Source organism: Spinacia oleracea, chromosome 4 (genome assembly GCF_020520425.1).
Source record: "Spinacia oleracea cultivar Varoflay chromosome 4, BTI_SOV_V1, whole genome shotgun sequence".
Lineage (NCBI taxonomy): Eukaryota > Viridiplantae > Streptophyta > Magnoliopsida > Caryophyllales > Amaranthaceae > Spinacia > Spinacia oleracea.
Genome location: NC_079490.1, coordinates 129103175 through 129175263, shown reverse-complemented (window position 1 = coordinate 129175263; position 72089 = coordinate 129103175). Strand labels below are relative to the sequence as shown.

At 39.4% G+C, this 72089-nt stretch overlaps 3 protein-coding genes across 8 annotated transcripts; 2 read left to right on the top strand and 1 right to left on the bottom strand.

The window, feature by feature from the left end:
- The first annotated feature begins 5701 nt into the window (after positions 1-5701).
- Positions 5702-17058, top strand: LOC110799458 (vacuolar fusion protein CCZ1 homolog B). 6 transcript variants are annotated; one of them, XM_022004728.2, is made up of 11 exons: positions 5702-5875; positions 6141-6339; positions 6810-6903; positions 7775-7958; positions 8042-8080; positions 8188-8297; positions 14034-14129; positions 14246-14695; positions 15110-15265; positions 15509-15738; positions 16707-17058. In XM_022004728.2, exons 2-11 carry the CDS (start codon positions 6155-6157, stop codon positions 16729-16731), a joined length of 1569 nt encoding a protein of 522 aa, XP_021860420.2. In that variant the 5' UTR covers positions 5702-5875; positions 6141-6154; the 3' UTR covers positions 16732-17058. The 6 variants fall into 6 exon arrangements, with proteins under 6 accessions (XP_021860420.2, XP_021860421.2, XP_021860419.2 ...); XM_022004729.2 differs by having other exon boundaries at positions 6103-6339; XM_022004727.2 differs by having other exon boundaries at positions 6069-6339.
- Positions 17059-21962: 4904 nt separating this feature from the next.
- On the bottom strand, positions 21963-23768 carry LOC110799459 (polyubiquitin). The gene is made up of 2 exons (XM_022004731.2): positions 23610-23768; positions 21963-23060 (listed from the first exon to the last, which is right to left on the bottom strand). The coding sequence occupies exon 2, from the start codon at positions 23058-23060 to the stop codon at positions 22143-22145; it is 918 nt and encodes a 305-aa protein (XP_021860423.2). The 5' UTR covers positions 23610-23768; the 3' UTR covers positions 21963-22142.
- Positions 23769-46626: 22858 nt separating this feature from the next.
- On the top strand, positions 46627-48281 carry LOC130471873 (uncharacterized). The gene is made up of 4 exons (XM_056842211.1): positions 46627-46872; positions 47008-47167; positions 47238-47516; positions 47596-48281. Exons 1-4 carry the CDS (start codon positions 46627-46629, stop codon positions 48279-48281), a joined length of 1371 nt encoding a protein of 456 aa, XP_056698189.1.
- Positions 48282-72089: the final 23808 nt, after the last annotated feature.

Sequence of the window (72089 nt, the reverse complement as noted above, 5' to 3'; positions counted from 1 at the left end):
AAAGACTCGGATAAAACTCAAAAGCTCCGTGTTCTAAGAGTCCAAATATGACAAAGAACTCGGCCCAGATCCCATTTTCAACGTCTGGATCTGGGCGCCGAAATCTTCGGCGCCCAGCCCTGGGTGCTGAAAATGCCTGGGGCCGTTTTATCTCCGGATTCTTTTTGGATTCGTATCTTAAAAATCTATCTTTCCACACACCCTTTTCCTATAAATACAGCCTCAAAACCGACGTGAAAAGAACACACAATTCCATAACCTGAGTATTGACTCTAGCCTTAAGCCTAAGCCTCACGCTGCGAAATTGATCCAGCGTTCTGTCGCAATCGACCCAAAAGTCGAACAGAACGCATCCTGCCCCTTGTAGCTTGATGAATTAAGCCTAAATACTGGAACATTGCTTAGAAACCCGAGATTCGTTAAATAAAAGGAGAAATAGCAAAGCCAAGTGGTTAGTTTTCTGAGAACCACAACGCACCTCTCAAGGGTGCGTTGTAATGTGTCCCTCATATGATTTAATCGCTTTCATCACCCTTTTATAAAATTGTCAAACTATTAATTTGATTGATCTATCACGCGTAATAAGATAATACCTTGGACAATTGAATTATCATGCTAGGTACCTTAAATCAATCTAAATAAGATAATCACGATCGATTTAGTGTTATGTGTTGCATATTGCTAAAATCAATTCAGAATAGTTTAATAGTTTAACGCATGTCCCTTCAATTATTTATGCTGAGCTAGTAAGGATAACCTGCCTCTGGAGTATTATCGATGAGCACTCCTCTCGGTATCTACAGTCCCCCGAACTCTCAATCTCTGCCCTGCGGGTGTACGTTGAGCGATCCCCATACCAGGGATCACAAGGGAACCTATGGCCGTCGTGGTCGAACATAATTGCACTCCCTTTATGTCACGATAACCGGGTTTTGTCAGTTTTTCTCATCGTCGTTAAAAACTGAATGGCGACTCCTATATTACTAGTCGATTGGGTGTAAACTCACAGGAAATCCAATTACACTTGATCTGACAACGTCACGCCCACGAGGGACGAGGTCACGCATTAGCCTCGTGCTTTTTCGACCCCCTCACACTAGTCACTTCATAACCTGCAAAACATTACATATACAATATATACCATTCACCCATTCATTATCATGAATGGCCCACATAAACTTTGTTAGTAAAAACACATTGTATGCATCACATAAATATTTGCAGCAATTAATCAAGGGCACCAATAATATACCAATTATTCAGTCCTTATTAATTCTAATCAAGTTGTTTAACCTTAAAGGGTTTGTAGACCTAATCAAGAGTTTATGACTAAAATTGCTCCCACTTAAACCAATAACTTTATATGCTTTACTAATTTTAAACATAAAAATGTATTTCTAGTCTAACCGGAAACATACAAGTTTAATTAAAATTTAAAGCTCATATAAAATTATAATTGAATCCATTTATTTAATTTATTTTTCAGTTGAATTAAATGAATTTAAATTAATTCAAGGTTTAATTTTAGTAAAATAATTAGTATAAATAAAAATTTATAATAATTATAATATTCAAAATTAAAATCCGAGAAAACAATTTAAATTATTAATTTTAAAATTAATTAAAATTATTTCCGAACTAAAAGTCTCAAATTAAATTCAAAACGCGTCAATCGTAACACGACGAGGCACTTGGGCTTGCACCCAAGCCCCATCGAGTCATGAGGCAGCTGCGCCCCATCGACTGATCGCTAGGCGCGCACGAGCAGGCCACACGCATCGCAGCCATGCCAGGCCACGCTGCGCGCAGCACGCATAGCACGACGCTACTGCTTTGCTTGCTGGGCGAGGCAGCGCGCGCTGTGGCGCAGCTCGCTTGCTGCCCACACGCGACTGCTCGCCTGGCACACGCCACGCCCATCGCCCATTGCCCAATGAGTCACACACGCCCAACTCCATTGCTTTGCGCGCGCGCCTCTTGCTTGTTGCTCGTTGCATTTGTACCGCATGGGCGACGAGCTCCCTTGCTCGTCGTCGCATGCCCGCACTATACAACACCCCTTAAGGGTAACACGTAGCTTCCTTTGCTTTGTGCGTGCAACATTTATGAGCGTTTTCATAAAAATTTAAAATTAACGAAAAATTAATAAATCATATTAATTTCATAATTTTAGGGCGAAAAATCGAAAATTTGTTAATTAATTAATTTCCAATTAACATGGATTCAAATCTAGGTCATAAAAATTAAAAATTTAACATAAATTAACAATTTTTATGGTAGATTTTAATCATGGATACCTAATTAAATTATTAATTAATTATGAAAAACAAATCAATTCTAAATTATTCGAATTTCAACAAATTAATCATAATTACAAATTAGGTTGTATAATTAACAAGTCTAGGCATTCATAATTGTTAAACATATACTGTAGGTCAATCAAAAACTCAAGATTTATCAACAAGAATCGCAAAGATTCAATTTAACATCTTAAATTCACAAACTTTTGCGTTCGAAAAACTTAAACCTCCGAAAAGTCATAGTTAGGCTTCGAATTTGGGAATTCTGGGTTAAACCTCCGATTTTGTTGAGTAACGAATATTCTGCCGAAAAACTGCGTACATATAATTAAATAAACGCAATTTGCAATTAATTACGAAAACTAATCACCCCTTTAATTCCTTGCAAATTTGTAAAATTTAACCATGTTCATGCAATTTAGATTATGAAAATAATAAGAGGCTCGTGATACCACTGTTAGGTTATGATACATATGACAAAACATAAATCATGCGGAAAACTTTAATGCCAGGAAACATATTATTTACACATAATAATTTAGCATAATTCAGATGCATACACTTTGTAGCGTGCCCTCCCTAGCTGCGCCGGAACCGAACAAGAACAAGTCTTTAGGACTCCAAGTGTCGTCCCTCCGTAGATAGTCCACAGCACGTCCGGATCCGCCTTAAGCTTGACCAACTAGAATCGCCCTTAAGGTTCTATGAATTTCGGCTAATAGGCTACAAGTGTTTGGCTGATTTTGTTCCAAAATCTTACCTTTGAATACTTCAATTGTCTGTCTAAATATGTGACCCTAGGCACCTATTTATAGAGTTTATGGAAAGGAATTATAATCCTATTAGAATACAAATCTATTTAATTATAATCTTACTAGGACTCTAATTAAACAAACTTTATCTATTAGGATTAGATTTAATCACATTACGAATCCCGGTAGCCTTAGGATTCCGAGTAACACACACGAGTGGCACAATGCACCGCACGCAGGCCTTACGGCCCACGCACAGCGCACGGCCCAGCTCGCCTGCTGCCTTTGATGCGCGCGCGCCCAAGGCCTTGGCTAGGCCCGGCCTTTGCGTTGGGCCTGGTCTTGGCTTTGGCGTGTGTTTGCGCTTTGGCTTACTGGGGGATGGCCCGGCTTCGTGCTGGGCCTTCGTCTGGCAGGCCTCGTCCGATGCTAATTCGTACGATACGCTTTCGATTAAATTCTCGATTCCGGAATTCATTTCCGATACGAACAATATTTAATATTTTCGATTCCGGAATTAATTTTCGTTTCGAACAAATATTTAATATTTCCGTTTCCGGAATTATTTTTCGATTTCGATAATATTTCCGATTCTGACAATATTTCCATTTCCGGCAATATTTCCATTTCCAATAATATTTTCCGATACGTACCATGTTTCCGTTTCCGGCAACATCTACGACTTGGATAATATTTATATTTTCGATACGATCCATATTTTCGTTTCCGGCAATATCATCGTTTCCGGAGTATTCACTTGCTTGCCTTTGACGATCTCAGCTCCCACTGAAACCAAGATCCGTCGATTCCGAATATCCATAGATGGAGTATTTAATGCCACTAAATACTTGATCCGTTTACGTACTATTTGTGTGACCCTACGGGTTCAGTCAAGAGTAAGCCGTGGGTTAATATCATTAATTCCACTTGAACTGAAGCGGCCTCTAGCTAGGCATTCAGCTCACTTGATCTCACTGAATTTATTAACTTGTCAATTAATACTGAACCGTATTTATTAGACTTTAACATTATATGCATACTTGGACCAAGAGCATTATTTCCTTCATTTAGAAGGAAAAATTGAACGGAAACAACTTCATTGACTGGGAAAGGAATCTTAGAATCGTTCTTAGATCCGAAGGAGAGAGAATGTCGTCCTTGAGATATTATCTCAACTTTGAGCGCCACACAACAACCGATGTTAAAAATGCTAATCAGAAGGCTATAAAAGAGAAGTCAGTAGTTGTCACTTGCCTTATGCTAACTTCCATGGAATCAAAACTTCAAAAGAGATTTAATTTAATGGATGCTCTCACCATCATCCTTACCCTTAAAAGTATGTTTAAGGATCAAGCAAGGGTGGAGAGGTATGATACCCATAAGAAAATTCTCGATTCCTTTTTGAGTAGGATAAGTTAGTCCGGTCCTCACGTGTTCAATATGATTGGATATTTTGGAGAACATGGAATGACTTGGATTCTCATATGGTGAGTGTTGGCCACTGACATATTAAAACTTGTTTTTTACCACTTGAAAACGAAAAAATAGATGAAACTTGTATGTGGACCCATTAATTCAATTCCCCTCCAATTGTTTACACTCCTTTTGCGATTTTTCTTTAACACTTTCACCCTACTCTCTTTACTGAATTTTTTCAATTTATGAATGAATGGAAGAAAAAATTATGTGAATTAATGAAAAAGAAAAAAACAGGGGATGAGAAAAGTTAATACATGAAATTGTGGAAGAAAAGAAAATATCAGACATATTACCGTTATCGTGACTCACACATACTCCCTCCGTATTTATTTAAGAGATACACTTGGCCGGGCACATGTATTAAGAAAAAGAATTGAATGAAATAAAGTAATAAAACAAGTGAGGTTGAGTAGATATTTTAACCAGAAAAACAAGTGGGGACCATGTCATTTTAGGAAGTGGGGGGTGGGGGTGGGTATAGATATATTATTTAATTAGATGGTGGGGTAAATAAGTTACTAAAAATGGCAAGTGTATCTCTTAAATAAATACTGCCGAAAAAGGCAACTGTATCCCTTAAATAAATACAGAGGGAGTAGCAGTTTCATTTGGTTTTTAAATTTCAGGTACTTCAAAAATATGTTTTAATTTTTTTTAGATGGTATAATACAAATTTTAGTTTTAAGGTGTTAAAAAATATTTTTTCTATTTTTCTTTTTGTTGCTAGAAAATATTTTTCATTTATTTTATCCAAATGTGACCAACTTTTTAGAGCATCAATTATAGTAGACTCTTAGCCCACTCTTAAAGAGAGAGAAATTTTAAGAGTTAGCTCTTAATAAAAAAGAGCTAACTCTTAGCTACCTCTTATTTAGAGGTTGATTAAGACATCCTCTAAATAAGAGGTAACTCTTAGAAATAAGAGCGGGGTGAGGTGGATGATTGTGGGAATATTATACAAATTTTTGATATTTTTGTTACAAAAAATAAAAATAAATACATGTAAAAGGGGTTTAAGAGGGAGTAACTAAGAGATAGTTATTTCTTGGATTTTTTGATAGGTAACTCTTATTAAGAGAGGGTGATGAGGTGGATGAAGAGAGAGATTAAGAGTGGGTAAATAAGAGTGACCCTTATAATTGATGCTCTTAGTTTTTATTTTTCCGATTTGAAACTTCTAATGAATAGTGGACAGTTCGGATGAGATTGCGAACACCAATTTCACAACGACACAACGTTCTATTCATCATCGGGAAGAGCACTAAGAAATCTCCGTCATAGTACCGGTTTCTTACGTCAGCAGTCGTCTTCTCAAAATTTCCGCGCGCTCTCTCTCTCCCCCTGGTATGATTGAACCTCAAAATCACCTGTTTTATTTCCAAATTATCCATTAATTGCGATTATATGTCACGATACCTTAATTTTTGTTATTTAATTTCGAAAAGCATGTTTTTCCAATTGAAATTCGCATTGATATTAACTGTTCATTGATCTTGATCAGTATCACCCCCTTTATTGCTGTTGCCTATTGGTGTAGATTCAATTTCGCTGAAACCCTAGCTGATTCATAGGCTAATTTGCTGAAATTTGTATGAATTTTGGGGGAAAGAGCGATTTCGATAAATGGGGCTGTACTCGACCGCGACGATCTCAGCTGACGCAGTAAAATTGTGTGTGTTTGATCTGAGAAGGGGTCAACGAGAAGGGGACGAGGTGGAAAAGATTCTGTTTTTCTATCCTTCTGAAGTTCCCTTGACTGAACAGCTATCGGTTATTGGGCTTAGTGAAGGTTTAATCACTTTCACAAGGTTAGTTACTTCACTTGGAATTTTCCTTTATTTCTCTAGTTGTAACGTCCGAAATGTACAGGAATGCTATTCGCTAGCTAGTTCTGTTAAATTAGTCTAAAAGAGTTCCACTATACCAGTTTGTACCTTTGGATCATAGTTTGTTGGGGTAAGGGTGGGTTAGTGAATCTGTATAGCCAAATTTGATTCTTGTTTACAAGTTGTTGCTGAATGCTGAGGTACTTAAGCTGACTGTTAAACTTTTTAAAGGTTTCATAACATTTTACTTATGGGGTGAAATGGAAATGGGGTTTAGGCTCATTGCTTGCTGCAATAAGTTATACTGCAGTTCTGTTTGGTTACCTTGTGGGATTGTCTAAGGATAGTCGAATATTTGTTAACCCTAACTTGATGAAATGAATTTTATTTTTGGTATGATTTTGCCAAATGCTTAGAGTTTTCTTCTCAAGAATTTTCTACTTTTATTGTAGAATTTTCTCTCCAGATGTTGCTTGTGAAGTCATTGAGGCTGAGAGGCATTCTCATGTTTTCTATGAGGTGGAGCCTGACATTTGGATGGTGATGGTATGTATGTTGTTCTTTTACTTGTATGTAATATCCCTTTCAATTGACTTGCATGGATCCTGGGTTTTGTGATGTAAGTATGGGACTTTATCATTGTGGTCTGGGCTTACGTATCCAGAACCTCATGCCAGGCTAAGGCTTGGTTTATTGGTTTGTTTAAAATTTAGTGTAGTACACGGATGATAATGATTAACTACTTAAAGATTTGAATGCAACACATAATAAACAGAGTTAGAGCTGGTAGGTTTTGTCAGGTTGTGGTATTTTCTGATGAAGACAGGTGTGAATGCTCACACAGAGAGAGAAGGGGGAAGGAGCTGTGAATATGACGGGGAAGGAGAAAAGGTGGAGAGAGAGAGAGGGGGAGGGGGAGAGGTACAGAGGATAATACTCCCTCTGTCTGAAATTAAAAGTCACATTATCCCATCTCTCAACAATTAAGGATCCTCATTATTTTACTAGAATACCCTTTATATTAGGTGTTTTCTTTCCATCTCTCTACTACTAGGTGCTATGTTCAGAAACGTAAGAATAATTTCTTTCTAATATAAGAATTGTGACAATTATTTTCAGACATTTCAAGTTAGTGTACATGATTACTATTCCATATGGATAGAGTCATAGATTGTAGAAGTAGGATGATAAACTAAGCTACATATATGAGAAAAGTAGACATTGCTGCCATTTTGCACTGGCATATTATAAAATCTTGATTTAACCATCATATATAGGAGCCTTTGGGAGAAAGGACAATGCAGTCTATCCCAAAGACGAGACCAACATAATGGAAGTTATAGTAACCAAACAGCGTTGGATGCTAAGTGTTTAAAAATTCACTAAATTTATTCTTCCATGGTTTTGCCTGTTCCAGGTAGTGGAAAAGAATAGGGAGTTAGATGGGATATGGCGAATTGAGGCCCTAAGGGGTATGCTTAAAGAAGTACATTCTCTGTTTGTAATGTTCAATGGATCTATAAGAGCGATGCTTGACAAGGAATCTAGTGGAGCACTTGTTCGTTCACATTTATTCTCCTTTATCACCGATTATCTATTTGGTAAGGCCTAATTCTTTTGTAAATTATATGTTTTTCCATTGATTTTAAGTTTTAAGAATTTATTGTAAGTTACTAATTGTCAGCATGTCAAAAACGGTATCCTTTGGATTTCTGCTGCTGGGGTAATGCTGAAGTTCCTGTGTCATTCTTCATTGGATTTCTGCCACTGTGGCATAGTGCTGAAGTTGCTTCCTTCGTGCCTCACATAAAAATTTTCTCTTTGAGGCAGATCTATTAGCTGGAAAGAAACTCCAATTACCGTCCTTCCGCGATTCTTTACAAGAAAGAGGAACTGTGCAGATGTTGACTGTTGGACGTGACGCCGCAATTGAAATTCAGGTATGTAATGGGAGATTTAATTTATGTTTGCATGATTTTTCAGAGGACAATTTGCTTTTCTTGTGAAATATTTTATGTATTTTAACTTGACCATGGACCATAGACCTATGTCACCTATCTGTGTGCATCTTTTTTACATCTATAGTTGAAGAGTTTCTGAACTCTATTTTAGTTGTTGCCTCAACTGATGTGTTCTAGATTGATATAATGCATGATTTTTCAGAGGATAATTTGCTTTTCTTGTGAAATATTTTATGTATTTTAACTTGACCATGGACCATAGACCTATGTCACCTATCTGTGTGCATCTTTTTTACATCTATAGTTGAAGAGTTTCTGAACTCTATTTTAGTTGTTGCCTCAACTGATGTGTTCTAGATTGATATAATTGCCCCACAGTAGAAATATAGCTCACCAATCTTGAAAGAGGAAATGTAGATTGATATATTTTTCATCTATAGGTGATGTATTTTTTAATGTAGCTCATCTTATTTTGTGTAGTTGTCATCTAAGGCCATGTGAAACTGTTATATTTTACCGTTTTGTAGTTTGATACTAGATTAGATCCCGTGCACGCACGGATTATGATAAATTTTTACAAAATATTTAACTAAATATCTCCAAACTACTGTATAATTATAAATAAAAAAAATTAAACATACTCATTTATATTTATTCATCTAATATGCATGTATATGCTACTTTGACCGACATATCGAGTGAATATAATTTCCATTATTAATGTACCGATTTGAATAAAATATTATAAAAAAAAGTATTTACCAAAATTATTATTACGTGGTATCTATTATTGACATAAATTATAAACTGATATTTTTTTCATACATAGATAGTTTATAAAAGGGTAGAGAATAAAATAAAATAAAATAAAATATATATTTTAGGAAAATGTTTTAGGCGGGAAAATTTTACACCGGGAATTGACACGTGTCATTCCTGGTGTCTCTTTTAGTATATAGTAATAGATGTTCCTCTGTGCAGGGGGTGGGGGGAGGACCAGAGGATACATTGTCAAACTTGGCAAGAGGAACAAATCACAACCATAGGGTCAGATGAATGGTCCAGAACAAAACCCTTAAATCTAGTTCAATCTTCACTCCTAGAAACGCTGCTATTATGATTTCTGTGGGCCACCTTGGTCATAAAGTGCTTACATGCCTTCTTCAACCTTTTGTTACTGTATGTCTGTACTTGTTAAGGATAGATGGCTAAAGTAATAGGATGTGCAAAGAAGAGAGAACTTCTGCAATGGAATCTTTCCCTCAATTTTTCATAACATAATCTCCTTAGGGCTCCAATTGACCCCCTCTTGTTATGCCTATTTTTATCCTCCATGTTACCCAAAAAATAGTGGGGGTTAGCATCCATTGAAAGAGGAGGTTAGTTGTTTAAAATGAGAGATTTGGAACTTTGAGCTTGCCTAAGATGCAGGTCAGAATGGAAAATGTGGGTAGAGTAAAGCCAACAGTGACTTTGCTGGTATTTTCCCTGGACCAATGCAGCTGATGTAGGAGTGAGACTTGGATTGCAGCTCCGGACCCAGTTTGGAATAGTTGTTTTGGGTTTGTAGAAGGTGGTCTTGTGTGCAGTTTTCACTAAAGGTCTTTTGAAGTCTTAAGAACTCATGCCATTCTAATCTGAACTGACGCTCAAAAGACACTCCATTTCAGATGCCTGTCTGTCATGCAGAACTCCTACACCCTTATCATCGATAGAGTCCCCCACCCCCCTCTTCTTCCTTTGGGGTCTCTCATCAGTCCTCCCATTCTCTCTTTCCTAAGAAAATATTGGCGAGTAGTAACAATAGTAGGGTTCGTTGAAGTTGTCCCTCTCCGCTGAAAAGGCTTAACTTTTATAATGCATTGAAGTCCTGGACTCCTGTATACCATGTTTGATGTGTCTTCAGACTTCAGGCATGGATATGTTTAGTCTTTTGGGGTCTTTCTTAGTTTTTATTATCATCAAATAATGATCAAAGTGTATATCTTGGGTTTGCAATGTCTCTCTCTGAACACTGATGATTTCTTTAGAATGAACTATGAAGTAAAGATTTTTCAGCTTTTCAAACAGAAGGTGGAGATGTCTTCTGCTTGTTAGGTTCCTCTGGATGTTCCTCTGGATGTTTCTCTTATTTATTTATTTATTTATTTATTTATTTGTTATGTGAGTAATGTGACAATTGGAAACAACCTCTCTGCAATTGCAGGGGTAAGGTTGCGTACGTCCGACCCCCCTACCCCGCTTCTTGCGGGAGCCTCTTTGAGGCAATGAGGTAATGATATTGATATGTGAGTAATGTGACAGATAATGGTCCAGATGTTTTCTACACCGTTGAGGGTTACCTGAAAATATGACGTGCTTCTTCTGCCCAAAGTTCCTATATGCACCAACGATTATGCATACTTTTAGGCTTTGCTTTTTCCAAATGATGAAAAATACTACTCCTAAGTTTCCGTGGAGCATAGGTCACACTGGGATATTTCCCCATGCATTTTGATCTACCCTGAAACATGCATTCTGATCTACTGTGAAACATGCATTTGCATTGGCTAAAATCAGAAAATACTCCCTGCTGACAACCAGTTGTTGTTTGAATGTTTCTTCTTCGTGGATCCTCCCCTGTCATGAATAGGGGATTAGGGGTGTGAGCCGGACCACCCCAAACCTATCTTTCCTGGGGTTCACATTTGGTTTTTCTTCGTGCTTCTGATTTGTTTTGCCAGTGTGGTCCTGATTAGCTTTTCTATGAGTAAAGGTTTTCCTAAAAGGGAATGGTCAAATAGCATCTTCATCATTCTAGGGTCTCTGAGGAGCGATCTAGGGTAGGACAATAGACCCTCAGCTGCCAGAGAGGAGGATTTAGCCTGTTGGTGACAAACCTTTTATCTTATTCTGATAGTGGTTAGGGTTATTGACTAAATATGTTTTTCATGAGTGACTGAGGGGATTTAAGATTCAATTCGAGTTTTCAGGAGTCTTGATCCAAGTTGTTTTTAGGTTGCCTTTTATCTTTTGGGTCAAGATCAAGATTCATATTATTGGTCTAGATCAAAATCCACTTCATCAAATTGATGGGTGGAGAAGTAGTATCTTTGTTAGAGTTGCAGCAACTCTCTCTTGTGATGAATCTCATGATGTAAATGTGCTTAAAAACATTGATGAGTCTGTAGACCATGGTTGCTTACAGGAAGAAACACCCCAAGTAAAATCAAATGCTTTTTTTAATTTTTAAACTTAATGGTGAATAAGATATTCTTGTAACAGTGGATAAGCATGTAGTCACTGTATGCAATATTTCAACTGGCAAAGTAGGGTGAATTAGAAACGGATTCCTAAAGAGCAGAATTCTGTCAGCTGGATGGCCACTTCTACCCCTTAATGTTTTGCCGACGCTTATGATAAATCCCATTGTCGATTCTTTATTGAAGTCATTCGACTTTTCGAAGGAGAGTGAAGGTGTGTGAAAAGGCTCAAACACTTGAAAACATCTCGAAAGAAGTGATTCAAGGGGGGGGGGGGGGGGTTATGGGTGCCTATGCCTCCCTAGAGAATTACTATCTGCCAGGCTCAGAATAGTTAACTTTCACATAGTACAAGAAGTATCCAAATTATCCACTCAAATGCTATGATGCAGTCTATTATTCTTAAGTTTATGTCTACAGAATACAGACTACAGTTCAAGTGCACCAAGAAAACGTCCGGCTAGTCAAATACAAGGTATGTGGATTACAATGGACTAAATCAAACATCACAGTGACCTGTCTTTAACTTATTCTCAATGCAGAGCTAGTCAAATATTTGCATATTGTATCTGTATGCGAGTAGCCACTTTGAAGGCCAGGGGTACTTCTGCATAAATTTCCCCCCATGCCTCACTCTTGTTGAGCCCCTTGTTAGAAGCATTGCTGCTGTCAGATAGTATGGTGCTGTGCCAACTCATTCTTCGAGCATTTTCCTGCTGCACCTACCTGTGGGACATAGGGTGCAACAGCCTAGGGGGTGTTTGTATTGGGTGGTTCTGGTCAACTGAGACATTAATATGTCATGCAGTACATATGCATGGAATTGTATCCTTGGATGAGGTTGCCTTGTGAAGGAGTTTGGGCATGCAAATATATGCTCAGTGGCATTTGTTACTTTGGTGAAGCACTCGAAATCTCTTTAACTGTTCTGGAACTCTGACTTTAAGGGATATGAGGTTTGGGACATCCACCAGACTTTTCTTGAGTTTCACAAGGTCTAGTTTCTGGTTAAGGGAAAGAGGTTCTTTTTGGCGATGTTTGGAACCTGGATAAACAATGATTGGGATGGTAGCCTGTCTTTGAAGCTTTTATTATGGTTGGATGAAGAGTTCCATTTTTCCAAGACCCTGATATGCAAAACCTTAAGTAGAAGAACCAAGGCTTTGCTCAAGTTTTGTTCTAAAAAAACAAATCACCCTTGACTCCTTGAGTAGTTGGTCCAACTCTTGAATTCCGTAATAGTCATTGAAAACTATGGCTTGGTATTGGGTTTTTGAAAATCTAGTTCAGTCTTCGGAACAAGGCTAAAATGACAACTCAATATTCGGGATGCCCTCTTCTTTCCCTAATCTCTGTTATTTATAGCATTTCTGATTCTCTTTATCCTCAAACTAACCAACTATTTTTCTCTTCAAGCTACCCTTAACAAGCTAATTGTAGAATACCTACACTACCCCTTCCTATTATATTACACCTTTTAGGCTATCTTAGTCATAAAACAACCAAACTGTGTTTCTTTGTTGCAGACTTCAGTATAAGTGGCTGGTAAATGTAACTTGTCCCTTCTTCCTGCGTGGCAAACTACCAATAGAATTATGGCAGGTGGCTTGTGATAAAGGAAATGGCATTTTAACTTTTATTAAGAGAGTATGTTTTAGTATCGATCTCCGAGCCTTGTCATTAATTCATTTCCAATTGTACCAATGGGAATGTTGGTACTGGGATGCTAGCTACCAGGTGATGGCTCATAATTTGCAAACTAATTAAAGTATTGGAGCTTTGTGCAGCCTATGAAAGGAGAGGAGGGGGAGTGGGGTCAAATGTGTGGATCTGCAGCCTGCAAGTACAAAAGCCGCTGTCTACATTTGGCCCCTAGGTTGTAGAATTCTTGATCTGCGCATTATTTTACAAAGAATAAGTGGAGCAAGTTCATCAAACCCAGGCATTTTGTTTGGAATATTACAATGCTAACTTGCTGGGCTCCAATTACTTGTGTTTTATTTTTTTTGTTCCTTTTCAAGGAGATATAAGATGGTAAGGAGGTAAAGACAATTTATGTCTTTTTTCTTATTTATTTTTGGGTAGTAATCTCCTTTACTCACTTGATAGATGTTCAAATTGGGAACTAGATACTCTTTCTGTGTTATGATTGTCATCTTCTTTACATTTGTTTAGTACCACTTATGCATAATTTTCTTATTTGCAAACAGGCATTGAAATGAAGGGTTTATCTATCTCATGGTTGGTTTGTTTGTTGTGGGTATTGGTTATTGTATCTGATGCTCGAGTAAGTGTTGACTTATTTGGTTTTACCACCTCATGTGTGAGTATCTGCCAATGATGTGAAATAAAATTGAATGATGTGAAATAAAATAGAATTATTGTTTACCGTACAAAATTTGTGTTTTGCTTTTATGGGTAGTATTCTTTTATACATACTCTTACCTTAAACATAAACTGGGCAATTGTGCAGTCATTAGTGCGGGTGCTTGAATCGTGTGCTGGAAGTGCAGGGTGTCACTCCCTTGTCTTGTTTCATGATCTGTTGGTCTCAACTTCTCTCTGTCCGGTATTTTCTGACTCCAGTTTATTTAGATTTGCTTTCACTTTCAGCACAAATTCATGGGGCATGGAATGGTATGCTTAATATACATAGAAAAATAAGTTCCAGCATGATATTTCCAGGACGACACTGTCAACTTATACACGTATGCTGTTATGAGGATGTCTCCTCGTGCTTTATCTACCAGTGTAAGCTCATGGTCCTATTTACGGAAAGGAAACAGTTCAGCTCATCTTACAACAGGATCCGTCCTTCCAACTTCTTCCTCTTCTTCTGAACGGGTTCAAGGATCACGCGATACCTCTCCTAGTGGAGACAATAGATATCTTATTGCAAGGCCTTTGCAGCAGGACAAATGGTCAAAAGGGAAGGATGGTTTTCTTGTAACTAATCGATGGGGATCAGATATGCATGCTTCACTCCCCACTGTTTGGCTTCAGCAGACAAAAGAGAGAATGTATCTTTGTGCACATCAGCACAAAAATGTTACCATTATCCTTCTCATTCCTGTCACCTTTATTAATAATGCAGACAGAGAGATTCCTGTACTAAAGCAGCAGCTATTGGAAAATGTAAGTATTTATTTCTCCTTGGTTTTAGGTGCATATGTGGATATCTTCTGTGCCAGTTGCCAACAATTATGCATAAACGATGCACTTTGATCAATGGTTTTATCTGTGTTATCGTAGCTTGCTGATTAATTGTTGGTTATTCTAGGTCTTTTCTGTGCTTGTAATAATTTAATGACTGCATGTGTCTTTGTCTGTTCATTGATGCAACTTTCCACTCAGATATGCAGATCTCTAAATTTACCTATGCCTCCTGGCCCTGTTTAGCTTTAGGTGTTTTTCTAAATATTTTATATCCAGATGTGCTGTTGACTTTTAGCTTCTTATTTATTTTTATTTTTAAGTTCATTCTTATGCTTGATATGTCAACATCAAGTTTGTTCTGAATGTGTATTCTTGATATTTCAAATCTGATAGGCATCATTAAAGATCTTAAAAGTTGAAGAAAAACTTTCAAAAGGTTGGGGTGGTGAGAATGCGTACCATGTCAGTGGGTACCGGTATCTATTGGTGGATGGTGATAGAAGTGTCTCCAGGGCTTCTCCTGCAGCGAAAGCTGCAACCTTATCTAAGGTAGGATTCTGTCACGTAGATAACTAGATGCTGTACAACAATCACTCAATTCAATACTTTTTTTGCTGTAACTTTTACTTTCCTTGAATTTATCCTTAAAAAAAGAATCTGAATCTAGTGGTGTTATGTCCCAAGAAGCTTGAATCCTGCTGGTTATTATGAGTGAAGATTGTAGAATTCACAGCATCAGTTAATGATGCATGTGCTTGTATTATTTAGTTTAATTCTATTTGATGTTTCCAGGAATCTTTGATTGCAATGTGCAAGCTGAGGGAAGAGATTGACCTAGAAAAGAGTAGAACTAAAGGGGATGATGGAAACCATGGTAAAGACCTGGAGTTGTGCATCAGGGCAAAAAATAATGCGTGGGTTGTCGCTCGGGTATTGAGAGGAAAAGAGCTCTATGTGGTTTTGGAGAAAGCCAACGAAACACTTCTTTATGCATCAGATGCCATCGAGAAGTTTAGCAACAGGTAGTATTTTGCTATTTTTGTATACTTGGTTTCCTGGCTTAACATTTTTACAAGCAGGTTTTGAGCTTTATGCCAGCTGACTATGTGAATTAAATATTTATTGAGATCATTTGATGTGATAATTCAAGTTCCACAATTTTGATTTTAGGCTCTGATAGTCTGATGTTTGCGTTAAAAACTAGGCTAGCATAATTTGTATGTCTTGTTTGGCCACCTCTAGTTCTAATAGTTATCAGCATTTTTAGTTTATTATAGTAACTGGATTCTATGTTACTCGGATTCAGCCTCTGATGTCATACGTGTGTATATGTATGTCCATAGCCATGGAGGAGTGTCGAGGATGCACCGCGGATACTTGACGCGAGGTAGTTGAGGTGAACTGAGGAGTTTTAGTAACTAACATAGGGTAGATGAGGAGTGATTTGAACATTTTTTATTAAAAAGTGTAGCTGAGGAGTGTTACCAAAGGGTGGAAAGAATATTGGGTGTTGATCACTAAGTACCCTTTGCCCTTAGCTGATCTGCTCTGTTCTGGCTGTCTCACGTAGTCTTCTCAGTAGTTCATCATCCATTTCTATCAATTTCTGCTTTAATTTCTTCTGCATCCATTTCTATCAATTTCTGCTTAAATTTTTTCTGCATCCATTCCAATCTTTTTTCTGCATATCTAGGAGTTTCTGCTTCATATACAAAGTATATATTGTTCTCCCCTGTTTAAGCTTTGGTCCATTTAGACTCAGGCCTGGTTTTATGGCATATCGGCTTTGGTGATAGGTTATTGCTGTGTTGGACAGTTGGAGGGCTTCCTTAACTTTTGACTAACAGCAGATCCAAGTATTATGGAAATATATTTTCCCAATTTTCATGTTTGACATCCATATTTGCTCTTTTGATGTTACATTAGTGGTATTTGAAGTGATACCTTGTTATTAAGTTAAATTGTTGAGGTTTGAACTTGGATTTTGTAGGTACTGCAATGGAGCTTTCTCATAGGACTCGTGTTGACGGATTTCCTTTAGATGGGTGCACAATGAGATGGAGAAAAAACCCGTTTCTTCTTTTAGACTCTTTGTTAGATCATGATACTTTATTTTGTTTGTACATTTCAGCTAAATATAGGAAGATAATGTACAAGTAGTTTCTACGAGTAGTTTATTGTAAAATGTCAACGCTTTTGTTTTTGATCGGGACGTATTCACATTATTGGTTTAGTATTAGTGATATTCTCTGCCATCCTTGCATCTCGAGGTAGTAAACTAGTAATATTGTATGTAATACCAAGTACTACGTATATGATACATTTTCTTCTTCCTCAGGTAAGGCTTGTGGTTTTGTTATCAGGTTTCTTCTCCTTTCTTAGTCGGCGATAAATGTTTGCTGAGTAAAAAGAATTTGTAAAACTAAGGATTCATTCTTGAATATGATGGATGTTGTTATTTAGAAGCTACGTTCATCACAATGGAATAATTCCTAACTAAGCTAAAAGAGTATACTAGTTGTTTAAAAAAGCAAAACCAAATTACTAGTTGCTGAATGCAATTTAATGGTTAAGCTTAAGCAGAGAGTTCCATCATGTTTTGATCGAGAAGCGACGACAGTAATGATATCTCCAACCTTGAGCAAACTCGAACGTACTTCCATCCTTTATTAAGATTGTAACCCCATCTTGTCAGAAACATGTTATTGTCCATAACAGAGTTTACTTTCACTTGTATTTTGCACTTTTTCCCTTTAAGGAATTCATCTTCTTCCTTACTTAAGAACTCAACAGTTGTGACTCCGGCATCGACAGACATGCATGTTGATCGTTAAAGTCGGATTCTTTCAGTTTTCTCTCAATCACTATCCATTCTTTATCAATTATCATCATAACAATTACTCTGTTTCGATTTCTTCTCGATCATCATATCGTTGTTGTTGTTGTTAACGCTAATGTTGTCGTCGCTAATGTTGTTGTTGTTTTCGCAGCCGTTAGTGTTAGTGTTAGTGTTGGTGATGGTGGATTTGTTCTCCTGTAAGAAAGACGCTTCTTTCGAGTTAGAAGATTCTCGCTCATGGTCAATATGCTGGATTTATCCTCGGCGCCTGAGAGTGGAACAATAACTTGTTCAGAAACACGCTTCAATTCCAAGCAAATTCGCTTCCTGAATGGCAGAAACTTCGGATTTTTTGCATTCAAAAATTTATCCATAGCAGCAGACAAAGAGTAGAGATCGCACAACAACGTAGGGTTTAATTTCGAAGCCAAAGTGAAAGTGAAAGTCAAAGAGATCGAAAGTAATTCAAATCCAATTTTGTTCAATTCTATTATTGATACGGATTATCTTTTGATGTCTATATGCAAATATATGGCTAAACTCGAATACTAGTAGAAAGTTAGAAACTTGATTAATTAATTAATTACATTCGAAAGAGTTATCAGGAACATGTGATTAAACTTGAATACTAGTAGAAACCTGCTGATTAATTCATTACATTTGAGGGAGTTATCATGAATATGTGACTAAAGGCGGATCCTAAGGGAACTTTGTGTTTTTATCTAATCTCATATATATTTTAGGTCCGGATCCTTTAGAGTTTTAATAAAACTCGGAAAAATCAGGAGGTGATATTGATGAGAAATAATAGAGGGGATTTTGGAAAGATAATATACAAGCTGTTGATATTGTTCAAACTCTACCTTATAGAGTTATTTTAGAACTCTAGAGGATCCAAAACCCATTTTAGAGTAACAAAAGGTTGTGTTAGATTCTAGAATCAAATGGAAGAAATTTATGGAACTCAACTAAAAGGGTTGAATGATGTAAAAGCTAATTATTAATCTCTCAACACAAATTATATATATTATGCAGTAAAGGTTAATCAAACTTGGTAATCCAAGCAAACCAGTAAACAGATCGATCATCTCGACACACATTTTTGTTCAATATAGCAAGAAAGATAGGCTTGACGTTATCGAAACTCGGATGTAGTGTTGAAACAAATTAAATCTAAAATTATATTCAGCAGTTGAATGATTAATGAAGACATAGAATCAATTTGCAAAATCTCAATGTTAATTGATGTAAACCCTAAGTTTACAAATTAAATTGCCTTATATAATTGACAAATTACTAAACTTAATTTTCCCGATTTACAGATTCTAGGGCAAAAGTTTTTACAAAATGCTAAACTAAAGTACTCACTCTGTAGCTATAATAAAATGGCAACCAAGTTGAATTCTAAGAACTGAATTTCCGATTTGGACCAATAGAACTTCTAGGACGAGTTACACCCCAATTAGGGAGAAGAGATGTGACCTGATTACCTCCATGAATGGCTAAACAAATAGAATCATCCTTGAATCGAACAGACACAACACGAATAAAATCCCCTTTCTGTAACCCATTCCAAACCCTGAATTGATTCCAACCGCCAATCAATGCATACTTAAATCCTTTACCTCTGTAATCCCATTTACTCAATTTCATCTTAACCCCTTCAACAGAGAAACAACCCCTTACTCTCACTTCACTTCAATCTTGCCTTTATTATCCAGCTTTTCAATTTCTGAATCATTCAAGAATTCCATGTCAACTACTTCAGATATCGGAATCGCAAGACATGCGTATTGTTTTTCAACGTCGGTATAGTTGAGATACTTCTCAATTACACATTTTTCTTGTCTTAATTCATCTTTTTTGAATTTCTCAAGTATTGATTCCAAAGATGGCAGCTTTAACTTGTTATGTTCATAGTCACCACAGCAGAGTTTCTTTGGTGGTGGTGGTGGTGGTGGTTGAAGGAGAATATCGGTGTCGATTTTCGGGGATACACTATTTAATAAAAGAAGACCATCTATTGCATCTTTCTCCTTTTTGTCGAGATCATTATAGCGTAAGAGTCTTTCGCGTTTCTTCAATGGCAGCCGTACCTCGCCTTTGTTTCTGTTCACCATAGCAGAGAATAACAGAGTCATCGTATCGAATCAAAATCGCGTAATTACAAGAACAAGAAATCTGGATTAAGTAGCGATGAAATTCAAATCGATTAATTGCGAGAAAGATAGAAATTGGAATTGCTCAATAATAATTGGAGTAAATAAGAAATTGAGAAGAAACAGAGAATGGAAAATTAGGGTTATTATCAACTCATAAAAGAGACGGTGATTTAGTAGAATTAGAATCTTAGTTGTCTACAAATATGCGCGCTATGTTACCGTTGGGAATTCTTTCTTGCATCAAATTACCCAATTGGTTTTGGCGGCAAACTTGAGAAATTGGGGTTAACAATATTTCTTAACGGTTTCATTAAAAGATATAAAAAAAAAAATCTTGTATTACTAAGGGGTTAACAAAGAAATTGGGGTAAATAGGGGTAAGTCGTAGGGTATATCATTCCAACTGTTTTGAGTATTAGGGTTTTAGACGTTACAAAGTGCTAAAACTTAAAAGAAAATACGATTTAAGTAACAAAAACGTTATATTATAATGATTTTAATTTGTTCTATGGTATACTTCCTCCGTTTTGTTTTTATTTACATGACACAATTGAGTTTTTGACATTATTCACACGAGTTCCTTTGATTTCCTTTTGTGAAAAAACATAATCATGTGAGGTCTTATTAGATACGTCTCAATACATATATTTTTAAATATTAATTTTTTATAATTTTTTCTTATCCACAATGGATGATATTAGTGTTTAAAATTGTGCATTGGCAAACGTGCCTAAATAATTGTGTCATTTTAAAAAAACAGAGGAGGTATGATACATGCATGATAAAAAACAATCCATAAAGAATTCGTATATATAATTTATATGTAGACATCTTCAAAGATAAACTAAAAAATAAAATACAATCCTTAAAATAAGAATTTGTGCTGCCCAATAGGAGTACTGATTAGACAATTTAAAAAAGATAAATTTAACGATACAAAATAAATAAAAGGAGATTTAAGTTAAAATAGGATTGTGTCCAAAAGAAAAAAGGAAAGAAAAAAGGAATATCGGTGTAATCAGAAGCCTAAGCTCCAAGAAATTCACAACATTGGAAAGTTGTATACTTGTATCCCTATGGGATTAGGAAAGTTTCACCGCCTATATATTATTGATTCTACTGTTGCTTCCAATTCGATACCCTAATAATCAATTGATACCCTTGTCTTTTATTCCGATGGAGAAATTATACGCAGAAAACGTAATGTTGCTACCAATGAAGAAGCGATTTTACATGGATACGCGGAAATATCAGAAAAAACCAGCAGTTGAATGTGGTGTTCCACTGTCAGAAAGTTCAATCGAGGATAAATGTGTCTCTTTAAACAACGACAATGACAATATTAATGGGGACAGGCATAAGAAGAAAAAGTGGTTACATGGTTCAAGAAAAGACGATAAGAAGAATTTGAAGCAGAGAAAGAAACAGAGAACGCAGGTGACATCTTTGAAGAATCCTGCAACTGCTTCTGATCAACAGTACTGTCCCGCAGATAATGATGATAAATGGATTGATGGGTCTGATGGGTCTGGTGGTATAGGTATAGGTATAGGTATAGGTATAGGTATAGGTATAGTTTGGATAGTAATTATGAAAAAACTTAATAAAACCGATGCTGACGATCATCAGGCATGTCTGTCGATCCCAAAATCTCATGTTCTGAGTAACTTCTTAAGTAAGAAAGAAGAGGAATACCTTGGAGGTGTGGATAAATATGGGCACAAGAACAGGATAGCAGTAAATGTCAGGGGTTGTAACACTATTAAGGACCATAAGATGTTTCTGACTAGATGGAATTACTGTCAGGGTGATAAGTATCGTTATGTTCTAAATGGAGTCAACCCGCGGTGGAATACAGTCATGACAGAGAGTAGGCTGGAGATAGGAGATGAGATTTGCGTGGTGGCGTATCGAGCAAAGAATGATGGAAGCCTCTGCTTTACCATTCACGGGGGTAGAAAGCCGTGATTCATAACCATATTTAATTATTATTCTCTTGTTATAAATCTTACATTAACTTTTCATATTTACTAATCATGGCTAATTAATATGTTCTACATAATACAATACTCATAATACAATTAATCAATCAAGCGCCTTGCTTGTCTCCATTTAACTTGGGAATAATTCCTATCTCCTTCGAGTAATTCTCCTGCCAACCACAAGTACAGATATGCAGGACATATGCAGCAAAGATGGATCAAAACTTGGTAACCAACAAAACCAGTAAGCATCAGCTTCAACATTTTTAGAAATTTTGAAAGATTTCTTTATTCACAAACGAATCCAACTTTAATAGTTCATCATCAACATTACCCTAACACAAGATCATCAAGTCAGAAACCAAACTACAAATTACTCAAAGTGAAACTAAATTACTCAAAATGAACTAAGTAATTTCTAGACAGACAACACTTGAAAAGACTTAAAAGCCACCACGGAGACGGAGGACAAGGTGAAGGGTAGACTCCTTTTGGATGTTGTAATCCGCAAGAGTCCTCCCATCCTCCAATTGCTTTCCAGCAAAGATTAACCTCTGCTGATCTGGGGGAATTCCCTCCTTATCCTGAATTTTAGCCTTGACATTGTCAATGGTGTCTGAGCTCTCAACCTCCAGAGTAATAGTCTTCCCAGTCAAGGTCTTGACGAAAATCTGCATTCCACCCCTTAGTCGAAGCACAAGATGAAGGGTTGACTCCTTCTGGATGTTGTAATCTGCAAGATTGCGGCCATCTTCAAGCTGCTTTCCAGCAAATATCAACCTCTGCTGATCTGGGGGAATCCCCTCCTTGTCCTGAATCTTAGCCTTAACATTGTCAATTGTGTCTGAGCTCTCAACCTCCAGAGTAATAGTCTTCCCAGTCAAGGTCTTGACGAAAATCTGCATTCCACCCCTTAGTCGAAGCACAAGATGAAGGGTTGACTCCTTCTGGATGTTGTAATCTGCAAGAGTGCGGCCATCTTCAAGCTGCTTTCCAGCAAATATCAACCTCTGCTGATCTGGGGGAATCCCCTCCTTGTCCTGAATCTTAGCCTTAACATTGTCAATTGTGTCTGAGCTCTCAACCTCCAGAGTAATAGTCTTCCCAGTCAAAGTCTTGACAAATATCTGCATCCCACCCCTTAGACGGAGCACAAGATGAAGGGTTGACTCCTTCTGGATGTTGTAATCAGCGAGGGTACGTCCATCCTCAAGTTGCTTTCCGGCAAAGATCAGACGTTGCTGGTCTGGAGGAATTCCCTCTTTATCTTGGATCTTGGTCTTAACATTGTCAATAGTGTCGGAACTCTCAACCTCCAGAGTTATAGTTTTTCCGGTAAGAGTCTTGACGAAGATTTGCATCTGTACAACATCACAAAAAGATTAATAACTGTACAAATCATACTATATTGTCACAGACAAACAATAAATTGAAAATTTCCATCTTCAATCACATATCTAACACCCAAATTGCAGAAATAAACAATAAATACGAGCAGATTAAAGCCGCCACCACCACCAATTAACTAACTTCGAAAATAATAATAAGAACAAGCCCTAAATTGATTTAGATGGAGAAAAAGAAACAAAATTCATCAGATGGAACAATTAAATATACAGAACAAACCAAGTCTGGCCGAATAAATCTTAAATATAATGAAATCTTCACCGAATATAACACCAAAGTTTCATATACAGGATCCAAATATTAATAAAATCCATCATCTAAATTAAGCGAAAACGCGAGAATTTCATATAAAGAATCCAAAATTTAATCAAATTGAACAAATTAATTGAGAACAAGATAGAGTAACACGAATTGACGAAACAAGACATCAATATTCAAGAAAATCATCAAATATGAATCAGAACAACGATAATTTCACATAACTCAACAAATTAGGCATTTACCTTTGAAGAATTTCGCAGAGAAACTTTGAGAGAATAGATGTGTTTTCGGAAACGAAGAGAAGATGATATTGGAAAATGGTTTGTTTTGGTGATAAATAATCTTCGTGTGGCCCGTATTTAAAGAGTTTGGTCGACCTGGTAGGTGAAGGAGAGAGAAGCTTCTGGAATTGTCCGCACGTGTCTGTCAAACCTCTTACTTCCTACTTCATATTTTACCAAATTGACCAGAAATTAATATAAGTATAAACCAAATTAAGAATAAACTACTCAGTAGATTACCATTCCATCTTTTTCTATACTGTACCAATGTGTTTCATCTATACATTGTACCTGAATATTAATTTTAAATTGTCTACCTTGTATCGTTGTATTTTTAGAAGTTAATCAAATGCATGTCAGCAAGTTTGATTACTTTTTTCAAAAAAATTAAGATTTTTTGATTCGTTAATGTTGGGTTAACATCGATGTACGATGAGGTTGACTATGACATAGAAAATCCTTATTTTGTTTAAAAACGTCACCAAAATCAAACCAAAGCAAAATTTTCAATCTACTTACGGAGTATTAATTATCCTTTAATCACAAACTACATGTAAATTTCCAACCATCATAAATTATAATTGACCTGAAACAATTCATAGTTAAAACTATTAATAGCATCTAACAAACATACAACTCAAAATCAAATATATTAAGATATTTTTTATTTACTACTCCGTAAAATTCACAAGATGTATAATCTATACCTAATATTTAAAAAACAAAACCAAAATCATTGACACGTGTGCTAATCTATCTTTTTAACAAAACCATTTACACGTGTCCCAGCCTATGTTTTTCCTTTTAAAAAAACTAAACAAAAAAATCTGGCACCACCCCTTTCACCTTCACTGCTCTCTCAATCTCTCATCTACCCCATTATGCTACACTTCATCCTCCGCCATTAACCAATCATTCAATTCAATTCAATTTCATGATCAATAAATCCTTCAAATTTATGGTTCTTGGATATCAATGGTCTTCCATTTCGGCTTCAATTGGAATCGGAGACTCTTGATTTTGCATTAAACGCAAAAAAACCCTCACACAAACCTTCAATTGAACCTCCAACTAATCTCACCTTCAATTCGATCCTACATCTTCATTCTATCTTTAATAGCCTCCATTTACAATTTAATTTCCCCAATATCGTTAATAATTACTTAAATCATGTCAGTTACACGTTGTTTGCCCAAATGATCATTGATATTCCATCTCCCATCTTTTAATCCAATCCTAACTCTATTTAACACATTTAGGTTCGACAAGGTTAACGCCATGATCGTGAGCTAGAGACAGGTATGATTCCATTTTTTGGTTAACGCCATGATCGTGAGCTAGAGGCATGTATGATTCTATTTTTTCCCCTTTTCTGAGAGGTTGTTCCCGATTGATGTATTGGTTTTTTAAAAAAATAGGTTTAAATTCCATTCTTTAGGATTACCCATTTACTCAATTGTAGATTACCTATTTACTCAATTGTAGATTTAATATCTTTTGATTTATTGTTTTCAATTTGTTGATAAACATGCTCGCTTGATTTTCATTTTCCCAATTCATATTTAATGTAATTATTAAGTACTGGTACAGTGGTGCTATGTCAATGAACATCAAAATCATGACCTTGAAATAAATCAATTAGGCTTATGACATTTACCCAGCAGCGGTGTTTAAAAACAAAGGTTGATGTATTGAATTAAAGATCCTAGAATATTTTTGGATGACTGTAGAAAAATACAAAGTATTTAGTAAGATGAAGCGTGAGGGCCTAGGTTTTGAATTTTGATTCCGATCAGGAAGTAGTCTGAGTTGTTGGAGAAATACTGATGATTTTTTGCTTTTCGCTTTATGCACGCAACCGGATGTACCTTCTACTAATCGCTCCGTAATAAGTAATCTACATTCTACTGTTGCAATATATGCACCTTGGTCCATGACAAATCTCATTTTCTCTATCTGGGGGTATTCCTTTAAATGATGCTTTAAGTTAATCCCTGTTATGTAAACAACTGATTGTTATGAGTTACGTGTTCGGGATTGGTGGACAACATTTGGGTAAACCTCACTATTCTCAGGCGGTTTTGTTTGTTTTTAGGCTGAATTTGAAGTGTCTTATACTATGTTTTTTTAATTGTTCATGTATTATAAAAGTTCATTATAATTTGGTTGGATTGAATTGGTTAAATAACAGAGCTATAGTTTGTTTAGGATATCATCTGCATTAGCTCGCAGGTACATGTTCAGTTGTCAACCTACTAAGGAGATTATGGGATCCGGATTAACATGCTATCAGGTTGCTCGCACAAAGTTGCAAGTTATAACTATGTATTTAATGTAGAACGATGGACCGGAAAAGGTCTCAAATGAGTTGCAACAACGACAAGGGAAGGGGCTAACAAAAGAAAAAAAGGAGGGCTACAAAACAGAGAATGAAATAGGTAATGACATACTATTCATTCTCAGTACCCAAATACAACGTGCACCACCACAATGAATACATACTATGTGTTTGGGCTCCCAATTGATATTCAATTGGGCCACTAAGTCCAAAGCCCAATGGCTCTAAACAACAACATCAAACCTACCACTATGGCTATTCAGCCATCCATTAAGGCCCAAGGCCCAATAGCAATAAATGACCTATGGGCATTTATTATGCAAACACTATAAATAGGCCGCTAAGGCTCACACCTCAAGGTACGTCCAATTTATCGCCTTAGGACTACTCTTCTAGAGAACTTCTCTCTAGAATCCGAGCATCGTTCTTACTTAGGCATCGGAGGGGCTTTCCTCGGAAACACCCCCGAGGCTAGTGACTTTGCTCTTGTGCAGGTGAATTCGGACTCGACTCATTCAAGCAAGCAAGATCTTCAACGCATACGAAAGGGCCTTCATTCGAAGCCCATTGTTTCCATCTTTACAACACCGGAACAATTTGGCGCCGTCTGTGGGGAAGAACACTTCAAAGCCTTTGAAAGACGTTAACCACTTCTTTCTGCAAAATGGTTAACGATGTTGTCAACAACAATGATGACGATATGATAGTGCGGTCAGATTCGGAATCTGACGAGGAGGAGCACCCTCAATCAGTGGCGAGGTCACAGCCAAGCAGAGCTACGACCGCTACAAACGCAGGACCTCCGATTCCAACTAGGGAAGAGCTCACTGCGGCCATGACCATCATGCAAAACTTCCTCTTCAATGAGAAGCAGCAAGGATTGGCAAAAGACCGCAGAGAGGAGAGGAGGACCAGGCGAAGGCTGAACGAGCCGCCTAGTGTAGAGGTGTCCAGACTTCCCGAAGATAAGCTACAGGCGAGAAAGCTGAAAAGAAAGGGGAGAACTTCCCGAAGATAAGCTACAGGCGAGAAAGCTGAAAAGATTCAACAAGTGGTTCATCATCGACGCCGAAGGAGAGCTCATGAGGAAATCATTCTCCGCTCCACTGCTGAAATGTGTGGGTCCAGCAGACGCTGACTATATCCTAAGAGAAATCCACCTCGGAATATGCGGAAACCACATCGGAGGCAGGACATTGGCACACAAAGCCCTTCGGGCCGGATACTGGTGGCCCACTATGGTTTCCGAGGCAAAGCAGATGGCAAGGAAATGTGAGAAATGCCAAAAGTTCGCACCAGCTATCCATCAACCAGCTCAAACCTTACAATCAACACTATACCCCTTACCATTCGCACAGTGGGGGTTAGACATCATTGGTCCCTTCCCCTCAGCTACGAACCAGAAAAAGTGGTTGATCGTAGGAGTAGACTATTTTAGCAAATGGATCAAAGCCGAAGCTGTCTCCTCCATCACCGAACCTCAGGTCCGCAAGTTCATATGGCAGAACATCATCACAAGGTTCGGCATACCAAGACTGATGGTCTTCGACCACGGGAAACAGTTCGACAACACCCCGCTGCAAAAATGGTGCAAACAGTTCGGCATACACCTAGCTTACTCGGCAGTTTGCCAACCACAAAGCAACGGACAAGCTGAAGCTGCAAACAAACTCATTCTCAACGCACTCAAGAAAAGAGTCGAGGATGACAAAAACAAGTGGTTGGAAGAGCTACCCGGAACGTTATGGTCCCTTCGGACCACCGAGAAAGAAGCTACTGGGCAAACACCGTTCCACCTTGTATACGGATCCGAGGCTGTCATCCCTGTGGAAATCGGAACAGAAAGCTTGAGGATCCAGGCATACAACATGTATGATGGACTCCAAGGAGAAAGCAACAACCAACTTCTGTCTGAAGCTCTCGATCTACTAGATGAAGCTCGGAACGATGCAAGGACACTCAACGCAGCTTATTTGCAGAGGGTCAACAAGCATTACAATCGAAGAGTCAACGCCAGACCCCTAAAAGTCGGTGATCTAGTACTCAGAAACGCCGCCTCGGTTCAGAAAGGACGGATCCATGGCAAACTCTCAGCCACCTGGGAAGGACCATACATCATCCATTCCGAAAAAAGGCCAGGCACGTTTATGCTGAAACAGTTAGATGGAACAATCTTGAAGAACCATTGGAATACCGATGTTCTCAAGAAGTATTTTGTATGATCTCTATCTTTAAACCAAGTAAGTTGTTTAATGAGAAGAGGAAAGCCGTTTGGCGCCATGTGTTTCATTAAACCTATCTCTATATTTCAAATTCATTGTCCTGTTATATATATACATGCAGCCTCGGATCTGATCAATCCGAGACTAAAAGCAGGTTGACTTTGCCCATTCCTTGATAAAATGCAAGAAATGACCAAATCATACACTTCGGGGAATTGTCCAGAATCCTCGGATTCGCGATACCCAGATAAACCTTGTTCGCAACAAACAGTCGCTCGAATCAAGTTATAAAACTTCGGCTCAGATCCACGGATCGCCAAAGTCATAACTAAGAGGCAGACTAGCGATCTCTTGCCCAGGTTTCCGAACCACAAGAGATCGGAAGAATAATTCAGACCTCTGAGCAGATCGACGGATTTGAAGAATCTGGAAATTAAAGAGTCTCTTAGCAGATCTACGGATTTGAAGAACTCGCAAAATTAAAGAGTCTCTTAGCAAATCTACGGATTTGAAGAACTCGCAAAATTAAAGAGTCTCTTAGCAGATCTACGGATTTGAAGAACTCGCAAAATTAAAGAGTCTCTTAGCAGATCTACGGATTTGAAGAACTCGCAAAACTGAAGAGTCTCTTAGTAGATCTACAGGTCAAATGATCCCTCAGCAAGTCCACAAAGAAAAGCTCGAGAGTTACAAGTTCAAAGGCAGACTTAAAACTTCGGAAAGCACAAAAAAAATTGAAAAGTGACAGCCAAGTAACGAACATTCATTTTTTATTCAATATTCGGGGGAAGTACAAATACATCAAACCAACTCGGGACACACCCGAGGACCCTCAAAAATTGAAAAGAAAATGAAACAGTTAAAATCGGCAGCCATCAACAGATAATACCGGCCTACCGAAGTACTAAAAAGCAAAAAGAAACAAGTACAACGCAGCGCCGAGGCAAAAGGGGGAAAGGCAAGCACACATTCGGAAGTCCTCAACTGGAACCGACCGACTCTGAAGAAGACGACTGCCCGAATCCCTAACTCTTGGGAGTCTCAGGAGCAGCCCCTAGGGGAGCATCCTTCGAAGAACCCCCAGCAGTAGTGTCACCTTCGGAATCCGCCTTCTGGGCCAGAGCTTGGCGTTCGGCTTCAGCTTCGTCTCGGTCAGCTTGGCATTCCACCAAGTTGTTGGGTTATGATACATATGACATTTACATAAATCATGCGGAAACAACCATTAACCCAGGAAACATATTATTTACACATAATCATATAGCATAATTAGATGCATACTCTTTGTTGCGTGCCTTCCCTAGCTGCGCCCGAACCGAACAAGAACAAGTCTTTTAGGACTCCAAGTGTCGTCCCTCCGTAGAAAGTCCACAGCACGTCCGGATCCGCCTTAAGATTGACCAACTAGAATCGCCCTTAAGGTACTCAGAAAATTCGGCACTTTTGGGGCAAGATGGGTGTTTGAATTTTCTCTCAAAAACCTCACTTTTGAATACTTTGAAACTTATGTATAAATTATGACCCCTAGGCCTTTATTTATAGAGTTATGGAAAAGGAATCGTAATCCTAGTAGGATGCGAATTAATTGGAATTAGAATTCTACATGAATTCTACTTAATCAATTTATCCAATAGGAATAGACATTTAATCATACACTGACTCTTGCAGATTCAGGAATCTCGCATGAGCTAAAACTCACACACACACGGCAGCCACAAGGGCTGCCCACGCATGCGAGCAGCAGCCCACGCAGCGCGGCCCACGCATGCGCGGCCTTGTGCGCGCTGGGCTATGGCGTGCGTGCTTGCTGGGCGATGGCCTGGCTTCGTGCTGGGCCTTCGTCCGGCAGGCCTCGTCCGATGCTAATTCGTACGATACGCTTCCGATTAAATTTCCATTTCCGGAATCTATTTCCGATACGAACAATATTTAATATTTCCGATTCCGGAATTAATTTCCGTTTCGAACAAATATTTAATATTTCCGTTTTCGGAATTATTTTCCGATTCCGGCAATATTTCCGATTCTGACAATATTTCCGTTTCCGGCAATATTTCCGATTCTGGTAATATTTCCATTTCCAATAATATTTTCCGATACGTACCATGTTTCCGTTTCCGGCAACATCTACGACTTGGATAATATTCATATTTCCGATACGATCCATATTTCCGTTTCCGGCAATATCATCGTTTCCGGAGTATTCATTTCTTGCCTGTGACGATCTTAGCTCCCACTGAAACCAAGATCCGTCGGTTCCGAATATTCATAGATGGAGTATTTAATGCCATTAAATACTTGATCCGTTTACGTACTATTTGTGTGACCCTACGGGTTCAGTCAAGAGTAAGCTGTGGATTAATATCATTAATTCCACTTGAACTGAAGCGGCCTCTAGCTAGGCATTCAGCTCACTTGATCTCACTGAATTATTAACTCGTTAATTAATACTGAACCGCATTTATTAGACTTAACATAGAATGCATACTTGGACCAAGGGCATTATTTCCTTCAGTCTCCCACTTGTCCTTAGGGACAAGTGTGCATTTCCTAATTCCTTTGTCGCTCGATGCTTGCTCTTGAACATAAGGTAAGAGTTGTCATCCTTATTATGTCCAGAGGTGTTCCTCGGTTTCAGAGTTCAACTGATCAAATAAACAGATAATCATAGCCTATGATTCATCCGAGCACGGCCATGCATTTCACAGTTTCTAGCTCTCCGAGTGGCCTTGTACAACTTTTAAGCATCTCATCCCGATTTATGGGAGGACAATCCCAATCTTGCGATCTTGAGATTAGACTTCGTTTGATAGGTGATTACCTGAGCGTTGCCTTTATAGCCTCCTTTTACGGTGCGACGGTTGGTCAACGTCAAAGCAACCAGTTCTCAAACAAGTAATCTCAAATCACTCAGGTATTGAGGATTTAGTGTCTAATAATTTAATGAAATTTACTTATGACAGACTTTCATCTCTTACAGTAAAGTTTCATAGGTCTTGTCCGATACTAGTCTTCCCAAAGTAAGTATCTATGCAAATGATTATGACATTGCCATGTCCACATAGTTCAAGAAACAGAACTACTAGTCATCTTGCATTCTAATCGTCTAACGTTTTCTATGCGTCCAATTTTATAGAAAACTCCGACTAGGGACCATTTTCAACCTTTGACATTCAAGTTCACTTGATAGACATTTCTTAGTCACAGGACTGGTCCTGACAGTCTATCTTGAATATATCGTCAAGTTGAAGGGACTCATCATTTAATAAACCACAAATTAAATGGAAAAATGAATTCCTTTCATTTATTGTGAATGATTAACCAATAATGTTTTACAAAGATTTAAACTCTAAAACTTTAAAACATTAAACAGAGACATCAAAGCCATTCTCCAATATGCTTGATTCCCATAGCTGCAGTGTGCGAGTTGTGCTTCGCTTGCGGCAGAGGTTTAGTTAATGGATCTGATATGTTGTCATCAGTTCCAATTTTGCTTATCTCGACTTCTTTTCTTTCAACGAACTCTCGTAGAAGGTGAAATCTACGAAGTACATGCTTGACTCTCTGGTGGTGTCTAGGCTCTTTTGCCTGTGCAATAGCTCCGTTATTATCACAATACAGGGCTACTGGTCCTTTAATGGAGGGGACTACACCAAGTTCTCCTATGAACTTCCTTAGCCATATAGCTTCCTTTGCTGCTTCATGTGCAGCAATGTACTCCGCTTCAGTTGTAGAATCCGCAATGGTGCTTTGCTTAGCACTTTTCCAGCTTACTGCTCCTCCGTTGAGGCAGAAGACAAACCCAGACTGTGATCTGAAATCATCTTTGTCGGTTTGGAAACTTGCGTCCGTATAGCCTTTAACAATTAATTCATCATCTCCACCATAGACCAGGAAGTCATCTTTGTGCCTTTTCAGGTACTTCAGAATGTTCTTGGCAGCAGTCCAATGCGCCTCTCCTGGGTCTGACTGGTATCTGCTCGTAGCACTGAGTGCGTACGCAACATCCGGGCGTGTACATATCATAGCATACATTATTGAACCAATCAATGATGCATATGGAATCCCATTCATTCGTCTACGCTCATCAAGTGTTTTTGGGCACTGAGTCTTGCTTAGAGTCATTCCATGAGACATGGGTAGGTAGCCTCGCTTGGAGTCCGCCATCTTGAACCTATCAAGCACCTTATTGATATAAGTGCTTTGACTAAGTCCAATCATCTTTTTAGATCTATCTCTGTAAATCTTGATGCCCAATATGTACTGTGCTTCCCCTAGATCCTTTATCGAAAAACATTTCCCAAGCCAAATCTTGACAGAGTTCAACATAGGAATGTCATTTCCGATAAGCAATATGTCGTCGACATATAATACTAGGAAAGCAATTTTGCTCCCACTGACCTTCTTGTATACACAAGATTCGTCCGCGTTCTTGATGAAACCAAAGTCACTGACTGCTTCATCAAAACGTATATTCCAGCTCCTGGATGCCTGCTTCAATCCGTAGATTGACTTCTTTAGCTTGCATACCTTTTTAGCATTCTTTGGATCCTCAAAACCTTCAGGCTGTGTCATAAACACAGTTTCTGTTAAAACGCCGTTTAAGAAAGCAGTTTTGACATCCATCTGCCATATTTCGTAATCGTAATATGCAGCGATTGCTAACATTATTCGAATAGACTTTAGCATTGCAACTGGTGAAAAGGTTTCATCGTAATCCACACCGTGGACTTGCCTGTAACCTTTCGCAACCAATCTAGCTTTGAAAACTTCAAGTTTCCCATCCTTGTCCTTTTTCAGTTTGAAAACCCATTTGCTTCCAATGGCTTGGTAGCCATCTGGCAAATCGACCAAATCCCATACTTGGTTTTCAGACATGGAGTCTAATTCAGATTGCATGGCTTCTTGCCATTGCTTGGAGCTAGGGCTCGTCATAGCTTGCTTGTAAGTCGCAGGTTCATCACTTTCAAGTAATAGAACGTCATAGCTCTCGTTCGTCAAAATACCTAAGTACCTTTCCGGTTGAGATCTATATCTTTGCGATCTACGCGGGGTAACATTTCTAGATTGACCATGATTCTCACCAGATTCTTCTAAAGGTCTCTGAGTTTCATCCTGAATGTCATCTTGAGCATTCTCTAGAGTTTGTTGTTCGACTCGAATTTCTTCGAGGTCTACTTTTCTCCCACTTGTCATTTTGGAAATGTGATCTTTCTCCAAAAAGACACCATCTCGAGCAACAAACACTTTGTTCTCAGATGTATTGTAGAAGTAATACCCCTTTGTTTCCTTTGGATAGCCCACAAGGATACATTTGTCAGATTTTGGATGAAGTTTGTCTGAAATTAATCGTTTGACGTATACTTCACATCCCCAAATCTTAAGAAAAGACACATTTGGAGGCTTTCCAAACCATAATTCGTATGGAGTCTTTTCGACAGCTTTAGATGGAGCTCTATTTATAGTGAGTGCAGCTGTATTTAGTGCATGTCCCCAAAATTCTAATGGAAGTTCGGCCTGACCCATCATTGACCTGACCATGTCTAGCAAGGTTCTGTTCCTCCGTTCTGACACACCGTTCCATTGTGGTGTTCCAGGAGGAGTCAATTATGATAGAATTCCACATTCTTTCAGATGGTCATCAAATTCATGGCTCAGATATTCACCGCCTCTATCAGACCGCAGTGCCTTGATCTTCTTGCCTAATTGATTCTCTACTTCACTCTGAAATTCCTTGAATTTGTCAAAGGATTCAGACTTATGCTTCATTAGGTAGACATAACCATACCTACTGAAGTCATCAGTGAAAGTGATAAAGTAGCTGAAACCACCTCTAGCATTTGTACTCATTGGTCCACATACATCTGTATGGATTAAACCCAATAGTTCATTTGCTCTTTCTCCAACTTTAGAGAAAGGTTGCTTTGTCATTTTGCCAAGTAAACATGATTCGCATTTACCATAATCCTCTAAGTCAAATGGTTCTAGAATTCCTTCCCTTTGAAGTCTTTCTAAGCGTTTCAAGTTTATATGGCCTAATCGACAATGCCACAGATAGGTGAGATCTGAATCATCCTTTTTGGCCCTTTTGGTATTTATGTTATATACTTGTTTGTCGTGATCTAATAAATAAAGTCCATTGACTAATCTAGCAGATCCATAAAACATCTCTTTAAAATAAAACGAACAACTATTGTCTTTTATTATAAAGGAAAATCCCTTAGCATCTAAGCAAGAAACTGAAATGATGTTTTTAGTAAGACTTGGAACATGGAAACATTCTTCCAGTTCCAAAACTAGCCCGGAGGGCAACGACAAATAGTATGTTCCTACAGCTAATGCAGCAATCCGTGCTCCATTTCCCACTCGTAGGTCGACTTCACCCTTGCTTAACTTTCTACTTCTTCTTAGTCCCTGTGGATTGGAACATAAGTGTGAGCCACAACCTGTATCTAATACCCAAGAAGTTGAATTAGCAAGTATACAGTCTATAACGAAAATACCTGAAGATGGAACGACTGTTCCGTTCTTCTGATCTTCCTTTAGCTTCAAGCAATCTCTCTTCCAATGCCCCTTCTTCTTGCAGTAGAAGCATTCGGATTCAGAAGTGGGTTGACTGACCTTCCTCTTTGCAGATTTGGCGCCAGTTTGCTTAGTTGGGCTGGCCTTGTTGCCACCTTTCTTAGCATTCCTCTTCTTTCCAGATTTCTTGAACTTGCCCCCACGCACCATAAGCACATCTTGCTTATCACTTTTGAGCGTCTTTTCAGCGGTCTTCAGCATACCGTGAAGCTCAGTGAGCGTTTTGTCCAGACTATTCATACTGTAGTTCAGTTTGAACTGATCATACCCGCTATGAAGAGAATGGAGGATGGTGTCTATAGCCATTTCCTGAGAAAATTGCTGATCCAGCCGACTCATATTCTCAATGAGTCCAATCATTTTGAGAACATGTGGACTTACGGGCTCGCCTTTCTTAAGCTTGGTCTCAAGAATTTGCCTATGAGTCTCGAATCTTTCGACTCGAGCCAGATCTTGGAACATGTTCTTCAACTCACTGATGATTGTGAAAGCATCTGAGTTGATGAACGTTTTCTGCAGATCCGCACTCATGGTGGCGAGCATTAGACATTTCACATCTTTGTTGGCATCAATCCAACGATTGAGGGCTGCCTGAGTGATCCCGTCGCCTGGAGCTTCGGGCATCGCCTCATCTAGGACATACTCCTTTTCTTCCTGCATAAGAACTATTTGCAAGTTCCTTTGCCAGTCAAGGAAGTTTTTCCCGTTCAACTTCTCCTTTTCGAGAATTGATCGAATGTTGAATGAATTGTTGTTTGCCATATTAAAAACTACAATTGAAAAGAATAAACAAATAAATAACCATTCACAGTTTCTCTTAATAAACTTAAATTCTAGCATTCATGCATAATTCAATGTTTATTAAGCATTTTATTCAAGTTATGTGTTCCGGCAGGTGTGAATAAAATGATTCCAAGATCCTAAAATCATTGAAGAACTAAGCACAGTTTGTCGACTTAATCCTAGAACATCTTAGGTAAGCAAAAGCCTTTTGCTAATAGTCTAGAAACTATTCTTGGTTGATAGGTACGTCTAAGAACTTATTAGGTAAACCTATCGAATTTGCCACGACATAAAAGGACTCCTTACTTATATCGTTGAGTTTCACCAAAACTAACATGTACTCACAATTATTTGTGTACCTTGCCCCTTTAGGACCAATAAGTAACACCTCGCTGAGCGAAAACTATTACTAGATTGATGTAAAGGATATCCAAGCAAGTGTATATTTTGGCATGGCACCTTTTAACTCAATTTTTAGGTTTGGAACTTAAGGCTCTTACTATGTTGGTTAGATTTTAAGTGAACTAAAATCCTTAATCATGCAACATAATCAAGCTTTTGATCTCATGCATTTTAAGACATATTCAAAGCAATAAATAACTTAAAACATGCATAAGATATTTGTGATCTAGTATGGCCCGACTTCATCTTGAAGCTTTGACTTCAAAGTCCGTCTTGAAAATCTCCGTGGGAGGCACCATTTTCTTCAAATAGGATAAGTTATAACTAATTACAACTATTTGATGGTACACAGACCATATTTGAATTGAAAAACAACTTTGGTACTTTAGACCAATTACATTCAAATTAATGGTACGCAGACCATATTTTCTATCCTATTTGGGCCATACTAGTCACTTCATAACCTGCAAAACAGTACATATACAATATATACCATTCACCCATTCATTATCATGAATGGCCCACATAGCTGGTTAGTTAAACACATTATGCATCACGTAAACATTTGCAGCAATTAATCAAGGGCACCAATAATCTACCAATTATTCAGTCCTTATTAATTCTAATCGAGTTGTTTTAACCTTAAGGATTTGTAGACCTAATCAAGAGTTTATGACTAAAAGTGCTCCCACTCAAACCAATAAATTCATATGCTTTACTAATTTTAAACATAAAATTGTATTTCTAGTCTAACCGGAAACATACAAATTTAATTAAAATTTAAAGCTCATATAAATTTATAATTGAATCCAAAAATTTAATTTAATTTCAGTCGCATTTAAATTAATTCATGATTTTAATTTTAGTAAAATAATTAGAATAAATTCCATTTATTATAATTATAATATTCAAAATTAAAATCCAAGAAATTAATTCAAATTATTAATTTTAAAATTAATTAAAATTACGTGAACTGAAATTTTCAAATTAAACATTCAAAACGATCTAATCGAAACGCAAACACCCTACGCGTTGCACGCCCATGGGCTGTACGCACACAGCCATTGCTGGCCATGTGCGCGCAGCCCATGCGCTCGTTGCATAGCTGCTGCTGTCCCATACGCAAGCCTCCGCACAGCGCCCCATCGCACGCGAGCTATCGCTCGCAGTGCGCGCGCGAGATCGCTCGCTGGGCGCGCTGGTTCGCTCGCTGGCGCGCGAGATCGCTCGCTGGCGCGCGAGATCGCTCGCTGGTGCGCGCGATCCATCGCTCGCTGGCGCGCGAGATCGCTCGCTGGTGCGCGCGAGCCATCGCTCGCTGGCGCGCGAGATCGCTCGCTGCGCGCGCGCGAGCCATCGCTCGCTGGTGCGCGACATCGCTCGCTGGGCGGGCGACGTCGCGCGCTGTGCGCGCGAGTGATGCTGTGCGCAGCGCTCGTGGCACGCGAGCTTGCGCTCGCTGCGCACGAGGCTGCGCGCTGTTGTGCGAGGCAGCGCGCGCTGTGGCGCAGCTCGCTTGCTGCCCACACGCGACTGCCTTGGCTCGCCCCTCGCCCATGCCCATCCGTTCATTGCTCGTGGCACACGTCACAAGGCAGGGCTGCTGCCTTGTGCTCGTGCACTACGCCCTTGCTCATTGCATTCGTGCCGCACGGGCGACGAGCTCCCTTGCTCGTCGTCGCATGCCCGCATTATACAACACCCCTTAAGGGTAACACGAAGCGTCCATTGCTTCGTGCGTGCAAGTTATTTGAACGAATCGCATAAAAATTTAAAATTTATATTTAAAATTAATGACAAATTAATAAATATTATTAATTTCATAATTTTAGGGCGAAAAATCGAAAATTTATTATCCAATTGATTTCCGATTGATATGGATTCAAGTCTAGGTCATAAAAATTTAAAATTTATCGTAAATTTACAATTTTTATGGTGGTTTTTAATCATAGGTTTCTAATTAAATTACAATTAATTATGAAAATCAAATTAATTCTAAATTATTCTAATTTTCAACAAATTAATCATAATTACAAATTAGATTGCATAATTAACAAGACTAGGCATTCAAACTTGTTAAACATATGCAGTAGGTCAATCAAAAATTCAAGATTTATCAACAGGAATCGCAAATATTTAATTTAACATCTTAAATTTACGAAATTTTGCATCCGAAAAACTAAAACCTTCGAAAAGTCATAGTTAGGCTTCGAATTTGAGAATTCTGGGTTCGGCAGAAAAATACTATTTTTGTCAAAATTTTAGAATGCCTTTTACATACGGAATTGACACAAAAATCACTCAATTCGGATGAGTAATGAAGAAACTGCCGAAAAACTGCGTACATATATTTAAATAAACGCAATTTGCAATTAATTAACAATTACGAAAATTAATCACCCCTTTTAATTCTTGCAAATTTGTAATATTTAACCATGTTCATGCAATTTAGATTATGAAAATAATAAGGGGCTCGTGATACCACTGTTGGGTTATGATACATATGACATTTACATAAATCATGCGGAAACAACCATTAACCCAGGAAACATATTATTTACACATAATCATATAGCATAATTAGATGCATACTCTTTGTTGCGTGCCTTCCCTAGCTGCGCCCGAACCGAACAAGAACAAGTCTTTTAGGACTCCAAGTGTCGTCCCTCCGTAGAAAGTCCACAGCACGTCCGGATCCGCCTTAAGATTGACCAACTAGAATCGCCCTTAAGGTACTCAGAAAATTCGGCACTTTTGGGGCAAGATGGGTGTTTGAATTTTCTCTCAAAAACCTCACTTTTGAATACTTTGAAACTTATGTATAAATTATGACCCCTAGGCCTTTATTTATAGAGTTATGGAAAAGGAATCGTAATCCTAGTAGGATGCGAATTAATTGGAATTAGAATTCTACATGAATTCTACTTAATCAATTTATCCAATAGGAATAGACATTTAATCATACACTGACTCTTGCAGATTCAGGAATCTCGCATGAGCTAAAACTCACACACACACGGCAGCCACAAGGGCTGCCCACGCATGCGAGCAGCAGCCCACGCATGCGCGGCCTTGTGCGCGCTGGGCTGTGGCGTGCGTGCTTGCTGGGCGATGGCCTGGCTTCGTGCTGGGCCTTCGTCCGGCAGGCCTCGTCCGATGCTAATTCGTACGATACGCTTCCGATTAAATTTCCATTTCCGGAATCTATTTCCGATACGAACAATATTTAATATTTCCGATTCCGGAATTAATTTCCGTTTCGAACAAATATTTAATATTTCCGTTTTCGGAATTATTTTCCGATTCCGGCAATATTTCCGATTCTGACAATATTTCCGTTTCCGGCAATATTTCCGATTCTGGTAATATTTCCATTTCCAATAATATTTTCCGATACGTACCATGTTTCCGTTTCCGGCAACATCTACGACTTGGATAATATTCATATTTCCGATACGATCCATATTTCCGTTTCCGGCAATATCATCGTTTCCGGAGTATTCATTTCTTGCCTGTGACGATCTTAGCTCCCACTGAAACCAAGATCCGTCGGTTCCGAATATTCATAGATGGAGTATTTAATGCCATTAAATACTTGATCCGTTTACGTACTATTTGTGTGACCCTACGGGTTCAGTCAAGAGTAAGCTGTGGATTAATATCATTAATTCCACTTGAACTGAAGCGGCCTCTAGCTAGGCATTCAGCTCACTTGATCTCACTGAATTATTAACTCGTTAAATAATACTGAACCGCATTTATTAGACTTAACATAGAATGCATACTTGGACCAAGGGCATTATTTCCTTCACAAGTGATCTTGGGCCCGCATCCAGAGAGGAACTTTCTCATTCCAAGGGAAATGAGGCATGTGCTTCGCAAACATGCGCCGAGCACCCAGGATACCATTCCAATACTGCTCCCTACACTGATCAGCAGTATAGAGGTCAGTTCGCTCTTGCTCCAACTTCCGAATGGTCTCATCCTTCTCTCGGATCTTCAGCTGAAGAACAGGCACCTTGTCAGCTTGGTTCTGAATCATCTCCCGATTCTTGACAAACTGACAAAGCCTCGCCTCCGCATCCTTGCTCTCCTTATCAGCCGCCTCAAATTTAGACGCCATCTCCTTGAGAAGTCTGTCTTTTTCTTCAAGTTCGCTCGCAAACTTGGCGGCCATATCCTTCTTCTCCTTGTCGAAGGAAGCTATTTTTTCAGCATCCTCTTCGACTCGGAAGGTGAGCTTACCAACTTCGGCGCCGATCTGCTCAGCAGTAGCTCTAGCCTCGCGACTGTACTGAAGGTACAACTGCTTGACTTCCACAAGCTCGGAGAAGAGCTGCCCAGCCTTCTGGTCCAAGATAGGAATATCACGAGCGTAAGCTTCCTGATATCTCCTCAGTTGTCTCTCCTCAACCGAGCTGCACTCGGAAGCGAACGAGGACCAGAAAACAGCCTGGGAGCGAAGGAAAGATGATCAAGAGTAGGAGAAACATAAAACAAAAACACAAATCAAAGAGCAAACCAACAATTACCTCATTCAGGTAGTACTGGGCCATCATAGCCGGATTCCTCTCTTCAGCTCCAGGAACCCTCCACTGCGGATTGGCCCGAAGAAGATTCTCCCGAGCAGCTTCGGGACCCACTAAAGATCCCACATGAGCCAGAGGATTCTCTCCCAAAATCGGAGCCCTAGCAAACCGAGCCATCGCCTCCCTTACTTCCTCGGGGATCCGTTTCAGCGGAAAATCCGAGCAAGGGTCAGCATGGATCAACCTGTCCAGAGCCGAAGTCGAAGTAGAACCCAAAGTTGAGTGGCGCCTCTTCCTCGTCAGACCCTGTTCGGGCTGCTCCTCCTCAGCAGAGGGAACATCCTTCTCAGCCTCGGGAACCTCAACATCGGGGCCTGTGAGATCCACCATCTCCTTATCGGGACTTCTCTCTCTTTCGAGAGGAACGTCAGCAGATTCCTTCTTCTCCTCGACCACGACAGGGACATCCGAGCCAAGAACAAGGTCGGTTTCGATCGCCTCCATCACCTTGGTGATATCCTGGATCTCGATCCCTAAAGCAGTAGACGGCTTCAGCGGAGAGGGGATGGTATCTTCCTCAGCCAACGGTTGATCCACTGGCGGCGGTTCCGCAACCACCACACTCCTTAACTTCTGCCCTGGCAAGGGCATAAAGTGAAGAAGGTTCTTGGGAGGAGGCATGTCTTCCGAAGCCGTTTCCTACAAAACAAGCGTTCAAAGACCAGCTTCGAAAAAGGAAAAGACGGACTACAAGAAAGATCCTAAGTCAGAGCAAATACCTTCTCCGAGGACTGAGAAACCTTCGCCTTCTACGGATGCGCAGAAGACTTCAGAAGAGTGCTACCCTTCCTTTTCCTTTGATCCTAAGAAAAGGAGACCAAGGATCAATAAATTCAGAGGAAGACAAAAGAGGAAATAAAGAAAAAAGGTGAAGTACCCGGTTCCTAGATAAAGAGATATCTATCCGAGCCGGGGATGAAACCGAAGGAACGGCACGCGGCACAGCGTCAGTCCCAGGACCCTAGAAAGATGGTCCAGGACCAAGACGTTAGCCGACGGTCAACCAAAGAGAAAGAAAAGACAAACAAAAACCGAGCCGATAGAAACACTCACCGGATCCGAAGTTGTCCTCAAAACAGGAAGCACGACCTTCACTGGAACAGCTTCGGGAGAGGAGGCAGAATCCCACGGATCAGCTCGAACTTCGGATATCCGAGCAACACCCGAAGGAGACAACACGTAATCCTTCAGGCGGGGATTACGAGGATTCTCTTCCCCGAACTTGTAATCAGGAGCCGAGTCGTGAATAGTTTTCAGATCCAAAGAAATGCCCAAAATCTCAGGATCAAGGCATCTAAAGCCGTACTCTGCAAAAACAAAGTACAAAACGAGTCAGTAAAACGAAGGAAAAAAGAGGAGGACAAACTCACTGAAACACGGTCCCAGCCGAAAGACACCTACCCCTGTCAAAAATCCTGCTGAGACCGGCGACAGCAAGAATGTCCTCCCGCAAGATGTAGTTAAGGTTCGGGAGCCAGCTAGACGGCAGTTTATAATTATCCTCCCGAGCCAAGAACCACTGGAGGAAATCCACGTAGTGTTGATGGTTCCGATCCGGAGCAGCCACGCCCCCCATGTCAGGATCAGGAGTCACAAACCACTTTGGAGGGCGATAAAAATTGGGGTGCTTCGGATCCGTCGGCACGCGAACAAGCAACCACTCCGTCTTCCATTTATGGTCAGAGCTAAGGTAAGGGTATGCCGTAATATAGTTCGGCTCCCCTCTCCTTCGGAACTGTTTGTTGATGATGGTCCACCAACCATACCCATCGCCCTTGGAAGCATGGTTGAAAGACAGATCGTGGAGATCCCGAAAAACGGAGACAGAGCAGGGAAAGTTAACGAAGTCGCACACCCATCTAAATCCGATGATGTGCCTCATAGACTTGGGTGTAAGTTGGGCCAAACTGATGTTGTACGACACCAGGAGCTCGGAAATGAACGGATCCAAGGGAAAGCGGAGACCGTTCTCCAAGTGATGAGTGTACACAGAGATGAACCCCCTCGGCGGATGAGTCACCCGAGGACGCTCCTGATCGGGAAGTTCACACCAGTACCCCAAGGCGTGCTGGATTCCGTATAGTTCCTCGGCCCTCCGATGGTAGTTCCCCAGCTTCGCCTCCACTAACCAGTCACCACTGACCGATTTCTCCAACGGACCATCGATCTTGGTGGTCTCATGCAAGATCGGGGCATACTTGCCCTTCGGATCAGCTTCAGTCCAATGAACTGGAAACTCAGGGTAAGGACGGCGTACACCCGAAGAACCAGCTTTCTTACCAGAAGTAGCGCGTTCAGACACGCCAGACCCGCCAACAGCACCATCTTTGGAAGCGTCCCAACCAGTCAAACGTTTCTCCACCGGCCTCTCCGAAGGCCAATCCCTTGAAGTCTTCTGTACCCTTCCCGAAGGCACATCCTCCCTCTCACTAGAGGAGCCAACGACGAACTTACTTTTGCCCTTGTTCTTTGCCATGGTTGCGAATTCTCGGTCTAGGGTTTAGATTGAGGAGTAGAGGAAAGAACGAAAAAGTAAGGAAAATTCAGAAGCAAGTTACCTTTTTCCGAAGCGGAATTCGTCGACAAAGCGAACGACACAAGTTCCCGAAGTCTAGAGCTGACTGAATTCCGTAGATCTGAAGAAACTCGAAAACTGCGATCGCCAGGAAAAGAGAGGAAGTGTGTTTAAAAGAGAGAGAAAGTAAAAGTTTGAAGGGAGCTAAGCGCCCAGTATTTATAGAAAAAAGAGGCGCATCAACTTCTTTTCAAACCCACGATCTCCACGACGCAATACAAGTCCCAACACTTGTCATCAATGCAAATCATCCCTTTTCAAAAAAGAGAGGGAACTTTTGGACTTCTGACAACTGGAAACCCACCCATTTAATTCTAAACGGACCGGGTCCGGGGGGCATGTTGTTTGGGCTCCCAATTGATATTCAATTGGGCCACTAAGTCCAAAGCCCAATGGCTCTAAACAACAGCATCAAACCTACCACTATGGCTATTCAGCCATCCATTAAGGCCCAAGGCCCAATATCAATAAATGACCTATGGGCATTTATTATGCAAACACTATAAATAGGCCGCTAAGGCTCACACCTCAAGGTACGTCCAATTTATCGCCTTAAGACTACTCTTCTAGAGAACTTCTCTCTAGAATCCGAGCATCGTTCTTACTTAGGCATCGGAGGGGCTTTCCTCGGAAACACCCCCGAGGCTAGTGACTTTGCTCTTGTGCAGGTGAATTCGGACTCGACTCATTCAAGCAAGCAAGATCTTCAACGCATACGAAAGGGCCTTCATTCGAAGCCCATTGTTTCCATCTTTACAACACCGGAAAACTATGTATTATTTTTATAATAATATCCTCACGTGTTACTGAAATACATCAGGATCATTACGACGATAGAGGAAATACTAACAAGAAGCAAAGCTCAAGTACTAATCAAGATTCCAAACCCAACAGAGCTTCCAGACGATGGAGCACCTACTGACAAATAAAATAAGCAGAAGAAAATTAAAGATGTGAAACACAACTGTATTATTCCTTCAAATCTGTTGCATTTTCTAATTTCTTCCTATACATTTTCTGGATTATTCAGGGTTCCTAATAATCTATCGAGCTTTTGTAGAATTTTGGGTTGTGATTTGATTAATTATGTTGTGTATGGTTTAGCCTTGAATTCTATTAGTTGAGGACAAAATGATAAATGATTATTTTAAGCTTACAAATTGGCAGGTTTTTCTGATTGTTCTTTCAGAATGAACTTTTGTTTCATTAACTTTGAACTTCCTTTTATTTATTTATTTCGTAAATGTTATAGTACATGAGTTTTTACGAAGTTGTTCATTAGTGTAAGCAAAATTTGTAAGAAAGCATCTTATAGGAGGCCGATTTTGTGAGAAATGACCTTATACCAAGTCGACTTTTTGAGAAATGACCTTAAATAAGGACAGTGGCTAAGTGGCAAAATTTGTTAGAAAATACTCCTCCGTCTCTTTTTGTTGAGAAAAATTAATGTCCTAATGCAAAAGTAACAGAGATTAAATGACCGAATGAATTTAATTGTTTAAAATAATCATTTGACACAAATTTTGATAGAAGATTAAGGCATTTATGTGATAATATAAACAAAAATGTAAAGAATATTTTGGGACACTAAAAATGAAAACGTAAAGAACAAAAGGAGGGGGAGTGATTATCTTATATGAGTTCGATAGTTAGTTGCATTACCTACAAGAATGTATCTTTATTATAGCAAATCAAGGTGAATCAACGTATAATAAGCCCGTTCGTCGAACAGGCTCAAAAACTAATTTAAAACTAAAAAAAAAAGGCATGTAAAAGCTACATGTAAGGAACACATTACACATGGATGAGTGATTGCCATGTGTTCACAATAAAAAAGAAGTAGAACTATAATGATTTTGTTTCAGCCCTAATAAACAACCAAGAGACCGAGAGAGGGGTAAAATGGACCAAAAAAATTACGACAAAACTGAAGGAGCTCATTCGGCTTTTTTAATAATTTTTAGATTTTAGAATATATGGGATGTGCTCAATAGGAAAAGTCTAAATCCTCCTTGGACTTTGGTCACGGCAAACGTCATTGTTTTCGCAAACTTGTAAAGTTGGCAAACGGTTTGGACCATAGAGTTTGTGTAGAGGCACTGCGACATTAATTTTTTTTTTTACGAGTTATTAGCTTTTCAGTTCCAATTGCATGGATCCGGTCCACCATATAATTAGCGTGGATCAGGGTAATTAGGTAATTTTCCTGCGCTGATTAGGATGATATCGTTTGATTTCACGTGATTCAAAAAAATAGAAAACGCGCAATCCAATTTTGAGCTAAACCCTAAAATCTCTCTCTCCTCCAGCAGCTTCTCTCTCCTCCAACAGCTTCTCTCTCTTCGAGCTTCAACAATGGGGACGATTTAATCGATTTGAATATCGATTTAAATCGCGCAATAGAAGAAGAATTGTATAATTATGAAGGTAATATTTGTTTTTGCCAAATTTCGTCTAGGGGAGACTCTTGGCTTGGGTCGACACTAACTAAGCAATTTATTATGATAAAGCAAATAAAGAATAAGACACGACACAGAAAGATGTTGACGCGGAAAACCCAGGAATAAGGTAAAAAACCGTGGATAGCTATGAGGCTATCAATCCACTATGAACCCTAGATTGTTTATCTGATTGTTTATGCTTTGTAGAATAAAAATAACTAATACAATGGTTCTTTCTGAATGCTAGAGTATAATCATTTCTTGAATGCTAGAGAGCTTGAGTTAACTTGTGTTTCTGACGTCGCTGTCTTTCTCCTTTTATACATGAACTCCAACGGCCCTATTAGTTGGGAGAATCTCCAGAAGGTAGGGATTTTCCATTGGCCGTTGCCCATGATCTTCTCCGGTCTTCAACGACTTCCGCGGTCTTTGGTGGTTCTTTGGACCCGTTCAACTTATGTGACAACGCAGCACATCTTGGGCTTTGGGCCTGGATCTTGACCTATCTTCGCTTATTTCCCTGTCGGTCGTCGCTGGTCTCTTGTCGCCAATACCTTGTCGCCAGTCCACCGTCGCCTATGCCCTGTCGTCTGACATCATATTCGACACGTTCCCTTGGCACGACGTTACCTGTGACACGACAATACCTGGTCGACACGACATGATCAAACGTTAGAGCAGTTATGTCGTTAGTCCAAAAAGTGGGATAACAGTTTGCCCCCAATTGTGAATTTGCGGGGTCACACGGAGCAAAAGAAGCAATTCAATTTCAAAAAACAAACCGTTCACAACTGCCTAGATCGTGGGAATAAACCGTTCGAAATTCTAAAGCAATAAATACCAATCTGCGACATGCAATAAGTTCTTCATACAACGAATTTTCGAAAAAATTTCCAGATCTAAAAACAAGAGAGAGAAAAAGAGAAAAAGGGAGGAAGAGAAATTGGTTTCCGCACTGAGTTCGTCCGAATTCAGGTAAAGTCCGTTCATTTCTTTTGATTTTCCTGTAGAAATTCATAAGTAAGATGGTTAGATCTAAGTCAATTATGGCTAAAGGGAAAGGGGAGTCGGGATCTAGTCGGGTTAAGTCCCTTAACCCGATTTCCTCTACTGTTGGAGATCCGGCGATGTTTATTGAGCTCGCCGGCTTACCGCCGTCAGCGGAGGTGAAGATTCCTGGTGAGGACGAAGAAGCTCTCGACTGCCCGGAGGGGTATGTAGTCATGTACGAGTATCCGTTCACAATTGGCTTTAAATTTCCTTTTACGCCGCTAGCTAGGTCTTTCATTGAGGTTTTTCACTTGAGTCCGGGTCAGTTAATGCCTCAGATCTGGCGGATTTTCGCGGTGGTGTAAGGGATTACTTCAGATTGGCAAGTGCCATTCGACTTGGCTGACTTGATGTAATCTTATGACCTAACACTGAAGGAGTGTTGTCGGTATACGCTGGTTACGAAGAAGGGGAAGAAGAATTTAGGTGTTGGGTTAGCTGTGAACGACAGGGGTTGGCAAAGTCGTTTTGTCTATGTGAACAAGGATTCTCTGGGAGAGAAGGGACATTTTTTGGTTGAAGGGTGGACGACGAAAGGTAATTATGGTTCTTGTTCCTGTTTCTTGTCGTTTTACTGAACGTCGCCTTACTTGGATTTGTTTTGCAGTTGTCAAGGCATCGTCGTTGGCTGAGTTGAACGTTGATTCCCACGACAAGTACCAGAAGTTTTTGGGCTATTCTATCGAGGACAGGTCTTTCAGTCGTGACGGTGGTCGTTTAGACGGGCAGGAGGAAACTCAAACGGGCGACGTCGAGGACGAAGAAGAGGAGGAGGGAGAGGAGACAGATCGCTTGGTTCGTCGTCGAAAGAGGTTGGATTTAACTAAGGAGGTGGTAGCAAATTCGTCATCTGCTGAAGGGGAAGACGACATGGCTGATACTTCAGGTACTTGTCTGTTTTGATATTTTGCTTGTTTTGTGTTTTGAATGGGGGGTTTTTTATGGTGTTGTGTTTTTGTTTGAAGAGCATACGTTGTCTTCTAAGCCGGTGGCGAGAATGTCGCAGAGCGAGATGATGGAAAGGGCTAGGAAACGTCTGAGGTCAACTGCTGCTGGTGGGCAGAGTTCGTCTGCCGTGTCTGGCAGTCGGGCTATGCCTATCGTCCCTCGTCACTCTAAGATAGGTGCGTCACCTGAAACGCCTGTCGTCATAGGAGTCGAAGGTTTTCACCCTATTGCTTCCTCGTCTCCACCAAAGCCGTTCAAGGAGTTGTCGACTGCTGTCGATGTCGGCAAGGTTCCTGCTGCGTCGGCCAAGAAGTGCCCTGCTGAGAAGAGTTCTGTCGAGGATACAATTATCTCTCTGCCCCCACGCTTCTTGGGTGATGGCGAGGCTGCTGTTGTTTGGCCTTACGCGGATCGGTTGATTTTACCTTCGACGTATCATCGTTATAATGAGGTGGAGCCCCTTTCTGTCGCGTCGGACGCTGGTGAACTTAGCTTGCGGGTGAGTTTATTTTATTTGTACTCGTCGTGTGTTAATTTATATCGTTTTAACTTTCGACGACTTGTTGTGTTTTGTAGGCGTCCCAAGCTGCTTTGGCCGTGCGTAGGCAATGTTCGCTGCTGTGCAACGAGCTGTCTAGCGCTAGCAAACTGGTGGCGGCGACGAAGAAGGCTGCCGGTTTTTGGGAGGCTAAGTGGAAGGTAGCCGAGAAGAAGGCGGCCGATCTTACTGCGGTTGTCAAGGCAAAGAATGAACAGCTAAGGGGCAAGGACGAGCAGATTGCTGATGCGACTAAGGAGTTGGAGAAGGTGAAGGGGGAGTTGGCTTCGACTACAGAGGAGATGGAGGGTTTGAAGAGTTTGTATGATGCTTTACAAGAGGAGGTAAAAGATGTCGAGGCATTGGCTATATGGAGGACAAGGGCGCAAATGATGTACTCGTGTCTAATTGGGGAGACCAGCATTTGGCCATGTCAGAAGGAGGTGAATGATTTTTTGGCTAATGGTGGTACTATGGCGGAGCTATCGGTTCCAGTGGTGGATGTGGACGAATTGGAGATGGAGGCAGACACTGCTGGTACCGGCGTGGCTGATGCCGACGCCACTCCCTTGGTCGAGGATGCTCCCATTACAGAACAAGAGGGGGGAGCTCTCATAGAGCAGCACGAGGGAAATGTTCCCGTCGTCGCTCCTCAGGAGGTGGTTTTGGCAGAGGTGACGGACGTGGATGATGTCGTCGTGCCCCCAGGTCAGGAGCAAGAGGTCTTGTCCCCCGCCCAAGAAGAAGAAGTGTAATAGTTAGTAGTTTGGATATTTTATGTTTTTATGTTTTTTCTGGATGTTTTTACTCGTCGTCGATGGCGACGACGAGGTATTTTGGACAACTTGTTGTGTGTTTGTGTTTGAACTTGTGTTTAAAAGTCGTGGCCTTAGGGTTGCGCAATTTGTGTTTATGTAAGGTAATTGTGTTTCTCTTGTTGACTTTGAAGGAAATAATGCCCTTGGTCCAAGTATGCATTTAATGTTAAGTCTAATAAATGCGGTTCAGTATTAATTAACAATTTAATAATTCAGTGAGATCAAGTGAGCTGAATGCCTAGCTAGAGGCCGCTTTAGTTCAAGTGGAATTAATGATATTAATCCATAGCTTACTCTTGACTGAACCCGTAGGGTCACACAAATAGTACGTAAACGGATCAAATATTTAATGGCATTAAATACTCCATCTATGGATATTCGGAATCGACGGATCTTGGTTTCAGTGGGAGCTGAGATCGTCAAAAGCAAGAAATGAATACTCCGAAAACGATGATATTGCCGGAAACGGAAATATGGATCGTATCGGAAATATAAATATTATCCAAGTCGTAGATGTTGCCGGAAACGGAAACATGGTACGTATCGGAAAATATTATCGGAAATGAAAATATTACCGGAATCGGAAATATTACCGGAAACGGAAATATTGTCAGAATCGGAAATATTATCGGAATCGGAAAATAATTCCGGAAACAGAAATATTAAATATTTGTTCGAAACGGAAATTAATTCCGGAATCGGAAATGTTAAATATTGTTCGTATCGGAAAAGAATTCCGGAATCGAGAATTTAATCGGAAAGCATATCGTACGAATTAGCATCGGACGAGTCTTGCTAGACGAAGGCCCAACACGAAGCCAGGCCGACGCCCAGCAAGCACGCATCCAACACGCCAAGTGCTCGACCAGGCCCAGCGCAAGGCCAGGCCCAGCCAAGCCTTGGCGCGCGCGAGCTCAGCGATGGGCTGCGAGCAAGTGGGCCTCGGCGCTGTGCGCTGTGTGTGGGCCGCAAGGCTTGCGCATGGGCGTACGGTGCTTGGGCGCTGCGTGCATGCGTGCTACACGAATCCTAAAGCTATCGGGATTCGTCATATGATTAAATCCTAATCCTAATAGATAAATTTTATTTAATAGAGTCCTAGCAGGATTCTAATTAAACTAAATTAGTATTCTAATAGGATTATAAGTCCTTTTCCATAACTCTATAAATAGGTGCCTAGGGTCACAAATTTATACACAACATTGAAGTATTCAAAGGTAAGATTTTGAAGCAAAAATCTTCCAAACACTTGCAACCATTTAGCCGAAATTCCTAGGAACCTTAATGGCGATTCTAGTTGGTCAAGCTTAAGGCGGATCCGGACGTGCTGTGGACTATCTACGGAGGGACGACACTTGGAGTCCTAAAGACTTGTTCTTGTTCGGTTCGGGCGCAGCTAGGGAAGGCACGCTACAAAGTGTATGCATCTAAATTATGCTATATGATTATGTGTAAATAATATGTTTCTTGGCATTAAGGTTTTCCGCATGATTTATGTTTTGTCATATGTATCATAACCTAACATGAAGGAAATAATGCCCTTGGTCCAAGTATGCATTCAATGTTAAGTCTAATAAATGCGGTTCAGTATTAATTAACAAGTTAATAATTCAGTGAGATCAAGTGAGCTGAATGCCTAGCTAGAGGCCGCTTCAGTTCAAGTGGAATTAATGATATTAATCCACAGCTTACTCTTGACTGAACCCGTAGGGTCACACAAATAGTACGTAAACGGATCAAGTATTTAATGGCATTAAACACTCCATCTATGGATATTCGGAATCGACGGATTTTGGTTTCAGTGGGAGCTGAGATCGTCACAGACAAGAAATGAATACTCCGGAAACGATGATATTGCCGGAAACTGAAATATGGATCGTATCGGAAATATAAATATTATCCAAGTCGTAGATGTTGCCGGAAACGGAAACATGGTACGTATCGGAAAATATTATCGGAAATGGAAATATTGCCGGAATCAGAAATATTGTCGGAAACGGAAATATTGTCAGAATCGGAAATATTATCGGAATCGGAAAATAATTCCGGAAACGAAAATATTAAATATTTGTTCGAAACAGAAATTAATTCCGGAATCGGAAATATTAAATATTGTTCGTATCGGAAATAAATTCCGGAATCGGGAATTTAATCGGAAGCGCGTCGTACGAATTAGCATCGGATGAGACTTGCTAGACGAAGGCCCAGCACGAAGCCAGGCCTACGCTCAGCAAGCCCAAGCGCCCAAAAACACGCTGCAAAGCCACGCCCGGTCCAGCGCAAGGCCAGGCCCAGCAATGGCCTTGGCGCGCGCGCGGGGCTGCGACGAGTGGGATGGCGCTGTGCGTGGGCCGCAAGGCCTGCGTGCGGTGCTAGCGTATCACTCGAAGTGTGTTACTCGAATCCTAAGGCTACCGGGATTTATCATATGATTAAATCTAATCCTAAAAGATTTAGTTTATTTAATTAGAGTCCTAGTAGGATTATAATTAAATAAATTAGTATCCTAATAGGATTCCAAATCCTTTTCCATAACTCTATAAATAGGTGCCTAGGGTCAAATATTTACAGAGAGTATTCAAGTATTCAAAGTGATTTTTGAGAGCAAAAATTCAGTCATACAATAGCCTATAAGTGCCGAAAATTCTAAGTACCTTAAGGGCGATCCTAGTTGGTCAAGCTTAAGGCGGATCCGGACGTGCTGTGGACTATCTACGGAGGGACGACACTTGGAGTCCTAAAGACTTGTTTTTGTTCGGTTCGGGCGCAGCTAGGAAAGGCACGCAACAAAGAGTATGCATCTAAACTATGCTAAATGATTATGTGTAAATAATATGCTTTCCTGGCTTTATGGTTTTTCCGCATGATTTATGAATTGTCATATGTATCATAACCTAACAGTGGTATCAGAGCCTCTTATTATTTTCATAATCTAAATTGCATGAACATGGTTAAATTTTACAAATTTGCAAGAATTAAAAGGGGTGATTAATTTTCGTAATTGTTAATTAATTGCAAATTGCGTTTATTTAATTATACGTACGCAGTTTTTCGGCAGTTTCTTCGTTACTCATCTAAATCGAGTGATTTTTTTTGTCAATTCCGCATGTAAAAGGCATTCTAAAATTTTGACAAAAATAGTGTTTTTCGGCCGAACCCAGAATTCTCAAATTCGAAGCCTAACTATGACTTTTCGAAGGTTTTAGTTTTTCGAATGCAAAATTTCGTAAATTTAAGATATTAAATTAAATATTTGCGATTCTTGTTGATAAATCTTGAATTTTTGATTGACCTACTGTATATGTTTAACAAGTTTGAATGCCTAGCCTTGTTAATTATGCAATCTAATTTGTAATTATGATTAATTTGTTGAAAATTGGAATAATTTGGAATTAATTTGATTTTCATAATTAGTTATAATTTAATTAGATACCTATGATTAAAAACCACCATAAAAATTGTAAATTTATGTTAAATTTTAAATTTATGTTAAATTTTAAATTTATGTTAAATTTAAAATTTTTATGACCTAGACTTGAATCCATATTAATCGGAAATCAATTGAACAATAAATTTTCGATTTTTCGCCCTAAAATTATGAAATTAATATTAATTATTAATTTGTCATTAATTTTAAATATGAATTTTAAATTTTTATGCGATTCGCTCATATAACTTGCACGCACAAAGCAATGGACGCAACGTGTTACCCTTAAGGGGTGTTGTATAGTGCGGGCATGTGACGACGAGCAAGGGAGCTCGTCGCCCATGCGGTACGAATGCAATGAGCAAGGCCATGGTGCACGAGCACAAGGCAGCAGCCCTGCCTTGTGTCGTGGGCTGTGTGCAATGGGCGAATGGGTGAGGGCGAGAGCAAGGCACGAGCAGTCGCGTGTGGGCAGCAAGCGAGCTGCGCCACAGCGTGCACTGCCTCGCGCAAGCGTGCGGAGCCTCGCGCGCAGCGAGCGTAAGCTCGCGTGCCACGAGTGCTGCGCCAAGCATCGATCGCTCGCGCGCAGCGAGCGCTATTGTGCGTGCGACGAGCGCTGCACCCAGCGATGGCGTGCGAGTGCTTATTGTGCGTGCAACGAGCGCTGCGCCTAGCGATGGCGTGCGAGTGCTTGTTGTGCGTGCGACGAGTGCTGCGCCCAGCGATGGCGTGCGAGTGCTTGTTGCGACGTGCGACGAGCGCTGCGCCCAGCGATGGGCTGCGGCAGCATGCTCGTGCGTCGAGCGCTGGCGGGCGCAGCGAGCACCAGCTCGCGTGATGCCTTGCGATGGTGAGCAGCAGCGATGCGAGGCAGCGCATGGGCTGCGCGCACATGGCCAGCGATGGCTGTGTGCGTGTGGCCCATGGGCGTGCGATGCGTGGAGTTGTTGCGTTGCGATTAGATCGTTTTGAAATTTTAATTTGAAATTTTCAGTTTACGTAATTTTAATTAATTTTAAAAATGATAATTTAAATTATTTTCTTGGATTTTAATTTTGAATATTGTAATTATAATAAATTTTATTTATTCTAATTATTTTACTAAAATTAAAATCATGAATTAATTTAAATACGACTGAAATTAAATTAAACTTTTTGGATTCAATTATAAATTTATATGAGCTTTAAATTTTAATTAAATTTGTATGTTTCCGGTTAGACTAGAAATACATTTTTATGTTTAAAATTAGTAAAGCATATGAATTTATTGGTTTAAGTGGGAGCCCTTTTTAGTCATAAACTCTTGATTAGGTCTACAAATCCTTACGGTTAAAACAACTTGATTAGAATTAATAAGGACTGAATAATTTGTAGATTATTGGTGCCCTTGATTAATTGCTGCAAATGTTTATGTGATGCATAATGTGTTTTACTAACCAGCTATGTGGGCCATTCATGATAATGAATGGGTGAATGGTATATATTGTATATGTACTGTTTTGCAGGTTATGAAGTGACTAGTATGGCCCAAATAGGATAGAAAATATGGTCTGCGTATCATTAATTTGAATGTAATTGGTCTAAAGTACCAAAGTTGTTTTTCAATTCAAATATGGTCTGCGTACCATCAAATAGTTGTAATTAGTTTTAATTATAGCTTATTCTATTTGAAGAAAATGGTGCCTCCCACGGAGATTTTCAAGACAGACTTTGAAGTTAAAGCTTCAAGATGAAGTCGGGCCATACTAGATCACATTTATCTTATGCATGTTTTAAGTTATTTATTGCTTTTAAATATGTCTTAAAATGCATGAGATCAAAAGCTTGATTATGTTGCATGATTAAGGATTTTAGTTCACTTAAAATCTAACCAACATAGTAAGAGCCTTAAGTTCCAAACTTTAAAATTGAGTTAAAAGGTGCCATGCCAAAATATATACTTGCTTGGATATCCTTTACATCAATCTAGTAATAGTTTTCGCTCAGCGAGGTGTTACTTATTGGTCCTAAAGGGGAAAGGTACACAAATAATTGTGAGTACATGTTAGTTTTGGTGAAACTCAACGATATAAGTAAGGAGTCCTTTTATGCCGTGGCAAAATCGATAGGTTTACCTAATAAGTTCTTAGACGTACCTATCAACCAAGAATAGTTTCTAGACTATTAGCAAAAGGCTTTTGCTTACCTAAGATGTTTTAGGATTAAGTCGACAAACTGTGCTTAGTTCTTCAATGATTTTAGGATCTTGGAATCATTTTATTCACACCTGCCGGAACACATAACTTGAATAAAATGCTTAATGAACATTGAATTATGCATGTATGCTAGAATTTAAGTTTATTAAGAGAAACTGTGAATGGTTATTTATTTGTTTATTCTTTTCAATTGTAGTTTTAAATATGGCAAACAACAATCAAAACATCATCATGGGTTCTGAGCTTATGGTCAAGCTGAACCTGGCAAATTTTCTTGAATGGGAAGCTAAGCTAGTTGAAATAGTCAAACTCAATGGACTTGAGTATGTACTATCACATCCCATGCCAAGCTACTATGCCAGAGACATGACCCCTGAGAGATTTTACGCCTGGGATGCGGATCTCAAAAAGGTTATGAGTCTCATGCTGAACAATATCCCTGATGATTGGGCTAGAAGGTTTGTAGCCTATGAACCTTTTACGCTCATCAAGAATCTGAGGGATATCTGTCGTGGAAGCACGGAGGACAGAGACCTGAACGTCCATGAGTTGATTGAATCAATGTCTGGTCTAAAGGTTAGTTCTCCCAACAGGTGTTATAGGATGGAAGTCCAAGAAACACATGTTCAGCTCCTTCGCACTAAACAGAGGGTAGGAGTCCCACTGAGGTTCCATGTGGATCTTATGCGTTCATACTTTGATCGCCTAAGTCTACTAGGAACACCAATAAGCGAAAGGATGGTAGTCTCTATCTTGCTCAATTCACTACACAGTGGGTTTGGTCGCTTCAAGCAACTATACCTAAGTGAACCAAGAGAAGAAACAGTTGCAGAATTTGTTCACCTTGTCAGAAAGGCTGAAATAATACTGGACTGTGAAGCCAAAGATTTACTCAAGGCTAGAAGGAGACCGTTCAAGAAAAGTGGAAAGTCCAAGGGCGATGCTAAATCAAAGCAGGACAAGTCCACATCAAGATGTCTTTATTGTGATGGAATAGGCCATTACAAAAGATAATGTCCAAAGCTAAAGGAAGATCAGAAGAACGGAACAGTCGTTCAATCTTCAGGTATTTTCGTTATAGACTGTATACTTGCTAATTCAACTTCTTGGGTATTAGATACAGGTTGTGGCTCACACTTATGTTCCAATCCACAGGGACTAAGAAGAAGTAGAAAGTTAAGCAAGGGTGAAGTCGACCTACGAGTGGGAAATGGAGCACGGATTGCTACATTAGCTGTAGGAACTTATTATTTGTCGTTGCCCTCCGGGCTAGTTTTGGAACTGGAAGAATGTTTCCATGTTCCAAGTCTTACTAAAAACATCATTTCAGTTTCTTGCTTAGATGCTAAGGGATTTTCCTTTTTAATAAAAGACAATAGTTGTTCGTTTTATTTTAAAGAGATGTTTTATGGATCTGCTAGATTAGTCAATGGACTTTATTTATTAGATCACGACAAACAAGTATATAACATAAATACCAAAAAGGCCAAAAAGGATGATTCAGATCTCATCTATCTGTGGCATTGTCGATTAGGCCATATAAACTTGAAACGCTTAGAAAGACTTCAAAAGGAAGGAATTCTAGAACCATTTGACTTAGAGGATTATGGTAAATGCGAATCATGTTTACTTGGAAAAATGACAAAGCAACCTTTCTCTAAAGTTGGAGAAAGAGCAAATGAACTATTGGGTTTAATCCATACAGACGTATGTGGACCAGTGAGTACAAATGCTAGAGGTGGTTCAGCTACTTTATCACTTTCACTGATGACTTCAGTAGATATGGTTATGTCTACCTAATGAAGCATAAGTCTGAATCCTTTGACAAATTCAAGGAATTTCAGAGTGAAGTAGAGAATCAATTAGGCAAGAAGATTAAGGCACTGCGGTCTGATAGAGGCGGTGAATATCTGAGCTATGAATTTGATGACCATCTGAAAGAATGTGGAATTCTATCAGAATTGACTCCTCCTGGAACACCACAATGGAACGGTGTGTCGGAACGGAGGAACAGAACCTTGCTAGACATGGTCAGGTCAATGATGGGTCAGGCCAAACTTCCATTAGAATTTTGGGGACATGCACTAAATACAGCTGCACTCACTATAAATAGAGCTCCGTCTAAAGCTGTCGAAAAGACTCCATATGAATTATGGTTTGGAAAGCCTCCAAATGTGTCTTTTCTTAAGATTTGGGGATGTGAAGTATACGTCAAACGATTAATTTCAGGCAAACTTCATCCAAAATCTGACAAATGTATTCTTGTGGGCTATCCAAAGGAAACAAAGGGGTATTACTTCTACAATACATCTGAGAACAAGGTGTTTGTTGCTCGAGATGGTGTCTTTTTGGAGAAAGATCACATTTCCAAAATGACAAGTGGGAGAAAAGTAGACCTCGAAGAAATTCGAGTCGAACAACAAACTTTAAAGAATGCTCAAGATGACATTCAGGATGAAACTCAACGATCTTTAGAAGAATCTGGTGAGAATCATGGTCAATCTAGAAATGTTACCCCGCGTAGATCGCAAAGATATAGATCTCAACCGGAAAGGTACTTAGGTATTTTGACGAACGAGAGCTATGACGTTCTATTACTTGAAAGTGATGAACCTGCGACTTACAAACAAGCTATGACGAGCCCTAGCTCCAAGCAATGGCAAGAAGCCATGCAATCTGAATTAGACTCCATGTCTGAAAACCAAGTATGGGATTTGGTCGATTTGCCAGATGGCTACCAAGCCATTGGAAGCAAATGGGTTTTCAAACTGAAAAAGACAAGGATGGGAAACTTGAAGTTTTCAAAGCTAGATTGGTTGCAAAAGGTTACAGGCAAGTCCACGGTGTGGATTACGATGAAACCTTTTCACCAGTTGCAATGCTAAAGTCTATTCGGATAATGTTAGCAATCGCTGCATATTACGATTACGAAATATGGCAGATGGATGTCAAAACTGCTTTCTTAAACGGCGTTTTAACAGAAACTGTGTTTATGACACAGCCTGAAGGTTTTGAGGATCCAAAGAATGCTAAAAAGGTATGCAAGCTAAAGAAGTCAATCTACGGATTGAAGCAGGCATCCAGGAGCTGGAATATACGTTTTGATGAAGCAGTAAGTGACTTTGGTTTCATCAAGAACGCAGACGAATCTTGTGTATACAAGAAGGTCAGTGGGAGCAAAATTGCTTTCCTAGTATTATATGTCGACGACATATTACTTATCGGAAATGACATTCCTATGTTGAACTCTGTCAAGATTTGGCTTGGGAAATGTTTTTCGATGAAAGATCTAGGAGAAGCACAGTACATATTGGGCATCAAGATTTACAGAGATAGATCTAAAAGGATGATTGGACTTAGTCAAAGCACTTATATCAATAAGGTGCTTGATAGGTTCAAGATGGCGGACTCCAAGCGAGGCTACCTACCCATGTCTCATGGAATAACTCTAAGCAAGACTCAGTGCCCAAAAACACTTGATGAGCGTAGACGAATGAATGGGATTCCAAATGCATCATTGATTGGTTCAATAATGTATGCTATGATATGTACACGCCCGGATGTTGCGTACGCACTCAGTGCTACGAGCAGATACCAGTCAGACCCAGGAGAGGCGCATTGGACTGCTGCCAAGAATATTCTGAAGTACCTGAAAAGGCACAAAGATGACTTCTTGGTCTATGGTGGAGATGATGAATTAATTGTTAAAGGCTATACGGACGCAAGTTTCCAAACCGACAAAGATGATTTCAGATCACAGTCTGGGTTATTCTTCTGCCTCAACGGAGGTGCAGTAAGCTGGAAAAGTGCTAAGCAAAGCACCATTGCGGATTCTACAACTGAAGCGGAGTACATTGCTGCACATGAAGCAGCAAAGGAAGCTATATGGCTAAGGAAGTTCATAAGTGAACTTGGTGTAGTCCCCTCCATTAAAGGACCAATAGCCCTGTATTGTGATAATAACGGAGCTATTGCACAGGCAAAGGAGCCTAGACACCACCAGAGAGTCAAGCATGTACTTCGTAGATTTCACCTTCTACGAGAGTTCGTTGAAAGAAAAGAAGTCAAGATAAACAAGATAGGAACTGATGACAACATATCAGATCCATTAACTAAACCTCTGCCGTAGGCGAAGCACAACTCGCACACTGCAGCTATGGGAATCAAGCATATTGGAGAATGGCTTTGATATCCCTGTTTAATGTTTTAAAGTTTTAGAGTTTAAATCTTTGTAAAACATTATTGGTTAATCATTCACAATAAATGAAAAGAATTCATTTTTTCATTTAATTTGTGGTTTATTAAATGATGAGTCCCTTCAATTTGACGATATATTCAAGATAGACTGTCAGGACCAGTCCTGTGACTAAGAAACTTCTATCAAGTGAACTTGAATGTCAAAGGTTGAAAATGGTCCCTAGTCGGAGTTTTCTATAAAATTGGACGCATAGAAAACGTTAGACGATTAGAATGCAAGATGACTAGTAGTTCTGTTTCTTGAACTATGTGGGCATGGCAATGTCATAATCATTTGCATAGATACTTACTTTGGGAAGACTAGTATCGGACAAGACCTATGAAACTTTACTGTAAGAGATGAAAATCTGTCATAAGTAAATTTCATTAAAATTATTAGACACTAAATCCTCAATACCTGAGTTATTTGAGATTACTTGTTTGAGAACTGGTTGCTTTGACGTTGACCAACCGTCGCACCGTAAAAGGAGGCTATAAAGGCAACGCTCAGGTAATCACCTATCAAACGAAGTCTAATCTCAAGATCGCAAGATTGGGATTGTCCTCCCATAAATCGGGATGAGATGCTTAAAAGTTGTACAAGGCCACTCGGAGAGCTAGAAACTGTGAAATGCATGGCCGTGCTCGGATGAATCATAGGCTATGATTATCTGTTTATTTGATCAGTTGTACTCTGAAACCGAGGAACACCTCTGGACATAATAAGGATGACAACTCTTACCTTATGCTCAAGAGCAAGCATCGAGCGACAAAGGAATTAGGAAATGCACACTTGTCCCTAAGGACAAGTGGGAGACTGAAGGAAATAATGCCCTTGGTCCAAGTATGCATTCAATGTTAAGTCAAATAAATGCGGTTCAGTATTAATTAACAAGTTAATAATTCAGTGAGATCAAGTGAGCTGAATGCCTAGCTAGAGGCCGCTTCAGTTCAAGTGGAATTAATGATATTAATCCACAGCTTACTCTTGACTGAACCCGTAGGGTCACACAAATAGTACGTAAACGGATCAAGTATTTAATGGCATTAAATACTCCATCTATGGATATTCGGAATCGACGGATCTTGGTTTCAGTGGGAGCTGAGATCGTCAAAAGCAAGAAATGAATACTCCGGAAACGATGATATTGCCGGAAACGGAAATATGGATCGTATCGGAAATATAAATATTATCCAAGTCGTAGATGTTGCCGGAAACGGAAACATGGTACGTATGGGAAAATATTATCGGAAATGGAAATGTTGCCGGAATCGGAAATATTGTCAGAATCGGAAATATTATCGGAATCGGAAAATAATTCCGGAAACGGAAATATTAAATATTTGTTCGAAAAGGAAATTAATTCCGGAATCGGAAATATTAAATATTGTTCGTATCGGAAATGAATTCCGGAACCGGGAATTTAATCGGAAGCGTATCGTACGAATAAGCATCGGACGAGGCCTGCCGGACGAAGGCCCAGCACGAAGCCAGGCCATCGCCCAGCAAGCCAAGCGCGCCACACGAACAGCCAAGGCCACGCCAGGCCCGGCCCAAGGCCAGGCCCAGCAGGCCGTGGCAGCACGCGCAGCGCGCGCAGCAATGGGCTGCGAGCTGTGCTGCTGCTCGCGTGGGCTTGCAGCTCGCGTGGGCCGAGCGGCCGTGTGGGCTGTGCGCGGGCATGGCCTGCACGCTCGTGGGTCATGCTTGTGTAGAGTTTGTGTTCACATACGAAACCTAAATTGTGTAGGATTTGTTTGATGATTAAATTCCTAATCCTAAAAGGATAAAATTAATTAATTAGAGTCCTACTAGGATTCTAGTTTAACTAATTAGTATCCTAATAGGATTCCAGTTCCTTTTCCATACCTCTATAAATAAGGGCCTAGGGTCATTATCTGCAGGTACGATTGAAGTTTTTGAAATAAAATTAGCCATACACTTGCAAACACTAGCCGAAATTCCTAGTAACCTTAAGGGCGATTCTAGTTGGTCTAACTTGAGGCGGATCCGGACGTACTGTGGACTATCTACGGAGGGACGACATTTGGAGTCCTAAAGACTTGTTCTTGTTCGGTTCCGGCGCAGCTAGGGAAGGCAAGCTACAACATGTATGCATCAATTCTATGCTAAATGATTATGTGAATATAATATGCTTTCCTGGCTTTATGGTTTTTCCGCATGATTTATGAATTGTCATATGTATCATAACCTAACAGTGGTATCACGAGCCTCTTATTATATTCATAATCTAAATTGCATGAACATGGTTAAATGTTACAAATTTGCAAGAATTAAAAGGGGTGATTAATTTTCGTAATTGTTAATTAATTGCAAATTGCGTTTATTTAATTATACGTACGCAGTTTTTCGGCAGTTTCTTCGTTACTCATCCAAATCGAGTGATTTTTGTGTCAATTCCGCATGTAAAAGGCATTCTAAGCCTAACTTTGACTTTTCGGAGGTTTTAGTTTTTCGAATGCAAAATTTCGTAAATTTAAGATGTTAAATTAATATTTGCGATTCTTGTTGATAAATCTTGAATTTTTGATTGACCTACTGTATATGTTTAACAAGTTTGAATGCCTAGCCTTGTTAATTATGCAATCTAATTTGTAATTATGATTAATTTGTTGAAAATTAGAATAATTTAGAATTAATTTGATTTTCATAATTAATTATAATTTAATTAGATACCTATGATTAAAAACCACCATAAAAATTGTAAATTTATGATAAATTTTAGATTTTTATGACCTAGACTTGAATCCATGTTAATCGGAAATCAATTGAATAATAAATTTACGATTTTTCGCCCTAAAATTATGAAATTAATATTATTTATTAATTTGTCATATAAATTTTTAATTTTTATGCGATTCGCTCATATAACTTGCACGCACAAAGCAATGGACGCTACGTGTTACCCTTAAGGGGTGTTGTATAGTGCGGGCATGCGACGACGAGCAAGGGAGCTCGTCGCCCATGCGGTACGAATGGAGCGAGCAAGGGCATGGTGCACGAGCACAAGGCAGCAGCCCTGCCTTGTGTCGTGGGCTGTGTGCAATGGGCGCATGGGCAAGGGCGAAAGCAAGGCACGAGCAGTCGCGTGTGGGCAGCAAGCGAGCTGCGCCACAACGCGCACTGCCTCGCGCAAGCGTGCAGAGCCTCGCGCGGAGCGAGCGCAAGCTCGCGTGCCACGAGCGCTACGCCCAGCATCGATCGCTCGCGCGCAGCGAGCGCCAGCTCGCATGCCACTGCCTCGTGCGATGAGCGCAAGCTCGCGTGCGAGAAAGGTAAGCGCACAGCGAGCGATGGCTCGCATGAATCGAGCGCTGGGGCGCGCAGCGAGCGATGGCTCGCGTGCATCGAGCGCTGGCGCGCGCAGCGAGCACTGGCTCGCGTGTTCGATTGATGCCTTGCGATGGTGAGAAGCAGCGATGCGACGCAGCGCATGGGCTGCGCGCACATGGCCAGCGATGGCTGTGTGAGTGTGGCCCATGGGCGTGCGTTGCGTGGGGTTGTTGCGTTGTGATTAGATCGTTTTGAAATTTTAATTTGAAATTTTCAGTTTACGTAATTTTAATCAATTTTAAAATTAATAATTTAAATTATTTTCTTGGATTTTAATTTTGAATATTGTAATTATAATATATTTTATTTATTCTAATTATTTTACTAAAATTAAAATCATGAATTAATTTAAATATAACTGAAATTAAGTTAAATTTTTTGGATTCAATTATAAATTTATATGAGCTTTAAATTTTAATTAAATTTGTATGTTTCCGGTTAGACTAGAAATACATTTTTATGTTTAAAATTAGTAAAGCATTTGAATTTATTGGTTTAAGTGGGAGCCCTTTTAGTCATATACTCTTGATTAGGTCTACAAATCCTTAAAGTTAAAACAACTTGATTAGAATTAATAAGGACTGAATAATTTGTAGATTATTGGTGCCCTTGATTAATTGCTGCAAATGTTTATGTGATGCATAATGTGTTTTACTAACCAGCTATGTGGGCCATTCATGATAATGAATGGGTGAATGGTACATATTGTATATGTACTGTTTTGCAGGTTATGAAGTGACTAGTATGGCCCAAATAGGATAGAAAATATGGTCTGCGTACCATTAATTTGAATGTAATTGGTCTAAAGTACCAAAGTGGTTTTTCAATTCAAATATGGTCTGCGTACCATCAAATAGTTGTAATTAGTTTTAATTATAGCTTATCCTATATGAAGAAAATGTTGCCTCACACGGAGATTTTCAAGACGGACTTTGAAGTTGAAGCTTCAAGATGAAGTCGGGCCATACTAGATCACATTTATCTTATGCATGTTTAAGTTATTTATTGCTTTTAAATATGTCTTAAAATGCATGAGATCAAAGCTTGATTATGTTGCATGATTAAGGATTTTAGTTCACTTAAAATCTAACCAACATAGTAAGAGCCTTAAGTTCCAAACTTAAAAAAAATTGAGTTAAAAGGTGCCATGCCAAAATATACACTTGCTTGGATATCCTTTACATCAATCTAGTAATAGTTTTCGCTCAGCGAGGTGTTACTTATTGGTCCTAAAGGGGCAAGGTACACAAATAATTGTGAGTACATGTTAGTTTTGGTGAAACTCAACGATATAAGTAAGGAGTCCTTTTATGTCGTGGCAAAATCGATAGGTTTACCTAATAAGTTCTTAGACGTACCTATCAACCAAGAATAGTTTCTAGACTATTAGCAAAAGGCTTTTGCTTACCTAAGATGTTTTAGGATTAAGTCGACAAACTGTGCTTAGTTCTTCAATGATTTTAGGATCTTGGAATCATTTTATTCACACCTGCCGGAACACATAACTTGAATAAAATGCTTAATGAACATTGAATTATGCATGTATGCTAGAATTTAAGTTTATTAAGAGAAACTGTGAATGGTTATTTATTTGTTTATTCTTTTCAATTGTAGTTTTAACTATGGCAAACAACAATTCATTCAACATTCGATCAATTCTCGAAAAGGAGAAGTTGAACGGGAAAAACTTCCTTGACTGGCAAAGGAACTTGCAAATAGTTCTTATGCAGGAAGAAAAGGAGTATGTCCTGGAAGAGGCGATGCCCGAAGCCGCAGGCGACGGGGTCACTCAGGCAGCCCTCAATCGTTGGATTGATGCCAACAAGGATGTGAAATGTCTAATGCTCGCCACCATGAGTGCAGATCTGCAGAAAACGTTCATCAACTCAGATGCTTTCACAATCATCAGTGAGTTGAAGAACATGTTCCAAGATCTGGCTCGAGTCGAAAGATTCGAGACTCATAGGCAAATACTTGAGACCAAGCTTAAGAAAGGCGAGCCCGTAAGTCCACATGTTCTCAAAATGATTGGACTCATTGAGAATATGAGTCGGCTGGATCAGCAATTTTCTCAGGAAATGGCTATAGACACCATCCTCCATTATCTTCATAGCGGGTATGATCAGTTCAAACTGAACTACAGTATGAATAGTCTGGACTAAACGCTCACTGAGCTTCACGGTATGCTGAAGACCGCTGAAAAGACGCTCAAAAGTGATAAGCAGGATGTGCTTATGGTGCTTGGGGGCAAGTTCAAGAAATCTGGAAAGAAGAGGAATGCTAAGAAAGGTGGCAACAAGGCCAGCCCAACTAAGCAAACTGGCGCCAAATCTGTAAAGAGGAAGGTCAGTCAACCCACTTCTGAATCCGAATGCTTCTACTGCAAGAAGAAGGGGCATAGGAAGAGAGATTGCTTGAAGCTAAAGGAAGATCAGAAGAACGGAACAGTCGTTCCATCTTCAGGTATTTTCGTTATAGACTGTATACTTGCTAATTCAACTTCTTGGGTATTAGATACAGGTTGTGGCTCACACTTATGTTCCAATCCACAGGGACTAAGAAGAAGTAGAAAGTTAAGCAAGGATGAAGTCGACCTATGAGTGGGAAATGGAGCACGGATTGCTGCATTAGCTGTAGGAACTTATTATTTGTCGTTGCCCTCCGGGCTAGTTTTGGAACTGGAAGAATGTTTCCATGTTCCAAGTCTTACTAAAAACATCATTTCAGTTTCTTGCTTAGATGCTAAGGGATTTTCCTTTTTAATAAAAGACAATAGTAGTTCGTTTTATTTTAAAGAGATGTTTTATGGATCTGCTAGATTAGTCAATGGACTTTATTTATTAGATCACGACAAACAAGTTTATAACATAAATACCAAAAAGGCCAAAAAGGATGATTCAGATCTCACCTATCTGTGGCATTGTCGATTAGGCCATATAAACTTGAAATGCTTAGAAAGACTTCAAAAGGAAGGAGTTCTAGAACCATTTGAGTTAGAGGATTATGGTAAATGCGAATCATGTTTACTTGACAAAATGACAAAGCAACCTTTCTCTAAAGTTGGAGAAAGAGCAACTGAACTATTGGGTTTAATCCATACAGATGTATGTGGACCAATGAGTACAAATGCTAGAGGTGGTTTCAGCTACTTTATCACTTTCACTGATGACTTCAGTAGATATGGTTATGTCTACCTCATGAAGCATAAGTCTGAATCCTTTGACAAATTCAAGGAATTTCAGAGTGAAGTAGAGAATCAATTAAGCAAGAAGATTAAGGCACTGCGGTCTGATAGAGGCGGTGAATATCTGAGCTATGAATTTGATGACCATCTGAAAGAATGTGGAATTCTATCAGAATTGACTCCTCCTGGAACACCACAATGGAACGGTGTGTCGGAACGGAGGAACAGAACCTTGCTAGACATGGTCAGGTCAATGATGGGTCAGGCCAAACTTCCATTAGAATTTTGGGGACATGCACTAAATACAGCTGCACTCACTATAAATAGAGCTCCGTCTAAAGCTGTCGAAAAGACTCCATATGAATTATGGTTTGGAAAGCCTCCAAATGTGTCTTTTCTTAAGATTTGGGGATGTGAAGTATACGTCAAACGATTAATTTCAGACAAACTTCATCCAAAATCTGACAAATGTATCCTTGTGGGCTATCCAAAGGAAACAAAGGGGTATTACTTCTACAATACATCTGAGAACAAGGTGTTTGTTGCTCGAGATGGTGTCTTTTTGGAGAAAGATCACATTTCCAAAATGACAAGTGGGAGAAAAGTAGACCTCGAAGAAATTCGAGTCGAACAACAAACACTAAAGAATGCTCAAGATGACATTCAGGATGAAACTCAACGATCTTTAGAAGAATCTGGTGAGAATCATGGTCAATCTAGAAATGTTACCCCGCGTAGATCGCAAAGATATAGATCTCAACCGGAAAGGTACTTAGGTATTTTGACGAACGAGAGCTATGACGTTCTATTACTTGAAAGTGATGAACCTGCGACTTACAAACAAGCTATGACGAGCCCTAGCTCCAAGCAATGGCAAGAAGCCATGCAATCTGAATTAGACTCCATGTCTGAAAACCAAGTATGGGATTTGGTCGATTTGCCAGATGGCTACCAAGCCATTGGAAGCAAATGGTTTTTCAAACTGAAAAAGACAAGGATGGGAAACTTGAAGTTTCCAAAGCTAGATTGGTTGCAAAAGGTTACAGGCAAGTCCACGGTGTGGATTACGATGAAACCTTTTCACCAGTTGCAATGCTAAAGTCTATTCGGATAATGTTAGCAATCGCTGCATATTACGGTTACGAAATATGGCAGATGGATGTCAAAACTGCTTTCTTAAACGGCGTTTTAACAGAAACTGTGTTTATGACACAGCCTGAAGGTTTTGAGGATCCAAAGAATGCTAAAAAGGTATGCAAGCTAAAGAAGTCAATCTACGGATTGAAGCAGGCATCCAGGAGCTGGAATATACGTTTTGATGAAGCAGTAAGTGACTTTGGTTTCATCAAGAACGCAGACGAAACTTGTGTATACAAGAAGGTCAGTGGGAGCAAAATTGCTTTCCTAGTATTATATGTCGACGACATATTACTTATCGGAAATGACATTCCTATGTTGAACTCTGTCAAGATTTGGCTTGGGAAATGTTTTTCGATGAAGGATCTAGGAGAAGCACAGTACATATTGGGCATCAAGATTTACAGAGATAGATCTAAAAAGATGATTGGACTTAGTCAAAGCACTTATATCAATAAGGTGCTTGATAGGTTCAAGATGGCAGACTCCAAGCGAGGCTACCTACCCATGTCTCATGGAATAACTCTAAGCAAGACTCAGTGCCCAAAAACACTTGATGAGCGTAGACGAATGAATGGGATTCCATATGCATCATTGATTGGTTCAATAATGTATGCTATGATATGTACACGCCCGGATGTTGCGTACGCACTCAGTGCTACGAGCAGATACCAGTCAGACCCAGGAGAGGCGCATTGGACTGCTGCCAAGAATATTCTGAAGTACCTGAAAAGGCACAAAGATGACTTCCTGGTCTATGGTGGAGATGATGAATTAATTTTTAAAGGCTATACGGACGCAATTTTCCAAACCGACAAAGATGATTTCAGATCACAGTCCGGGTTTGTCTTCTGCCTCAACGGAGGTGCAGTAAGCTGGAAAAGTGCTAAGCAAAGCACCATTGCGGATTCTACAACTGAAGCGGAGTACATTGCTGCACATGAAGCAGCAAAGGAAGCTACATGGCTAAGGAAGTTCATAGGTGAACTTGGTGTAGTCCCCTCCATTAAAGGACCAATAGCCCTGTATTGTGATAATAACGGAGCTATTGCACAGGCAAAGGAGCCTAGACACCACCAGAGAGTCAAGCATGTACTTCGTAGATTTCACCTTCTACGAGAGTTCGTTGAAAGAAAAGAAGTCGAGATAAGCAAGATTGGAACTGATGACAACATATCAGATCCATTGACTAAACCTCTGCCGCAGGCGAAGCACAACTCGCACACTGCAGCTATGGGAATCAAGCATATTGGAGAATGGCTTTGATATCCTTGTTTAATGTTTTAAAGTTTTAGAGTTTAAATCTTTGTAAAACATTATTGGTTAATCATTCACAATAAATGAAAAGAATTCATTTTTCCATTTAATTTGTGGTTTATTAAATGATGAGTCCCTTCAATTTGACGATATATTCAAGATAGACTGTCAGGACCAGTCCTGTGACTAAGAAATGTCTATCAAGTGAACTTGAATGTCAAAGGTTGAAAATGGTCTCTAGTCGGAGTTTTCTATAAAATTGGACGCATAGAAAACGTTAGACGATTAGAATGCAAGATGACTAGTAGTTCTGTTTCTTGAACTATGTGGACATGGCAATGTCATAATCATTTGCATAGATACTTACTTTGGGAAGACTAGTATCGGACAAGACCTATGAAACTTTAATGTAAGAGATGAAAATCTATCATAAGTAAATTTCATTAAAATTATTAGACACTAAATCCTCAATACCTGAGTGATTTGAGATTACTTGTTTGAGAACTGGTTGCTTTGATGTTGACCAACCGTCGCACCGTAAAAGGAGGCTATAAAGGCAACGCTCAGGTAATCACCTATCAAACGAAGTCTAATCTCAAGATCGCAAGATTGGGATTGTCCTCCCATAAATCGGGATGAGATGCTTAAAAGTTGTACAAGGCCACTCGGAGAGCTAGAAACTGTGAAATGCATGGCCGTGCTCGGATGAATCATAGGCTATGATTATCTGTTTATTTGATCAGTTGAACTCTGAAACCGAGAAACACCTCTGGACATAATAAGGATGACAACTCTTAACTTATGTTCAAGAGCAAGCATCGAGCGACAAAGGAACTAGGAAATGCACACTTGTCCCTAAGGACAAGTGGGAGACTGAAGGAAATAATTCCCTTGGTCCAAGTATGCATTATATGTTAAGTCTAATAAGTGCGGTTCAGTATTAATTAACAAGTTAATAATTCAATAAGATGAAATGAGCTGAATGCCTAGCTAGAGGCCGCTTCAGTTCAAGTGGAATTAATGATATTAATCCACAGCTTACTCTTGACTGAACCCGTAGGGTCACACAAATAGTACGTAAACGGATCAAGTATTTAATGGCATTAAATACTCTATTTATGGATATTCGGAATCGACGGATCTTGGTTTCAGTGGGAGCTGAGATCGTCACAAGCAAGAAATGAATACTCCGGAAACGATGATATTGCCGGAAACGGAAATATGGATCGTATCGGAAATATAAATATTATCCAAGTCGTAGATGTTGCCGGAAACGGAAACATGGTACGTATCGGAAAATATTATCGGAAATGGAAATATTGCCGGAATCGGAAATATTGCCGGAAACGGAAATATTATCAGAATCGGAAATATTATCGGAATCGGAAAATAATTCCGGAAACGGAAATATTAAATATTTGTTCGAAACGGAAATTAATTCCGGAATCGGAAATATTAAATATTGTTCGTATCGGAAATGAATTCCGGAACCGGGAATTTAATCGGAAGCGTATCGTACGAATAAGCATCGGACGAGGCCTGCCGGACGATGGCCCAGCACGAAGCCAGGCCATCGCCCAGCAAGCCAAGCGCGCCGCACGAACAGCCAAGGCCACGCCAGGCCCAGCGCAAGGCCAGGCCCAGCAGGCCGTGGCAGCACGCGCAGCGCGCGCAGCAATGGGCTGCGAGCTGTGCTGCTGCTCGCGTGGGCTTGCATCTCGCGTGGGCCGAGCGGCCGTGTGGGCTGTGCGCGGGCATGGCCTGCACGCTCGTGGGTCATGCTCGTGTAGAGTTTGTGTTCACATACGAAACCTAAATTGTGTAGGATTTGTTTGATGATTAAATTCCTAATCCTAAAAGGATAAAATTAATTAATTAGAGTCCTACTAGGATTCTAGTTTAACTAATTAGTATCCTAATAGGATTCCAGTTCCTTTTCCATACCTCTATAAATTAAGGCCTAGGGTCATTATCTGCAGGTACGATGAAGTATTCAAAGGGTAAGTTTTTGAAATAAAATTAGCCATACACTTGCAAACACTAGCCGAAATTCCTAGTAACCTTAAGGGCGATTCTAGTTGGTCTAACTTGAGGCGGATCCGGACGTACTGTGGACTATCTACGGAGGGACGACATTTGGAGTCCTAAAGACTTGTTCTTGTTCGGTTCGGGCGCAGCTAGGGAAGGCACGCTACAACATGTATGCATCAATTCTATGCTAAATGATTATGTGAATATAATATGCTTTCCTGGGTTTATGGTTTTTTTCCGCATGATTTATGAATTGTCATATGTATCATAACCTAACACTTTTGAATAATATTATATTTTATGTAAATAATCTAACAGGATCAAGGCAAGAAGTTCAATTCAAAATTGAAGATTCAACCGTCACTTGCACATGCAAAAACTTTGAAGAATCTGGATGGTTGTGCTTCCATTGTCTCAGAATATTGCATTTACATTCAATCAATACAATTCCAGATCGTTACATAACAACAAGATGGACTAGATATGCAAAGAAACAGATATGGGAAATGGTTGATATAATGAAAAAGGAGAAAGGTGAAATCAACAATTTTACTGGTTGGAGATTACATATGATCAGAAGGTAATTTTTTCAATTTACATTAGTTCATTTTCATATAGTTACAATTACAGTTGATATTTTATTTAACACTAAAACTTTATATGACAGATACTATAACTTAATCTTGAAAGAACATAAGATAGAGAAGGCTAGAAAATTTATCGAGGAGAGTTTTAAAACTGATAATAAAGCAGTTGACGAGATCATAAAAAAGGAAGAAGAAAGGAAGGCAAAAGAAGATGCTGCATAGATAGTAGAACAAGAAAAGGAAAAAGTTGGAGTACAACGAGAAACACAAGACGGGGAATCAACTAAGTCTGAAATAACAATTGTGATTGATCCTGATCGCGCTAATACTAAAGGAAAGAGTAAGAAGAGAATAAAGGGTCAATATAACAATTACAAGCAGCCATCAAAGAAAGGAAAAAAGAAACACAAAGAATTTGGAACCAAGACACCAAATATTCAATTATTTACACCCAAAGAACAACTATTTTAGTGATTTTTTTGTTTTATTATCATATATAGTTACTTCAATATTTATACACAAAGTTATTGACTGTTTATACTATAGTTTTCCTTTACATTACATAGTTACTATTCTGAACTTATAGTAACTCTTTGTAATCCATAAAACTTCTTTTTATCAAGTAACATAATACAAAAAGAGAGTAACTATATCTTTTAAAAGGTAACTATATCTGTAAAAGAGTAACTATATAAGTTATGATTTATACACAAAGTTATTGACTGTTTATAATATGCTAACACTTCACATTTTATGGTTACTTTATTTTACATATAGTAACTCTTTCTATAATATAGTTACTATTCTATAAATATAGTAACTTTTTGTATTGAATAAAACATGTATTATAAATTTTTAAGAGTAACTATATTTTTTTAAAGGTAGCTATTTCTTTAAAATAGAAACTATGTATTTATTCTCATTATATTCCACGATTAATGGCAATAAAATACTTAATTTATGATAGTCACTATATGCTATGTAAAGTAACTATATCTTCAGATTAGTAACTTCGAAGAAAGATAATTTCATTTGAATAAAGTAGAATATCCATAGAGTAAGTACATGTTAAAAAAGGTAAATCATATCTGTAAAACAACTACTATATTATAAATTGAACAATATCACACATATACTGCAGAAGTTATAATCACTATCATATATCAAACAATTCTAAATCGGAGAGAGTAACTATATCAAAACTAGAATTAATTGTAATTTCTAAAGAGTAATTTTACAAAACATTAACATTAAAGATCAAATTGTTTTTTCAACTTTAAAAATTATTGACCACGTGAAGCACTTGTCCGCGTCCTTTACCGCGTCTGCCTCCTCTGCTACGTCCTTTAACTTCAACTATAAAATTTGACTCAACATCATCTTCTGTTTCTACAATTTTTGATTTCCTTGCTGAACTAATTCTTGCCACAACTTCAATTTTTTTAGGATCATCAATGTGTTTCTGAAGCAACTTTTCCCTCTCTTTTATAAGTGCCTCCAAAACATCGTCTTTCCTATGTTCCCTGAATGTAACCATTTTTTTATGAAATTGATCCCTGCAAAGATTCAAATCTGACAGAACAATGGTACCACACATACAAGCCCTCAGGAACTTCCTGAAATCTTCCTGCAAATATTTGAAGAGTAATTATTAGAATAAAAAAAGTAACTATAACAACAAAACAATAACTATAAAGAATGAATAGAAACTATAAAAAACATTAATTAATTTTAACACAAAAA

Excerpts from the sequence above, each read along its gene's own strand:
- LOC110799458 (XM_022004728.2), top strand. The coding sequence starts at position 6,155 with ATGGGGCTGTACTCGACCGCGACGATCTCAGCTGACGCAGTAAAATTG. Across the intron at positions 7,959-8,041 it reads TATCACCGATTATCTATTTG|CATGTCAAAAACGGTATCCT; the intron begins GTAAGGCCTAAT and ends ACTAATTGTCAG. Across the intron at positions 8,081-8,187 it reads TTTGGATTTCTGCTGCTGGG|ATCTATTAGCTGGAAAGAAA; the intron begins GTAATGCTGAAG and ends TCTTTGAGGCAG.
- LOC110799459 (XM_022004731.2), bottom strand. The coding sequence starts at position 23,060 with ATGCAAATCTTCGTCAAGACTCTTACCGGAAAAACTATAACTCTGGAG.
- LOC130471873 (XM_056842211.1), top strand. The coding sequence starts at position 46,627 with ATGGCTAAAGGGAAAGGGGAGTCGGGATCTAGTCGGGTTAAGTCCCTT. Across the intron at positions 46,873-47,007 it reads TAGCTAGGTCTTTCATTGAG|GAGTGTTGTCGGTATACGCT; the intron begins GTTTTTCACTTG and ends CTAACACTGAAG. Across the intron at positions 47,168-47,237 it reads TGAAGGGTGGACGACGAAAG|TTGTCAAGGCATCGTCGTTG; the intron begins GTAATTATGGTT and ends TTTGTTTTGCAG.